The sequence below is a fragment of the Musa acuminata genome, chromosome BXJ2-8 (genome assembly GCF_036884655.1).
Source record: "Musa acuminata AAA Group cultivar baxijiao chromosome BXJ2-8, Cavendish_Baxijiao_AAA, whole genome shotgun sequence".
Lineage (NCBI taxonomy): Eukaryota > Viridiplantae > Streptophyta > Magnoliopsida > Zingiberales > Musaceae > Musa > Musa acuminata.
In genome coordinates this window covers 48840325-48909844 of record NC_088345.1, presented here as the reverse complement: position 1 = coordinate 48909844, position 69520 = coordinate 48840325, and the positions used below count along the sequence as shown (strand labels likewise).

The following is a 69520-nucleotide window of genomic DNA, read 5'->3' as shown; positions in this document are numbered from 1 at the left end:
GTTTTAATTTCAAGACCAGGTTGTAACGTGTGAACAGCAACAGAGACACAGTATGAATAGAAAGAGATATGGTTGAGATGAGCCTTAGTGGAGATTAACATGCATTAGATAGAGTTCTGTAAATCTTCAACAGCATTTGTGTGCTGGAACCTTGTTGGTGGATTTGATAAAACTACTAATTTTACCATCTTGCTCTGTAATATTGTCGATAAGTTCTTATATTGTTAGTCCGAGACATTCAACATATTTCTCTTACCCTTTGCCCTATTTCTTTCAAACACACGTATAGGGAGATTAACATGCCGGGTAATTGGTTGGCTACTTTTTCTAGCACTTTCAAGTCCACTTTTTTGTGGAAATAAAATTTTCATCCTGGTCTTTCTATACTTGTATCCTTTGATGAAAAAGGATATCTTTTGTACTCAAGCTTTGAGTTAATAAAGTTTCTTCTTTACGGCAAAAAAAAAAAAAGAAGTTTTCATATGTATGACATAGTGCAACTGAGTAATTCTTGAACTACCGACCTTCCTGGTGCATTCCAATTTTACTGGTACATAAACATCATATTTCTTTGGCTGAGTGATGTAGAACTCAAGTCTGCTTTTATGTTTTAATCAGAGCTATTGTGCCAAAGGTCAATATGGATATGTGATGCTTTCGAGCAGAAGAATGATATTGCAAAAGCTGTTGTAGAGGAACTCGAAAATGTTATGTCGGCTTATGGCTATGAAATTGTGCAGACAACAAGTGTTGACATTGAGCTTTGGCCGTGTCAACAATTAATGCAGGTACATCTTCTGTAAGTCTCTGAGAGTTGTTAGCATCAACACATCAACCAAGTCTTTGTCTCCGTTCATGAATATGCATGCTATTTTTGTTGTAACTTGTGAACTGCAATGAGCTTCAATATCTTTATACAATCAATTGCTCTGAAATCCAAACAAAATGGGTTCCCACTATAAGATTATCTTCATCGATTTGGATGATCTCTCGAACATGAATATGAAGAAATGAAGCAGTAATTTATAGAACCCTATACTGATGATACAATACTCTTACAGCAACTTAGGTACCTGTTAAACTCTTTGTTAAATCTTTATAAATGGACCAACACTAGTCAATTCTGACCATTGCATTGACAAAAGGCTGACCACACTGATCATACGCCACAATGGCGCACTGGTGAAACGTCCCTCTTACATGATTGATTATTGATTTTGTCACTATACTTTTTTGAGTGACAAAAGATATTGACATGTGCACCTTGTTTTTATTTTGACCTTTCCAATAGTCAATGTTAGCAGCATCAGAAGCACATTTCTAATCAGTCACATCATCTTGTCAAATTTATGGATATTCCCATCATGCCTAATGCATAAGCTCCATATTTTGGAAGTCTATTGTTTAAGATCCATATACAAGGTCCTGAAATTTGTATGCTAGTCTTCTATTTTCTGGTTGCTAATTGTTAATATCAAATACTATCTCGAAGGTGTCAGCCTTGTATATCAATAGTTATAATTTCTTGTCAGTACTTCTAACAGTTTACCATTAAAGCTTGTAACAGTTAGTGTTTTCATTGTTCTGCTACAATTCTTTCCAACTGTTTTGCTAATTAAGAAGGATCAAGAACACAGCGCCTGCCCAAAGAGGGTCTGGTTAGCGAGATAATCAAAGGAGTTTATGCTGTTTACTGTTTGCATGGAATGTATGACATGCCTTATTTTGCGATATCTGCATGTCCATGTCAATGTCCATAGCAGATATTGAACTGGTCAACAATTTAGTTTTCGAATTTGTTTTGAATTTTTAAAATTTATTCTTCAGACTTCTCACTTGCTTCATAGTTAACAATACAAAACACACCAGAAGTCAGCCTAGCTGTAATTTTCCTTTGCAAGTTATGTTCTTAGTGCAAAAATTAAGGAAATAAATAAATACACATGACAAAACCAGATTAACACATTTTCTCTGACAACAGGGTATGTTAGATATGCATTATATTATTTAAGGAACATGAAAATCAAGCTTGATGTTACCTGTGTAGTTTTATAGAAACTTCTGTGCTAAGCATGGATATAGGCCTCCCAGGAGTTTATGAATATACGAAACTAACTAAATCAGAATAAAAAATATTTGTCACACTAATATTTTTTTCAAAATTATGGTGTACATCGTCCCTCATCATTAATTACATCTCACACTGCATGGTTTCCTAGACAACTATATTTTCACTTCTTGTGGTTGAAATATGCTAATCAAGAGGGAATATTACCTGGATATTCTCTTAAGAGTTTGAATGTTTCTGTTGAAAGTGTATTGACAAAATCTCAAAATAGCCTCCTTTTCGCACAAGACTACATTGCCTCACATTTTCTCTTCCAACTTTCACCTTCAGTTTCCTTTTTTCTTAATTAATATAACCTATCCTCTTTCTCCTCTTCTATGTTAGTAACTCATATTCAGTAGTATGGTGCGCCCTCCTATTAACAGTCAGCCATGGATGAATGTAGCAAACTGTTTTTATTAGGTAAATAACTAATTACAGGGGATTTTTTTTTATTTTCCATTTCGAGGGTATTTTTGTTCACTGACAACTCATGTTATATTACCTTTAGGGGTTACAAAAGCTTCTGGATTCTAAAAGCAAGGTGCAACAAAACCCTACAAGAATTGCCTGATACCGGGGGTGATTATCTATGAGGGTGTACACTATAATTTCATTGAAATTTAGGGTCCAAATGTAAATTATCTATTAAGTTTACAAAATTTTCTGACCATGAATTGTAGCCAGCATCATGGGGATGTGACATTAAAGTTATGGCAACTACTCAAGGAATTGCTCTAATAAAAAACATAGGTGTTGACAGTGTTCATTTTTTAGACATCAATATTAACATTTAGTTTTTGCCAAGGCCTTAGCCTAGTGGCTGTTTTCTTCTTCATAGTGGAGAAGTGCCCGAGTATTTTGCCTAAGTAATTCTTTAAACAGAGGATTACCCCCTCTGTTATCCTCGGAAAAGAGTGAGTAATTAATTTTTAGTTCACAGTTTCCTTTGTTAATTGTATTGTGTGTCAAGCTCCTCCTATTTAACATTCTGAGTACAGAAACCTAAATGATTCCATTTGTTATCTGCAGAAATCTGCTAACGATAGAGGGTATAATTAAGGAGAAGGAGAACCTGTATTGGCTGTGAATTCTCCACTGATTTCTGAACCAGCACCAGTGAGTGGACTTAATCTCAACTTTGGACAAGGAGGAACCATCAAAATTAGGTGCTATTGCACTGGTCACTTCACACGTAAGTCAAGCAATCATAGAATCCACCTCATCAAAAGAAACTAACAATGGTATAGAAGAGCAGGCTGCTACGAAGGCACAGGCAGCCTTCCATGGTTATCTGGTAACTTTTTTTGTTGTAACTATTTTATCTTAATCAAAATGCAAGAAGTGTATACTTTCTATTGGATGAATGACCTGTGATTCGTTCAATAAAAGATGCTTGACACTACCAATGAACGTTAGCTGGCATATTCATAATGCTTTTACATCCCTTAATTCAGATTTTGCTGCAAATGAATTGCCTACTTTATGACTTGATAATTATTGCATATATTTGGTGCAGGCATGCAGGGCCTTTCGTGCCCTGAAAGGTATTATCAGGTTGCAGGCGCTAATTCATGGGCATCTGGTTAGAAGACAAGCTGTCGCAACTCTACATGCTATGGAGGGAATTGTCAAGTTACAAGCAGTAGCCCATGGAAGAATTGTTAGATGTACCTTTACTGGACTTAAAGTTGCTAAGAGTTCAGTCAAGCGAAGACTGGTAAATGTCATATCCATCGATATTCCTTTCTGTAAACATATCTCAGCTTTTTATTTAGTCATGTTGATATCTCTTTAAAGCTAAATATTCTTGTTTATCTTGGTCTATTTGGATAGAAAATGTACTTTTTTCTCTTTAGTGTGTCAAACCATAATTAGGTGCTGAATTTACAATTCTCAAAATGCTGGTTACAGGAAGGTAGAGATTCTGATGCACTGTCATTTTTTTATAGGACTAACTTGTGTCTGAAAGTCTTCCCTGATTGTTTCTTCTGTTTGCATATCATGTTTGGAAGTACAAGAATGTTTCATAATTAGGAATCAATGTTAAATGTAAATCATAGGCCCAAGAGAATGCTATAGGCCTGTTCAAAAGTTTAATCTTTAATCTGTAATGCAATGTTTTAAATTTCACGTCAGGATCTGCCATCAGGTCTTGGTTAGAGATCAGATTCTAAGCTGAATGTACCCTAGATCTATGATAATTTTTAAAAATTCTTATTCTTAAAACAAATTCCTGTATTCCATAATGGACTAATTTTGTGCTGATAGAACCATTGCCCGAATGACCAAAAATATTATATATTGAAACTCTTCGATAAGTGAAAATATAATCACTTATACGGTTGATATGTCCTTTCTTGTCCAAATTTTGGGTTATTATTATCCAAAGTTTGATAGTTCCATCATAAATTCAAAGTACAACATCTGAAATGATTAGGTCAAAGAATGCAATTTTTAAATGATTGCTTGTGGTTTAATTGTGTGCTTAGATAGTATATGTTATATAGGTTATTTTTAGTTCATCTATTGGGCTATCATTCATATAAGACCCATGTCATAACAAGGTTTATATCAAGGTTTGCCATCTCCTGCCGTTTGGCATGGTGGTCCCAGATCGGACCGGTATGTACATGTTGGTTCTAGCATATTGTATGTTGGTGGTACATCGGTATGTAACAATTTTTTTGGAAAATTGCTAGAAAATGGCTAAAAATTCCTTTAATCCTTTTAATCCTAATTTAATGCAAATTCAATTCAATTTCAATGAGTAAAGTGCAAATGAGTTGTAAATGGATAGTAATTATAGGTTTTTAGGGTGAGATAACGAATTTATTTTTTTTGGATCATTGAGGAGCAACTTTGTCACACAGTCTGCCTTTGCTTTCATTAATCTTGAATCATCTACAAAGATACGAGTTGAGATAGTAGATTATGTGTCGAAAATAAGGTAAGTTGTATCACCCAATACAGTATGAATGGGTGGTCGTATTAGTCTGTCAGACAAATAGTATGTGGACCAGTCCCGATACATACCAGGCAAGAGTGTGCCTCTCGGTACACCCCTTGTATCGAGCGATATAGTCAAAACATGATCACTATCAACTTGTATCAATCGTTAATGGTTGGATTTCGATCGTATCGATCCATCACCGCCCATGAATGATGTCCTCACTGCCTCCCTTGACTGTTTCACACTATGATCGTGTGTGGAGCTATGGTAATGTGGAAACCATTGGCCATCATTCCTCTTGCGGGTAGCGGACTGTCACGAACGGTCGTCGCGCACCCGCAACAACTTCGTTCAACGAACCGTTCGTCGCTCACACCTGCATGTACAGCTGCTTGACAGCATGTTTTCTCATGGTTTTGGGTCATTTTGCTTGTAAATATGTAAGTTCGAACAAGCTGCAGCGTTGCAAAGCGACCGCTCACCGAACCGAGCAAAACAACCCCAAAACAGCTCCGTTTTCGCGTGCCGCGGGAGGTGAGCGGAGAGCTGCCTCCGCTCACCAAAATGTCAGCCATCTCAGACCCCAGGAACCCCCCGGGTGGCACAGGGCTGGATGGGGCTTCGGTTATATACCGGGCGTTGAACACTCTTTCGCAAGTTCGCACGTGACCTTTACGGGAACTTGGTTTTGCGCCCGGGACCAGGTGAGCGGCTATTTGTGGGCTTGCAGCTGTTCGTTCATCCTTGAAAGCCTTGTTTTTCTCCCTCTCCCTCTTTTCTCTTGTGCACACAAGGTGTTCGTCGAATTGCTTGTAAAGCTTCCCTTTTCGCGAGACTTCGGGACTTGTCCGTTGCTCGTTCTTTCGAACTAACTTCTTTCTCTTTTACAGGTCCTTCGGGACCTGCGAGAGGTTACAAAGTGGGCTGATCATTGCGGAGCAAGATCGCAAGGGCGAAGCGCGACTTAGGCAACGCAAGCTAAGTTCGCGTCTTTGCCACAAGAGTGACTCGCGACTTAGGCAACGCAAGCTAAGTTCGCGTCTTTGGCCGCAAGGGTGCCGCACGCCTTAGGCAATTCCAGCTAAGGTCGTGACATTGTGGTATCAGAGCGGGCAAGCTCTTCGATCGAACAGCGAACGAACTTCGCAACTTCGCCATGGCAAAGCATCGTGGCGAATCAAGCAAGACGGGGCAAGCCGGAACCTTGCCCCAAGCAGCCGCAGGTGGGCTGCATGTGCACACTCGCTCTCATGATGTTGGAGCCGCTCACGAGGATCGCGGCAGCGAACAGGATGAGCGAGAAGTTGGCAACTCTCCGCGAGCGGAGGAAGCGCAATCTGGTGCGCTAACTGGGAAAAAGAGTCATAAGGAGAGACTCACGACGGCGGAAACCCGCCTGGATGTTCTGGAAGCGAGCATGGAGGAACTCTACCATGGCCAACAAAGACTTGTTGGGGTAGAGAGCTCGCAAGAGGAAGCGGAGTCCAGGATCGACAAGGTCGAGGCCCTAGTCGACCGACTGTCTGATGACACCAAGGACTCCGTGCAGCACTTACAGGATGTTGTGGCGGAACTCACGGCAAAGGTGGCTATGCTCACAAGAACGCTCAATGCGGGAGGAGGCAACACCCGCGTTGCACCGCCACAAAACTTGAGGGCACCTGAGCCCCATGGATACGGAGGGGCTAGAGATGCCAAGGAGCTCGAGAACTTTCTGTTCGACATGGAGCAATACTTCCGAGCTACGAGGCCCGATTCTGAGGATACCGAAGTTTCTATAGCAACAATGTATTTGAATGGAGATGCGAAACTTTGGTGGCGAACTCGTTGGGAGGAAATCGAACAAGGTCGGTGTCGAGTCGACACATGGGAAGACTTGAAGCGGGAGTTGAGAACTCAGTTCCTACCGGAGAACACAGAGTTCGTCGCAAGAAGGAAGTTGAGACAACTCCGCCAAAGTACCACCATCCGAGACTATGTGAAGCAGTTTTCTGCACTAATGCTGGACATACAGGACATGTCCGAGAAGGACAAGTTGTTCAGCTTCCTTGATGGTTTGAAACCATGGGCTCAACAGGAGCTGAATCGAAGGAATGTTACCGATGTAGTCGGGGCAATTGCAGCTGCAGAAAGGCTCACCGACTTTGTTTCCTCTGAAGACCCAGCGAGAAGGAAACAATCTTCAGGCAATCGCCCTCCAAAACATTCTCGAGGGAAGGAGCTCGGGGGCGAACAGAAGAAGAAGAGCTCCCACAAAGGGCCAAACCCAAAAGGCAAGGCCTCAAAACCTGGAGGATGCTTCTTGTGTGGAGGACCGCACATGGTAAGGGAGTGCCCACAAAAACAGGCACTCAATGCATTAACGGCTTCCATCCACCCTCCCCGATCGGACAAGGGCAAAGCTGTCGCCCTTAGCTCAAGCAGTTCTGAATCCAGCAGCGACGATGAGGAGTCGCAAGGATCCCGAATGGGAGCAATGCGTTTGCTGAACGCTATGCGGGGTCAAGTGGGGGAGAACATGAAGACGAAGGCACAAAAAGCAGGAAGTAGCGAGCTGATGTATGTGGACATCAAGCTAAATGGCCAAACGACCCGTGCAATGGTGGATACGGGTGCTACCCACAACTTCATCACCGATCGTGAAGCACAGCGACTTGGGTTGACCTTGGAGAAGAGCCCAAGCCGAATGAAAGCGGTGAACTCGGAGGCCAGGCGAATCTCCGGGTTGGCGAAGGGTGTTCTATCAAAATCGGGACTTGGAGCGGAAACACTAACATGATGGTCGTGCCACTGGACGACTTCCAAGTGATTCTTGGAATGGAGTTTATGCACGCGGCAAAGTTGGTGCCGATGCCGTTCTTAAATTCCCTATGTATGATGGGAGGCGACGACCCCTGCGTGGTTCCCGTCTCTCGGAAAGGAACCAAGGAGCCCCAACACCTTTCGGCATTACAATTGAAGAAAGGGTTGCGAAAAGGCGAACTGACATTCGTGGCTGCAATGAAGCTAGAGCCACTCAACAAGGAGGCCATTCAAGAACCTGCTGTGGTGGCGAACGTCCTAAAAGAGTTCAAAGACGTTATGCCACCCGAGTTGCCGAAGACTCTCCCACCACGCAGAGGCGTGGATCACAGCATCGAGCTGGAGCCAGGAGTGAAGCCTCCAGCAAGACCACCCTACCGCATGCCCCCACCAGAGTTGGCAGAACTCAGGAAGCAGTTAGGTGAACTGCTAAGCGGTGGTTTCATCCGCAGCTCTAAAGCACCTTTCGGAGCTCCAGTTCTCTTCCAGAAGAAACAAGATGGGAGCCTCCAATTATGCGTCGACTACCGAGCCCTCAACAAAGTAACAGTGAAGAACAAGTATCCCATCCCGCTCATTGCGGACTTGTTCGATCAATTGGGCAAGGCGAAGTATTTCTCAAAACTCGACCTTCGGTCGGGATATTGGCAGGTGCGCATTGCTGAAGGCGACGAAGCAAAGACTACTTGTGTGACCAGATATGGAGCGTTTGAGTTCTTGGTGATGCCTTTTGGCTTAACCAACGCTCCGGCCACATTCTGTACTCTCATGAACCAGCTATTCAAGGAGTATTTGGATAAGTTCGTGGTCGTCTACTTGGACGATATCGTCGTCTACAGCCAAACGCTCGAGGAGCATGTCAAGCACCTTCGGACGATTTTCAAGGTTCTCAGGGAGAACACGTTGTTCGTAAAAAGGGAGAAATGTTACTTTGCTCAAACTGAGATCTTATTCTTGGGGCATCGAATCGGTGATGGCTCCATTCGGATGGATAAGTCGAAGGTGCAAGCAGTTGCGGAATGGCGAACTCCAAAGAAGGTGCCAGAGTTGAGATCCTTCCTTGGTTTCGTCAACTACTATCGACGCTTCATTGCCGGATATTCGAAGCGGGCAACCCCACTGACGGAGTCGCTGAAGAAGGAGCAGCCTTGGAAGTGGTCGGACAAATGTGAGATAGCATTCCAAGACCTGAAGGCTGCTGTCCTAGAAGAACCAGTGCTCAAATTGCCAAACTATGGAGAGCCCTTTGAAGTCCACACAGATGCTTCGGACTTCGCTATTGGAGGAGTACTCATGCAGGAAGGTCATCCGGTGGCCTACGAGAGCCGCAAACTCAACGAGACCGAGAGGCGGTATCCAGTGCATGAGAAGGAGATGACAGCAGTGATCCACTGTCTACGAGTTTGGCGACACTACCTTCTCGGGTCGCGATTTGTGCTGAGGACAGACATCGCCCTGAGTTATTTCCAAACTCAGAAGAAGCTCTCCCCAAAGCAAGCACGGTGGCAGGACTTCCTGGCTGAATTTGATATGGCAATGGAATACAAGCCCGGGAAGGCGAATGTCGTGGCCGATGTGCTGAGTCGGAAAGTGGAATGCATGAATGCTGCACAACTAGAGGGCAGAGGCCAAGCAAGTCAGTTGCACTCCAACTTCCTTTCCCGAATCAGAGATGGACTGTATAGTGATCCCCAGGCAGTTATCCTGATGCAGCTCATCAAAGAAGGCAAGGCACGACGATTTTGGGTCCAGGAGGGACTTGTTTACACAAAAGGGAATAGGGTTTATGTTCCCCGAGTGGACAATTTAAGGCGTGAACTCTTAAAAGAGTGTCACGATTCCCTTTGGGCTGGACACCCCGGCATTCACAGAACGTTGGCTCTCGTAGAGAGGGCCTTCTACTGGCCAAAGATGGGGATTGATGTGGAGGAGTATGTTCGAACATGCCTTACTTGCCAACAAGACAAGGTGGAGTAGCGGAAGCCGGTGGGACTTTTGGAGCCGTTGCCCGTACCAGAAAGGCCATGGGAGAGCATTTCCTTGGACTTCATATCAAGCTTGCCACCTGTAGGGGGACTTGGATCGATACTCGTGGTGGTCGATCGGTTTTCAAAGTATGCAACTTTCATTGCTGCTCCCCTACACTGTTCAGCTGAAGAGGCGGCCAGACTGATGATGAAGGGCGTAGTGAAGTATTGGGGAGTCCCGCACAATATCATTAGTGATCGAGACGCTCGGTTCCTGGGACGATTCTGGACCGAGCTATTCAAATTGTTGGGGTCAAAGTTATACTTCTCTACAAGCCTCCACCCCCAGACGGATGGCCAGACTGAAAGAATAAATTCGCTCTTGGAGCAGTATCTCCGGCACTACGTGAGTGCCAATCAACGAGATTGGGTGAAGCTGTTGGACATCGCCCAATTCTCCTACAACTTGCAACGGAGCTCTGCATCCAACAAGAGCCCCTTCGAAATTATCACAGGACAACAACCGTCGACTCCGCACACAATGGCAATTGGGTATACTGCGAGTAGTCCATCAGCCTATCATTTCGCAAAGGAGTGGCATCGAAATGCCGATATTGCGCGAGCTTACTTGGAGAAGGCGGCAAAACGGATGAAGAAGTGGGCAGACTTGGGAAGGCGACCACAAGAGTTCAAAGTTGGCGATTTGGTGTTGGTAAAGCTCCAACCAGCATCACTCCAATTCTTCAGGAACAGAGTTCACAAAGGATTGGTGCGTAAGTATGAAGGGCCCTTCCCAATTATCAGCAGGGTAGGCAATGTGTCCTACAAGTTGCAGCTGCCGGCGTGGTTCAAAATTCACAACGTTCTTCACGCCAGCAACCTGAAAGCCTACCATTCGGATCCGCAAGATACTTCTCGAAGTGTTCCAACTCGGCTTCCTCCCATCACAGCCTCCTACGAGAAGCGAGTGGAAACCATTCTGGCGGATCGTAAGATAAAGCTACCCAGCGGAGCGGAGCAGACAGAGTACTTGGTGAAGTGGCGAAAGCTTCCCCGAACTGAAGCCAGTTGGGAGCCTGAAGATGCCCTGCGACATGAAGAAAAAGTCATCAACAACTACCAACAAGCGTCGACGAGGGCGTCGACAGTTTAAGTGGGGGAGAATGTCACGAACGGTCGTCGCGCACCCGCAACAACTTCGTTCAACGAACCGTTCGTCGCTCACACCTGCATGTACAGCTGCTTGACAGCATGTTTTCTCATGGTTTTGGGTCATTTTGCTTGTAAATATGTAAGTTCGAACAAGCTGCAGCGTTGCAAAGCGACCGCTCATCGAACCGAGCAAAACAGCCCCAAAACAGCTCCGTTTTCGCGTGCCGCGGGAGGTGAGCGGAGAGCTGCCTCCGCTCACCAAAATGTCAGCCATCTCAGACCCCAGGAACCCCCCGGGTGGCACAGGGCTGGATGGGGCTTCGGTTATATACCGGGCGTTGAACACTCTTTCGCAAGTTCGCACGTGACCTTTACGGGAACTTGGTTTTGCGCCCGGGACCAGGTGAGCGGCTGTTTGTGGGCTTGCAGCTGTTCGTTCATCCTTGAAAGCCTTGTTTTTCTCCCTCTCCCTCTTTTCTCTTGTGCACACAAGGTGTTCGTCGAATTGCTTGTAAAGCTTCCCTTTTCGCGAGACTTCGGGACTTGTCCGTTGCTCGTTCTTTCGAACTAACTTCTTTCTCTTTTACAGGTCCTTCGGGACCCGCGAGAGGTTACAAAGTGGGCTGATCCTTGCGGAGCAAGATCGCAAGGGCGAAGCGCGACTTAGGCAACGCAAGCTAAGTTCGCGTCTTTGCCACAAGAGTGACTCGCGACTTAGGCAACACAAGCTAAGTTCGCGTCTTTGGCCGCAAGGGTGCCGCACGCCTTAGGCAATTCCAGCTAAGGTCGTGACAGGACGGTGACAAGGAACTGACGAGGAGTCGTCGGACCATCTTCCTCTCCACTCGCAATCCTTCCCTCGCTCCTATAAATGTAGCAGGGAACATCACAAAGAAGGGGTGAGGAAGGCAGTGTGAAGAAGACATGAGAGATCTCCCACTCCAGCCAATTGATTCTCGTCTTCGATGTCGAAGCTTCTCTAGCGAGACCTCTGATCACCGATCTCCACCATTGGCTGGTCACTGTTCTCAGTGCAGCAACTATGGAGAAGAGAGTAAGAGAAGTTGACCATGGTCAACTTTGGTCAACATTGATCAAAATTTGGTTATCAAAGCAAAGGGTTTTCTCCGTGGAGATCATCATCGTGTTGTTAAATGGGTTTTTGGTACCTATGGGGAACTCAAGACTTGTTTACTATTTAGGGGAACTAATGTCTCGCTTGTAGATTTTTTTAATTCTGATTATGTTGGGATCTCGACAAAAGGATATCCATTACCGTCTAAGTCTCCACTATAGGTGATGCGACAATGAGTTGGAAAGCTAGGCTACAATCTACAATTGCGCTTTCAACCACCAAAGTGAAATATATTATGTTAACTGAAGCAATAAAGGAAACAATTTGATTGGGAATACATGCATTATGTTATAATTGTCCATATTAGATGGTTTTGAGAATACATGCATTATGTCATTATTGTCCATATTAGATGAATTTGCAAATACATGCATTATGTTATAATTGTCCATATTAGACTTCAAGCAATCACATATAGAGCCCGTTGCCTCACTTGGGGTAGGTACTGTTGCCATAACAAGAGTGATTAGGCAGACCCTATGTTGCGCTTGTCCCAAGCAACTTGTTCATACCAAACACAAACATCTAATCGTGTAATTCCCGTTAACATTTTAGCTCTGGATATTGATCGATAAAAGAAAATTCAATTCATTACATCCGAGAGTGGAGTGTTTTTTTGTGCTAGCGACATTTCAACATGTGGGAAATTGTACTAAGAGAGTGAATCCAACATGTATGCAATCTGGGGAGATTAGTGATACAGGAGAGAGAGGAGAGGAGAGGAGAGGAGTGGCGAGAGCAGCTTGTTTCTACTGCTAATACATGAGAGGCCAAGTTGCAGAGGTCCAGTGCACACTCCCACACCCTTCGTCTGGCATGCGCACATGAGGTCTATGCTCGCATAGTGTGGTGTCCAGAGGCCCTCTCTCTCTCTCTCTCTCTCTCTCTCTCTCTGCTTCATCAAGCAAGCAGCTGTGGGAAATCACATTTCACCTTGTTTATGCAGACACACACATCACAAAGGCTCTCGTGGTAGTGGTACTACCATTCTAATGCCTCCTCAACAGATTTATTACTTTGTTAAGTTGGATGGACTTCGTATACATAAGGGAAGAGGATTTTGGTTGAGGAATACCTTTATGCCTACAGATCTTGTATTACCAAGACAGGCACACAAAAGGAGTTATTAAGTACTCGAGTAGTTATCTTGTAAGATTACACGGCTTACTGGTTTTTCTAACTTTTTGAGGTCTGTGCTGATTAGTATGAAGTGCATAATTAAAAAAGACGTATCTTATTCAAGTATCACGCATAACTGGTTGTTTTGCTAGACTGAGGTAAACAAAGACAGATAATAGTGAAATCATACAATTCACATTGCTTGTATCATATTGACAAATTAGGAGTTTCTTTGTGTGACTTTAATGATAGCATAAGGATTATGCTCTTCCAGCAGTATATAGACAGAACAAACATGATAAATAACAGATTCCTTGGATCATTTTTGGCTGGAAGCTTCAGTACTGATTTAAAAACATCATGAACCGGTAGTTATGAATATCTATAAATGAAGATATTTTTATATCAATGGGAGTTATAAATTATTTGTGGGAAATATATAAGAAATTTAGGCAACAAATTAAAGACTTGAAGGAATGATTTTAAAGATTTATCAGTTTTAGCCTAGAATGTGCTGCAGTGGTTGAGGTTCAAAGGTTAGTTTCTAAAAGCAAAATCTTTTTGTATTACCAAGCGGTCAATTAATTCATAAACTCATATCTAGATCTTTAATTTCTGATCACAAATGTGGCTTGGTGCGCTTCTGTTGAGAGGATAAGAACTAGATGAAGCACACTCATCACATATTGCTTTCATGTATATATCTAGATACTATCTCTTCCATTGCATCTTTTGTCATCCTTTATGTTCTTCAGAAATGTTTCTTAAAACCATTAAGATAATTTGCTAATGAGCAACTTGCTGATTCAGGTTTCAGAAGATTTTGTCCGAAGAAATACATGATGGTGTGGGTGATGATACTGCAGAACTAGGCCAGCCATCTTCTAGTCCAAGTGAAACATCACAGAACAATTTAAAGGTACTTCATTGCTGTATTGATCATTTGATCTCTACTGTCTCTCTATGCAAGAGCGCATAGATGTATATGCCATTTCGGCATATACCTATTACTAATTTACTGCTCCACGGTAACAAGTTTCTTTTGCAATTGTTGTCAGGGGGGAGGGTGAGGGGGAGGGGGAAGGGGAGCTTATGTTGATCTGGTTTTAGATTTAAATACCAATTCTGCATCACACAAGTTGTGGAACATATGACTATGGATCTGGTGGGATGCTAAGTTGTACCTAAACTGCCTAGGGTTGTTAAGATGCTAAGCTATAGCTAGTCCTTGTTTTGGGCCAGCCTGTAAAATCATAGAAAGAGCTGATTGGCTAAGACTTGGTCTGCCGGGCTCTGGCCTAGAGAACCATAAACAAGTTTATTTTGATATGAACCTGACCAGCTAACAACACCTGTTATGGATGTTCAGTAATTTGTGGCCTTTGTCAATAAGAAGCAAGATTATTCCAATGCATTGGGAAAAAAAGTAACGTGTAGTCTGCATAATGTCCAGAGACCAGTAGTTCCGAAGCTGGTACAATGTAAACTAAAATGAGTTGATATAGCCTTGTATACTTGATCATTCTTGAGACACAAGTTTACAAGTGAAGAAATTTTTTTAAAAAATTACTCAGGAAAACCTTCGCTAATTTGTTTTACCGGATGTCGCTCCTCTATGGAGAATTTATCGAGGGACGTTTTTTTATTTTATAATATGGATAAATATGTTCTTGATCTTTCAGTTTTATTGGGTGGTTTTGTTATGACGGATTAAACCAAACTGGTTAAGTTTGACCTTTTTTCACTTCTTCCCTCTTTTCTTTTTTCACTTCTCTCTTCCCTATGTGTTATCCGTAAAAGATGAGAAAGAGGCGAAGAAAAAAAAAGAGAGGAGGGTGGTTGACTTGAACCAGTTCATTGATCTGAACTGATTCAATGAATTGATTTAGAGAATTAAAAAAAAATTGGAATAGGAGACTAAAATTAGGATTTATAAAAAATGAATAAAATTTTTTTCAATAGAGGAGAAACATCTGAACAAAACCAATTAATATAAAAATTTCTAAATAAATTTGCCCCATATTCTGGCTAGTCCTGTTCTGCTTTTCTTTTGTCAAATTTGCTAGTGCTATCCAAAGTATAAGCACTCATTTCTTTTTTACAGTCAAAGGTGCTATTTATCAGCAGTCATCCGTGGGGGAGCAGAGGAGCATTACGAGGCAGCGCACACAAGCAATTAGGAGGAGGAGAGCCTTCAGAGGCCGTGTGAGACGGTGGTGCAGGTGGCGCCAACGCAAGCAGAAAGGCCGGCGGTGGAGCTCTTTGTTGCTGCTGCTGCCTGCTGGTGGTAATTAAGATGGATACGGCTTTGTCGGCACCAAGAGAACTTTCACAGGCGGACGATCTGAGGGATCGTTCGAACGAGGAGAGTAGTTGAAATGTCAAGGCGAGGCAGTTTGGTGATGGCAACGGTCGAGCGGCTCAGCCCCGTCCCATTCAATTGGCTAATGCTCTGTCGCCGCCTGCTTTGTTCTTAAGTGCACCACGCTGGTGGAAGAATGAGAAACTTGGCTTTCTTCTACTGTGGTTAGTAGGAGCAGTAGTTGGTGTCAGGATTATGTTTTGCTTACTACATCTGTTACGGTGAGGATGCCCCCTCCTTTCTTTACTTTGTATTTTTTGCCTGCAGAGATTAGGTAGGCATGCATGCAGGCAGGCGGATGACGAGGACATTTATGTATGGGGTTGGACACTTTGTTCCCCACCGCATTGAAGAAGACCACCCACCGAAACACGTCGAGTCGCCCTGCTCCAACATAAAGTTACACGACCATTCTATGATCATCTACACAAAGTGGCCCCGACATCGAAGATGCTTCTGTAATCCCACCGCTAAAGCTGCTGTCATCCTATTGACAAAATCTTAAATCGAGTGAGTGACGCTGACGTTTAAGATGCTTCTGTAGTCTCACCCTTAAAGCTGCTGTCATGCTGACACATCCTATTGTTAGGATCTCAAATCGATTGCAAAGTCATCCATCCATCCTTCACATCAGAGTCCCGCTTGGGAGATCAGGGGTTCCATCAACGTACGCAATGGTTTGTTGTTTTCTTCTTGGATTGAGATCGCAACACGTGGTTGCCTTTTAATCTCAAGGGAATAGGGATGATCAGAACCGAGCCGGAGAGCCACCGTTCCGAGGAGTTACGAATGAGTCTATAACTAGGCGACTCTGCTGAGCCTGCAAGTCCGCCCCCGCCCTTGTTTTGGTGGGTAGGCCAAGCAAGATGTGCGATAGCCAGGTTGCATAGTTCCTCCTCCCACTCCCTCCATCAACCACCACCTTAATGAGATTATTATTGTTAGCTGGTTCGTGCTTTCGGAATGGCAACGTGCGAAAACGACACTTCACTTCGCGCCGCTGACCTGTGGCGGCACGTCCGTCAAAGAGATTTCTCTGTTCTTTTGTATTTTGTACAATCCGTCCCCCGCGGGTTCAACCTACCTAAGGTGAATATTGCGCCACGTCGGATGAGTGAAATTCCAAGGTCCAAAAATGATAGTTGGGGTTCGTCTGTCTTTCGACAAACACCAATCTGCTCGCATATTTCACCTCCGATGGATCCCACACGAACCGGACGAATAATGGCTCGACACATCACCCCGGTTAAGACGAATCCTGAATGAGCAGAAGCAGCTGCTTGGAGGTGTGTGGCGTGCTTTTTCTTTTCGTTTCTTTATTGCTGCTCTCTTTCCTTTCCCTCTTTCGATTCATTATTTCTGTTGGTGTCTTTAGGAGGAACAAAAAAGAGTGCTGTCCTTAATTATCTTCTCAGTCTGCGGTTTGTCTTCCTCTTTTCCTTTGTGGCCTCGCTCTTTCCTCTCATCCTTCTTCACTCTTGACGGGAGGAGGAATGAAAGAGGTGGAGGAGGGGGAATCGATGTACTAGAAAGAGAGCTGAGGCCTGTGATACGCTCGTCGCTGGAGATTTCTCCGGTGAGTTTTCCAAGATCTGGCCGGTATCTTTGATCCCTTTCGATCCGCACGCACTTTCTTTGTGGACGGCGCTCCTTGTGCATTTCTTTTTCTTGCTGAATCTTGATCTCATTTCCCTTTTGCAGTGGCTTCTAGGTTGCTAGGTTGAGTATCAGACCGCTGACATCAAGATTAGGGTTGCGTTTCCTCCTCGAATTGGCCTCTGTGCTTGCTTGTTCTTTGACTCTTAGGTTTTTCCTTGCATTCTCAAAGGGTAAGCGGATGCACTGTGGTTAGTCTAAGTGCGGGGACTGAGATCTGCTTGGGTTTTTGATCGACCTGACCACTCATGTTCCGGTTCTTGGAGGTTTTTCTGTTTCTTGAATTCTTCTGTTTCTTGAATCTAAAGTCTGACCCCGCTTCTTCTTCTTCCTGTTGGATCGAATAATTCGACAGATGTACCTGTTTTTTGATGTGGAATTTGCTCTGGTACCTATTATTTGAACACATGCCGGCGAGCTTTAGCAATTAAAACTTACCAGTTTCTCTTTGGTATTAATCGTTCTGCTGCTAGACCAATTTTCTCCAACCCTGCGTACTGATCCGGTTTCTTTCAGGGTATCTGCGGGGTTTTGAGATCTTGGACCTCCGCTGATGGGAAAATCTCCTGGAAGGTGGATTAAGACACTTCTCTTTGGAAAGAAATCCAGATCACATGCTAAGGGAACGGGTACTTCGGTATGCATTTTATTACTTCAACGGCATTCTTAACTGTGCATGGGGCGTTCCTTCTTTGTTTATTTTCCGTGGGGATGTTTGAGGATGGCATGTTGAAGATCTCTCTAATATTGTATAATAGAATAAAGAAAGAATGTGCTTTGCTATTCATGGGTAGTTATCGCCGAAATCCTTCTCCACTATAAGATGCTAAGGCAATATTGTGTATAAACTGTGCATTTCTTTTTTGTGGACTCTTATCTGCCGAGTTATACCTCTCGAACATGAATATGAAGAAATCAAGCAGTAACATATAGAACCCTATACTGATGATACAATACTCTTACAGCAACTTGGGTACTCTTTGTTAAATCTTTATTAATGGACCAGGACCAGTCAATTCTGACCATTGCATCGACAAAAAGGCTGACCACACTGATCATACACCACAATGGCCCACTGGCGAATCATTCCTCTCACACGATTGATTATTGATTTTGCCACTGTACTATACTTTTTGAATGACAAAAGATATTGACATGTGCACCTTGTTTTTATTTTGACCTTTCCAATAGTCAATGTTAGAGGCAACAGAAGCACATTTCTGATCAGTCACACCATTTTGTCAAATTTATGGATATACCATCATGCCTAATACATAATCTCCATATTTTGGAAGTCTACTGTTTAAGATCCATATACAAGGTCTTGAACTTTGTATGCTAGTCTTCTATTTTCTGGTTGCTAATTGTTAATATCAAATACTATCTAGAAGGTGTCAGCCTTGTAGATCAATAGTTATAATTTCTTGTCAGTACTTCTTACACTTTTACCTTTAAAGCTTGTAACAGTTAGTGTTTTCATTGTTCTGCTAAAATTCTTTCCGACTCTTTTGCTAATTAAGAAGGATCAAGAACACAGCGCCTGCCCAAAGAGCATCTGGTTAGTGAGATAATCAAAGAAGTTTATGCTGTTTACTGTTTGCATGGAATGTATGACATGCCTTATTTCGGGATATATTCATGTCCATGTCAATGTCCATAGCGGATATTCAACCGGTCAACAATTCAGTTTTTGAATTTGTTTTGAATTTTTGTTATTCTTCAGACTTCTCACTCGCTTCATAGTTAACAATACAAAAACACACCAGAAGTCAGCCTAGCTGTAATTTTCCTTTCCAAGTTGTGTTCTAAATATGTGCTAAAATTAAGGAAATAAATAAAATACACATGACAAAACCAGATTGACACATTTTCTCTGATAACAGGGTATGTGAGATATGCATTATATTATTTAAGGAACATGACAATCAATCTTGATATTAGCTGTGTAGTTTTATAGAAACTTCTGTGACTAAGCATGGATATAGGCCTCCCAGGAGTTTATGAATATGCAAAACTAATTAAATCAGGAAAAAAAAAATCGTCACCCTAATATTTTTTCAAAATTATGGTTTACATCCTCCCTTATCATTAATTGCATCTTACACCACATGTTTTCCTATACAGCTACGTTTTCACATCTTGTGGTTGATATATGCTAATCAAAAGGGAATATTACCTGGATATTCTCTTAAGTGTTTGAATATTTCTGTTGAAAGTGTATTGACAAAATCTCAAAATAGCCTCCTTTTTGCACAATATTACATTTTTTCAGCCTCATTGCCTCACTTTTTTTCCTTCCAACTTTCACCTTCGGTTTCCTTTTTTCTTAATTAATATAACCTATACTCTTTCTCCTCTTTTACGTTAGTAAATCATATTCAGTAGTAAGTTGCACCCTCCTATTAACAGTCAGTCATGGATGAATGTAGCAAGCAGTTTTTATTTGGTAAATAACTAATTACAGGGATTTTTTTTTGATATTTTCCATTTTGAGGGTATTTTTGTTCACTGACAACTCATGTTATATTACCTTAGGGGTTGTAAAAGCTTCTGGATTCTAATAGGAAGGTGCAACAAAACCATACAAGAGTTGCATTGTATGGGGGGTGATTATCCATGAGGGTGTACACAATTATTTCGTTGAACATTAGGGTTCAAAATGTAAATTATCTATTAATTTTACACAATTTTCTGACCATGAATTGTAGCCAGCATCATGGGGTTGTGACGTTAAAGTTATGGCAACTACTCAAGGAATTGCTCAAATAAAAAAAACGTAGGTGCTGACAGTGTTCATTTTTTAGATATCCATATTAACATTCAGTTTTTGCCAAGGCCTTAGCCAAGTGGTTGTTTTCTTCTTCATAGTGTAGAAGTGCCTGAGTATTTTGCTTGGATAATTTTTTTAAACAGTGGATTACCCCCTCTGTTATCCTCGGAAAAGAGTGAGTAATTAATTTTTAGTTCATTGTTTCCTTTGTTAATTATATTGTGTGTCAAGCTCCTCCTATTTAACATTCTGAGCATAGAAACCTAAATGATTCCATTTGTTATCTGCAGAAAGCTGCTACTGATAGAGGGTATAATTGTGGAGAACCTGTATTGGCTGTGAATTCTCCACTGATTTCTGAACCAGCACCAGTGAGTGGACTTATCTCAACTTCGGAATCAAAATTAGGTGGTATTGCACTGGTCACTTCACATGTAAGTCAAGCAGTCATAGGATCCACCTCATCAAAAGAAACTAGCAATGACATGGAAGAGCAGGCTGCTACAAAGGCACAGGCAGCCTTCCGTGGTTATCTGGTAAACTTTTTTGTTATAACTATTTTATCTTAATCAAAATGCAAGAAGTGTATACTCTCTTTTGGATGAATGGCCTGTGACTCATTCAACAAAAGCTGCTTGACACTACCAATGAACGTTAGCTGGCATATTCATAATGCTTTTACATCCCATAATTCAGATTTTGCTGCAAATGAATTGCCTACTTTATGACTTAATAATTGTTGCATATATTTGGTGCAGGCACGCAGGGCCTTTCGTGCATTAAAAGGTATTATCAGGTTGCAGGCTCTAATTCGTGGGCATCTGGTTAGAAGACAAGCTGTTGCAACTCTCCATGCTATGGAGGGAATTGTCAAGTTACAAGCAGTAGCTCGCGGAAGAAGAGTTAGATGTACCTTTACTGGACTTAAAATTACTACAGAGTTCAGTCATGCGAAGACTGTGGTAAATGTCATATCCATTGATGTTCCTTTCTGTAAACATATCTCGGCTTTTTATTTAGTCATGTCGATATCTCTTTAAAGCTAAACACCCTTGTTTATCTTGGCCTATTTGGATAGAAAATCTACTTTATTTTCTTAAGGTGTTAAACCGTAATTAGGTGCTGAATTTACGATTCTCAAAATGCTGGTTAGGAAGGTAGAGATCGTGATGAACTGTCAATTTTTTATAGGACTAACTTAAATTGTGTCTGAAAGTCTTCCCTGATTGTTTCTTCTACTTGCTTATCATGTTCGGAGGTGCAAGAATGTTTCATAATTAGGAATCAATGTTAAATGTAAATCATAGGCCAAAGAGAATGCTATAGGCCTGTTCAAAAGAATAATTTGAATTTCACGTCAGGATCTGCCATTGAGTATTGGTTAGAGCTCAGATTCTAAGCTGAATGTACCCTAGATCTGTGATAATTTTTAAAAATTATTATTCTTAAAAAAAATTCCTGTAATCCATAATGGACTAATATTATATATTGAAACTCTTTGATAAGTGAAAATATAATCACTTATATGGTTGATATGTCCTTTCTTGTCCAAATTTTGGGTTATTATTATCCAAAGTTTGCTAGTTCCAACATAAATTCAAAGTACAACGTCTGAAATGATCAGGTCAAAGAATGCAAGTTTTAAATGATTGCTTGTGGTTTAAATGTGTGCTTATATAATATATGTTATATAGGTTACTTTTTGCTCATCTATTGGGCTATCATTCGTATAAGACCCATGTCATAACAAGGTTTATATCAAGGTTTGCCATCTCCTATCGATTGGCATGCCGGTCCTAGCTCAGACCGGTATGTGTTGGTACCAGCATATCGAATGTCAGTGGCACATCAGTATGTAGCAATTTTTGGGAAATTGTCTAGAAAATTGCTGAAAATTTTCTTTAACACTTTTTATCCTAATTTAATGCAAATTCAATTCAATTTCAATGAGTAAAGTGCAAATGAGTCATAAATGGATAGTAATTATCGGTTTTTAGCATGAGTTAATGAATTTATCTTTTTTGGATCATTGAGGAGCAACTTTGTCGCATAGTCAACCTTTGCTTTCGTTAAACTTGATCGTTATCAACCTGTATTAATTGATAATGGTTGGATTCTGACCATATTGGTCCACTGTCTCCCACGGCTGATGTCCTCATTGCCTCCCTTGATCGTTTCACACTACGGTCGTGTGTGGAGCTGCAACGATGTGGAAAGCGTTGGCCATCACTCCTCTCGCGAGTGTAACGGACGGGGATGAGGAACTGACGAGGAAGGCGGGGAGCAGTCAGACCATATTTCTCTCCGCTCGCAGGCCTTCCCTTGCTCCTATAAATGTAGCAGGGAACATTGCAGAGAAGGGGTGAGGAAGGTTGTGCGAAGAAGACATGCGAGATCTCCTACTCCTTTTGATATCTCACCTATTCCATATTTCTGTGTTCTTTTGATAGCCTTTTATGAGATTCTGAAGCTACAGTTAATACATATTTTCATGAGTCCTCATTTCTGATTGTATGAATTTTTCTTTATTTCTCATCTGCTGTCAATTAAGGATGCTTGCTCAGCTTCTTCTTATGTTCCTATGACCCAGGAAGCTTGGAAAGTGAAATTTTCATCAAATGCATTTGTATCGAAGGTAATTTGTTCAATTCTAACCTTTTAAAAGTAATTTTCTATCACGTTGATATTTGTTTTTGTAGCCCATCCAAACATATTTGTTCTTGTAATAATCGTGGATATATGATTATGACTGCTCGTATTTACTAAGTGCACGACTGTTTCATGTAAGGACCACTGCCCAATGATTTGGTATGGCTGCATATGCAGTCCCATATACTCAGCTGGCCACTTATAAGTAGAATATGCAACCACATGACTGTTCAGTCTCACATGCAAAATGCCCGCAATTACTGCTGTTGTCTCATAAGGCCTGCACATTGCTAGGATTCTCTTTACTATTACAACTACTGTTTTTTTTTGGGGGGGGTGTTACAACTGGTGTTACAACTGCTATTGTCTCTTGGAACTCTACCTATTTCTTGTGAATTCATGTGAATTCAAGCAAGTTTTCAGATTAGCAAAATAGCATCCTTTACTTAAATAATACTATTATCTATTTATTTGAACATAATCATATAAGAAATAGATAACTGGTTGCATATTTAGAATGGTAATTTTTGTTGGACCATTTGATATCAGACATTCATGTAGCAGCGTATATGCCCATACATTATATGCAGCATCTGACCTCTTAATTTTCTGTGGGAAGTTTACTTGCCAAAGACTGTGCTTATGCTTCTTTCATCTTCCCTAGCTTCTTGCGTCATCACTCCTTGCAAAGTCTCTGCAAATTCAGTATGATAAAGGAGATCCCAATTCAGTCTTCAGCTGGTTAGACAGATGGACATCCACCAGTTTCTGGCAGCCAATTTCCAAGTCAAAAAAGGTTATTGATTCAAAAGGACAGACAAATCGGGACAACTGTAATATGGGCACTGAATCTGGCAAATCAAGGCGCAGTGTACGAACCAATCCTGCATCGAACATAGGAGGTGGTCAAACAAATGCCAAGTATGAGCCTGAAAGAACGAAAAGGAACCTGAAAAAGGTGCCTAATCCTCCTGCTGAAACAGTACAGCAACATCCACAGTATGAGGTTGATAGGGTAAAACGCAACTTGAGAAAGATGAAAGATGCATCTGAGCAACCAGAGGTTGAAACTCAGAAATCAAATACACGTTTGAAAAAGGTGGATATCAGCTCATCTGACACCCTAGACCAAGGAATTGAGGAGTCCATCGAAAAACCAGAGGAAAATATTAATCCAACACCCAATGTAAAAGCTGATACTGAAGCTGCTTTAGTGCCTGTTACAGCTGGACCGGTTGATGTGCTGATTGATGATAACGAAGACAGCACCCTAGTGGTGAACGGGGATCTAAGCTTGATGGAAGAACAGTTCTGCCATGAAAACCAGAAAACCAGCAAAAGGAGGTCTTCCTTCTCGGCAAAATCAGATGCTCCTGTGCTTCCCAGCTATATGTCAACAACAGAATCTGCCAAGGCAAAATTGCGGGGACAGGTATCGCCCACTATTGTATCGGAGTCAGATGACAAAAATGGTTTTATCCGTCGTCATTCATTGCCATCAGAGATGAGTTCGTCTAGGACAAAGCGATTAATCCAAGCTGGTGGCAAGGGGGAAATCGGCAGAGATGTAAATGGTATGAAATTTAATCCTTTTCTTTTAGCACTTTCATTTTCAAATTACTATGTAGTTATTTTTACGACTCGTGCAGACAGGGCAATTAAGGTAGGATGGAGGCGATGATATTTGTGTGGCGCAGTGCAGCACGTCTTTTAAATTTTTTTTTAAAAATTAATCGTCACGTGTTATATAAACCGTTGTAAACGATCGGTGTGTGCGGCATTTGGCCCATAGGATGCATGTATCGCTTTAGTCGTAAACATTTGCTTTCTCCTTTGTATTCGTTGTCCAACTGCTTCTGCCTTTGTTAGTGGTATTCCACGACTCGAGCAAGCTCCACGGTTGAGAAAGATTTGTTAGGTCACCCGTGTAAGATACTTTAGAAGTCATCCAAGTACACGAAGTCATCGAAGTCCTAAAACTCTAACTAACGTGAAACCATTCTAACGTTTTATGTTTAAAATTGATCCTTATATATTGTGGAACTAGCCGTCTTAATTTATATTGTGGGCTTAATTTATATTCTCGAGGGCTTTTACTCAAGTCTCGACTTCAAAATTAGATTAAAAAAAGGTGGGGCAGGGTACCGGGGGTAAAAATCGATAGTGTTTTCATGCTCACCTCATGATAATTCTGCTCGCAAATTTACCCTGGGGAGACGGAGCCATTTAGTCGATGTCGTATTCCAGCGAAAAATAGCATCAAAATGCACATGATCTACCAAAGACTAAGCATCTAGCTGGTTGGGCACAATTGCTGCGTCTTCATGGTTCTTACAGTTTATTGGAATGTCCAAGGCTGGTCAGTTCATTTTTTCAATTAGTCTTTCGGACTCACAACATTGCTAAAGGCGACAATTTTACTTACGAAGAAAGAATGGCAATGGAGAAATCTCTGAATAAGCAACTCATTATCAGAGAGTCAAATTGTCACATTGATAAAAGTGACAACCAACAACCTGTAACAACCACCATTCTGACAATTGGATTCAACAATTAGGACGCAATGTGAAATTCTTGAAATGGAATTTTAAAGTGTCTAAACAGTCACTGTAAGTAATTCATTCATTTCCTCAACATTATTGGTTAAAATTTATAAGATGACCATGTATGCATATATGGCATTCTGTGTCTACCAGAAAAGATGTCAATGTAACCAAGTTCTTAATAGAGGATACAATATGACATAATCTTGACAGTATGCGTTGTTTAATTAGTACACTTGAATGTCCACTATATATATCTTACAGCAGAACCAATACTTGAATAAACTTGTATTTTCTAATATATAAACATGACCACTCCAATCATCAGACAGAATAAACTCCGCCGTTCTTCTCTTCTCCTTTTCCTTTATTTTAGCAAATAAAACTCACAGGCTATATCTTTTTAAAATTAAGTACCACAGAATCATCGCGCCGGACATGTCTGTATTGGACAGATTGAAAAGCAATATTTGGAATAAAACTAACCAATCAGAGAAAGACTTACATATGATGAAATCAAGCTTTGAACTACTAAATCATTTAGTTACTTAATGAACAAGAAAAAGTATATTAAAATTCATGAATGCATTTAAAAGCCTGAAAGGAATCAATAGCATAGTGCCCAATGGGTCCGTTTTAGGTTATTACTTTTAACTAATTCTATGAAGTGAAACAAAGTGTATATTAACATTTGAAATCCTATCTCACAAATCACAATATTGTCAAAATAACTTGGGAACAGTCAAGAGGATAAGCCACAAGTAGAAAAATATTAGAAGATTGAAAGCTTCAAAAAAATAACCTTTTGACTTCTAGCTCGTCTCATGGTCTAACCTTGATCTGGGGCCCTTTAGGACTATAATATTGGTTGCAGGGACTTCATGATTTAAGATATCTGCACCAGCAAAAAATTTAGCGAGTTAGTGATAATTTTCCCATTACATAAACCAACCAAGAACAAGGTTCTTTTATAACAAGAAATTGTAAAATGAGAAGCAGATATTCAACCACAATGAGTTCCACAAGCAGAATTATCACTACATGCAATGTAAAATCACATTATTCATAATGCTAGATTCCATAATAAAGAAGTCGACACTTAAATCCCCACCAATTCAGCAAAATTGGAGCACATCAAGCATAAGACATAAGACACAACTATGACTATAGTTTATGACAATTGCTTAAAAATGAAAAGCAAATAGTGTATGATAGTTGTCAATGATTTTCCGGAGGATACCAACCAGTTAAGCAGATAAAGGCACTACTGTAAGTGATGAAATTTAGCCTCTTAACTTTAACTGTTATGTTAATAAAAAGATCAGGTGATGAGTGTTGATACTAAATGCTAGAGAATTGGCCAGATAATAATGGCCATTTGTGTTAGTACAGAGAGAAAGAGAAAAGGTACTTAAAACCAGCTGAAAGTTGCCAATTCAACCAAAGGTTATTTTGGTAAATATAAGTCGAAGACAAACATGGTCTGATGTCTTGATCAAAAGAATTTCTGAATATCTTTTGAATACCTCCAATTTAAATTTATGCAACTGGGGCTCCTAGTCAAATTGACTGGAAACATAGATTAGGTAGAAAAAGTACTAAATGTAAATAGTAAGTGCAAATTATGTCAGAGGCACGATGAGCAGTCTTGAGAAACAATCTCCTACTAAATAACAAGCCTGTCCATAATATGAGGAGTATTAAAAAATTCATGACAGACAATAAGGAAACTGAGATCAAAATGTTGTATCTAACAGTTCTTAAGGGACAAAATAAAAACACTATAGAAAAGTTTTGCAAAAGATTGAGGAAGGCCATTTATATAACTTTCTTGAAGAAGTTTAAAGAAAGTTCAGCAGTACATTTTTAATCCTAAAGAATTTTGATGTTTATATAAAGAATTTTAGGGTCAAATAGTTTGCACAAACTTTGTTGTGGTGGCCATGATTAACAACTTTTGGCTGATTATAATTGTAACCTTTGCTAGAATGTGTGTTACCTGATATGCATTAAGATTGACAACTGGAAATCTTCACAAGGAATGAGAACTATAAAGCGAATTAATTGCATGTACTTCTATGAGGTATTATGGTTTCAATGATAATGTTGCAAATCAGCAATAACTTTGCATTCGTCTGGAACATATTCTGACGTAATCATTGGCAAACGATTTGTTCAGATGAAAAAGATCCTGAATGTTCAAATAAAAGGTTTTGTGGAATATAAAATTCATATACCTTAGCATGTAGGAGCAGTACACACAACTTTATGTCATGTTGGTTGGTAATATCTTCCCCTGGGAAACAAAGGGTTGAAAGTTATAGTTGTATTTGCATAAGCATAATTCCGAGTCCGAGTTAAGAAGAATGAACAGCTAAGGCGATTGTGGGGCTTAGGCATTTCAGGTCGTCTCCTCGTCCAAACACATGAACTCCAGGTGGCATTTGAACAACATTACCAGAAACCAGTTACCATATAAGTTAAAGATTTCCATCAAGAAGGATTTAGAAACATGAACAAACAAATCAGAAACCATGGCAGAGACAATCAAAGAAGCATAAAAACAAAAAAAGATAGGAAAGCGCTTATTGAAAAAAAACACAACAACAACAACAACATCTTTAAATTCACCAGAACGGAAAGATACACGCCACCACCACTATACTCGAGAGTCAAGATACCGTGAACATTCACATGATTTATCGTATTCACAAGCATGAAGCCACTGCACCGCATGTTGAGCCAAGAAAAAGAAGACTACCAAGAAACAATCACCAAGATCCTAAAACAGACAAAATATGCAAAGATTTGAAGACGACGAGTAGGGTCCAGCTTTCCGTGCAAAAAGAAGGCATCAAATGGAACGATCCAAGCACTGTAATCATTCACCAACTCACCGCCACCAACGCAGACAAATAACGCCCCACGTACTCGCAAAGCCTGCGGCTAAGGCGCCAGAGAGAATCCGCCCGTCGGAAAACAATGCCGCGACGCCAAGCGTCCCGAGGCCGGAGGCGGGCCGATCGAGAAACGGCAGCCACAACGCTGGCGACGGGTGTGGAAAGAGGGAAACGGTTGGGATGCACGGTAGTGGAAAACGGAACGAACGAGGAAAGACATGCGATTTGCCAGAGAGCCGTGAAGCGACGAGAAGAGTCGAGAAGGGCCTCGATTTATAGAGATGCCTATCATAGGCGGATGAAGTGGTGACTGGTAACTAACCCTCCTCGACCTCACATCTACTGCGGACGCGTCATCGGACGGATAGGATCAGGACTTGGAGCGAGGGAGCGTCGCTTACCCGTTTAGGGAGGGGCCCGCTAGGATCTGATGTAATGAGGTAAAAACGGATCCGATATCCTTCTCGGGTGGAGCCATTCTCGATCCGACCCGGAAGGTCCTTCCAACCGACCTTGAGCCGATCATGCCGTCGTCTCCCGGCTGTAGCCTCGCGAAACCCCCCACATCCCAACCAAGAAATAGGAACCAGAAGGAAGAGAGTGAGGGAAGAGATGGCAGATTGGGAACGGCAAGCGGAAAGAGGGAAAAGGGTGACACTGTTTATGAAAGGAGAGAAGATATGCAAGAGCAAGAAGACGAGACGGAGACGTAAAAGAGGGAGAATAGACGGCGGAAGAGAGAGGGAGAAAGGTTCTAACCTCTGGAACGGAATCCCGGTGCAGCGATTGACAGAAGCGTAGAACGGTCTTCAAAGAACCGGATGAGGGGAATGAAGTGAGAGTCGTTCTGCCAGGGCCTAATAAGCGGCCGCTTCCTGTTGGTGTTTGCGGGCGATGGCACCGCTTCCGGTGACAGCTGGATAGCGTTGGAAAGGGATCCGACCCGATAGGATGTGTAGATTAGCAAGAAAACACGTCCGGTGGAAGTCGGATCGGATGTTGTTGTGCAAAACGCTAATTGCTTATAGGGTCATCGGCTGTGAAATAGTTAGCATATATCTTTCGCTTTCAAATTTGCTATATTTTGTATATATCAAGGTTGTTTGGTTGAACTTAAGCTTTCATGAAATCATAATCAACGATCATCGATACGAGAAGAAGTCATAGATGTCTTAATTAGTTTAACATGGTCTAGACTTGTATATGTAGAATGATTCGAAATGTTTTCGAAGTGAATGGATGTGAATGGTATACATTAAGATTGAGGTCGAAAGTGATTTTCTGATCCGATTCCTCTAATGCTCAAATTAGTAATCTAAGGTATACAAGTATGGATGTGAATGGTAAAAAACTATACGCCTCTCTTTTCATTATGTCGGAGATGGGCTTTTATACTTGATAGTAAAAGAGCTAAATATTCTGCATTGAGGTAACCACTAACTGTCTTCAATAGCCTCTCTTTGACCTCTTGTCTACATGAGCGCTAAGGGAGGGGTAGTCTATAGCCATCTACCTTAGACCCTTGCCCATATGGGCAAGTGGGTAGAGAGTGATCTTCGTTTTATTCTTCCACACTGGGCACCACATGATAGTTGCATGTCGGATGACAATTAGCCGATGACATACTCACTATCATTTGTCCCTCCCTAATTGGCCTCTAATTCGCATGGACAATAAGGAGGAGCAACCTATAATCACCTATCTTGGATCCTTGTTACCTAGGCGGATGACTCGAACCACCGTCTTTGCTCGAGGTATGGAGGTCAGAAAACTCAATCATGCCTTCATTGAAGCGTGAAGATTGGGAAGTTTGACTTCCGCCTATGCTCAAGGCATGGAGGTCAAAAAACTTAATCTCGTCTGGCTAATACACGTCCATACGAGAAGTAGGTCAATAACAAATCACCATCAGCAGCATTGGAGGAAGTGATCATGGGCGGATATGTTAGATAAACTCATATTAGATGATATGAGATGCATGATGAACTAGATGTGCAAGATGAATTAAACATGTCACTAGGCTTACAATTGATCGAAGAAGTATGATCTTGATGTGCCGGATGAACTAGACACTACACTTCGGACCCCTTTGGTAAAAACCCCAAAACATGCCTCGTGAGGCTCAAATGATAAGGAGTACGTTGCCAACTAATCATTATCCGATATGCAACCGCCACATTGTGTCTAGGGTAAAAGAAGAAGACGAAGGTCGCCCTCTACTCATCTACCCGTGTGAGCAAAGGTCCAAGATAGACAGTTGTGAGCTACCCCACCTTCTTGCCCATGTGAACAAGAGGTCAAAGAGAGGACGTTGAAGGTGGCTAGAGGCTATCTCGTAGTAGAATATTTCATAGAATATTCTATCCCTTTACGACTAAGTATAAAAACTTATTTTTAACATGATGAAAAAGGAGGTTTTTTTTTTATCATTCGTATTTGTACTTGTACGCATCTAATTATTAACTTGGCATTGGAGGAATCGAGTCTGGATATCTCTTCCGACCTCGATCTTTGTGTAAATGACACTTGAGAGTTTGATATTTTCACCTTGGAGGTACATCATATAACCCTACACGTATGAGTCTAAACCACGTCTGACTAAAGTATCAAGGATTCATCAATCATATTGTTTCGCATAATGATTTAATACATAAATAAATGTCAGTTAAAACATAAAGCTCAATTTTATTTAGCTGAAAGATGATAATGCCAATAATTACATTGTCGAAAATTACCTGAAAGAAAAAAAAAAAAAAAGTTGACATTGCAGAAACCACGAGCTAGACAATAATTTATTGGTGTGATTTATGGTTAAAATAGTGGCATGACTTATTACATGTCATTTTAATTTTTGTAATAAAAGCATGGCTGCATGTAAACCATACAAATGTAACGCGGGCACGGCAGTCATGTTAAATAGCATCGGCCGTCGTGTCGCGGGGCTGCGTCACGTGTCCTAAAAAATCCCTTCCCTTCGCGACTCCATTGCGGATCCCCATCCCAGCTGCTTCCTTTTGTCTCGGCCACCGAGCGCGAGGGAGAAGAATGGCCTTGCCTTTAGCCACGGTTACTCCTATTCTAAGTCTTCGACGACTCCAAGCTCCTCGAAGCAACTGTGACGCAGCCGCTGCAACACGGCTGTCGGGCGCTTGCGAAGCTGCTCTCTTCGGTCTTAAGTTCGCTTGCTGCCGTGCGACCGCCGTATGGGATCGACGTCCGAAGCCGGCGCGAGCCCTAATGGTGGAGGAGGGAAGAACGGCGGCAACGGCGAGGATCGTTACGGTGGTTGGGGACGGAAGCGTTAGCCCGTTGAAGAACACTCCCTGGGAGCAGGTCATGCGTCATACTGTGAGTGATTCGATGCCCTTTCCGTGCTAAATCTTGTTTATCCGTGGATTTATTTATAATCATTCCATCGATTTACTCCGTTCAGCCGATTAAGACACAAACTGTAGTTTGAAGATATTGGCATGTCTCTTCATCGAGAAAAATGATGGGATTATCAACCCTCTCTTCTACAACCGAAAAAGAAGAAACGAAAAAGTGGAGGTGGGTGTATGTCCCTACTGGCACAAATTAGCATTACCAATTGAGAAAAGTTGCCTGTTGTGCTGATATACCTCTTGCTGAGAGAATGACGCAGATTGTGGCCTAAGATAACAACGGGGAACATACAGTTACAGGTGGCGCACCACCATCTAAATACAAATTCAAAGTCAAGATGTACTCTGGCTACGTTTCCTTCTGCAATTTCAGGCGGTACTTCATGTATTGGCTGTTAGATCTGGTTGAGATGTGATATATGAAAAGAACTCGTTATAATTGTTGAATGTCTACAATTAGTTCATCAGATACATGATTCTAATATGATGAGAAAACAAATTTCATTTTTTGTTTAATAATTGTTAGATGAGCGATTAAGATTGCACTGATGAGGTGGTTTACTAAATAATCAGTAGGGGATGGATCAAATAGAACGCATAAATTCATCTTCTGAGTGATTGAACCCTCCCAGGAGTAGTGAAGAGTAGTAATAGTTGAATAGAATGAACAGCCAAGGAAGGAAAGTCTTTTTTCTTTTCTTCTTTTTTTTTTTCTAGCCTAACAATCCCTTTTACATCAGGGAGAGGAAAGTAAATCTGGCTAAGATTCTATTTAATCTCCTTGATTGAACCTTTTCTGATACAGATTTTGGATTCACTACCAACCTGGCAAAAGCCTGACATGAACTTGTGACTTATGTCAACCTAGAATGGATTTATGTAATGAAAGCACAAACACAACTGAACTGATTGAATTCAATGTCGATGGGCAAAGCTTAGGGATTGGCTTTTTACCATGTTTTTAGAATATATAGTCACAAATTCTTGCTCGACAATTGTCTATCTTGAAGATATTGAGAATGTTATCAATATAAGGAATGAGTTAATGTAGTCAGGTCTGATTAGGTGAGACCAAAGTCAGGGTTGAGTTAATAGTAGAATTATGTTTTAGTACTGTCATCAAGGTACTTAAATAGAAAATTTCATGGCAATGCTTATTTGTCGGTAAAAAGGTCTACAAAATGTTGCATCATAATCCATTTTTAATTTCGGATAGGAGTTCAATTGATGAGACTGTCAACTGTTGCTTGTGTCATACTAAGGTGTTTTAGTTGGGTGAAGAAATGCTGTAGTTCACCAAAAGATAAAGGTGAATTTGAGCAAATAAGATTGTGTGCGAGTGTCATAAAATCTTATCCTATCTCTCTTTTTTCTTTCTACCTATTATCTTGACTTTTGTTCCATGAGAATAAAACCAAAAGACTTTCTGTATTCTTTCCTCTACTGTTGACTATTTCGGTTGACTGCTAGAAAATAATGCCACCAATCTATGTATTATCTAATTCCATGTTAATGTCTTCCCAAGCAGCCCATTCGGACCTGATATATCTTTTCTATACATTTTGATCCTTGAGCATTCTAGTTTGCATAAAAAAAGTCAATTACTAAACCAGCAGATGTAATATAAAAACATCGATTAGTAAAAACTCTGCTGAGCTAGTCCCTTGCCAGCAATAAAATCTATGTTCAACATATTTTATATTGTAGGAAGAGTTCAAAATTCAACCAAATAACACTAGCTAAATGGTGAATACCTTAACAAAGATTGATCCATTTCAGTTATATATTTATCATGAAAAAAGAAAAGTTTGATGAGTTGTCTATCTTGCACTTATTGTCATCAAATATGTACTCAAGATTAGTTGTCTATCTTGCACTTATTGCAAAAAATATTTTGATGCATATAGTTTTCAACGATTTCAACTGTAAAAGGCATGTATTGGTTGTAGTATTATTGGAAATAATGAGGCATCCGACATGATAATTGCCTTTTTACTTAGTGGAACTTAATATAATTCTTAAAGCAACTAGGTGGCCTACTGATTGTCTTTTTTCTGTTGGGTCTTCTTGTAGTCAACTCGTCTAAAGTGGGTGGATGAAGGAATTGAAATGGTTGTATTTAGTGATAAGGCAACTCAGTATAGTGATACTCGGCATGAAAATCTTGTGAGGGAACTGCTATGTTCTGATATGTTGGTTCATGTCGCAATAAATGATCAGGAATCCATTGAATGGCTTCACAAAAATAGTGATAGTGTTCCAAATATAATATGCTTTGAATCATCACCAGATCTAAGAAACAAACTTGGAGGATCATTCGTTCACAAAAGAGGAGAAGAAAACATGTTCAACAGACTGGTCAACATTGCAAAAAAAGGAAATAGAAGTGAATCAGCGGAAGTGCTTAAGACTGTATCGGGTGCTTGGGAGAGGTATAATGCTGATGATATTAGGTTCTGTTTGCTTGTTATCATCAATTCTTACATAAGACCTGTTTCTGTACTAAAAAATTTAAGGGCTAAAGGACTATCCACTCTTAATTGTATGATTAAAAATTGCGGATCTCAGATGCTAAACTGTTTATTTGATCCCAACTGTAGAAAAGCTCTTCAGTGTTTGAACTCCTGTTCTCCAACAGATCAGGTTTGTAACTACCGCTGCATTGCCTCTTATGAGAGCCCATACCTGGAGGCATTTTCTTTGTGTGTGTTGCAAAAGAACAATTGTCTTGAGTTAGATGCAGAGATCCCAAGCAAGCCAATTGTAACTCCATTGTATATGTTTAGAGGAGAGTTGTTGAGCCATGAAGTTGCGGAAGACCTTTTTATCGGTTGGTTGGATAATTTAGAATGGAGCTGGCGAGTCATAGCCGGCCAAAATCCTGCATATGATCAATTCCCTTGTCAGTATCAATTGTTTTACAGGGGAAAGGCTAAAGGGTCATTTTGGTATGAACCAGTGTTTCAGGTCCGAACTCAAGAAGGGACATTGGTATGGAGACGAAGAAAGTATCGGGTTAGAAGAGCAAGTGTTCCTGGAACATTTTATTTCAGCGTATTAGATAATGGGGTAGTTTCTAAAGAATTTTGGACAATAATAGATGTTTGTGACGATCTCAGCTGGGGTTTATTTCAGTATAACGGGGCAGCTCAGGTGGCTGGACTGTCGTATACTGGGGCTGTGCTTGTTAGTCCAGACGGAAATTTTAAACCTGAATTGGGAGGACAAAGGCTAGTATCTGCCTTGGAGAAATGCAGTATCATGGACTGGGAGCTATATAGAGTTGATAACTGTTCATGCAATAATCCACCATTAGGAATTCCTGAGGGTTCGCGTCTGCACTCAAAGATTGAACTGAGGAATCAGAGGTGGGTCTCTCAGCAGCTTGGATAACAAAGCATTTAAAGCAGTTCTAGCGATATCAAAGGTTGAACGGAGGAATCAGAGATGGGTTTCTCAGCAGTTTGGACAAAAAGGGTTTTTAAGTAGTTCAAGAGATAACAATAGAGTTATTACCTCAAAGTGAGTTAACAGTTTCCTATATCATATGAGTCATAAGGAGATCAGTGGTTTTTGGGTCATTAACTTTAATCTTTGAAAGGATCAAGTGAAACTTTTCTGTTTTCCTTGAGATATTTGCAGTTATGATGCATTAAGAGTCTTCTCTCAAAGGAAGTATATAGGAGGCTCTTCCTGAAACTCTGCCATTCATCATATTCTTTCAGGTACTTGTCCAAACTCTTACATTTTCTTTTTTACTCTGCCTATATTAATACATCGAAGCATATAAGTAAACCATTGATGTAAGTTACGTGAAATGTCGAGTAACTGAACGTTGCTTTGTTAATTTTTTGCATTTTGTTTCAGACTTGAAAACCTAGATTGAGCTTAAATCACATGTTTAGCAGGCGTTTTGGCAAAAAATAGATGCATGACTAATTTGTCAAAAATCTAAATTTAAAGCAAAAGGCTCAATCGAATGTCGTTACTACGCCTGCTGGTGCAAATTGTAGAATGCCATCTGTGGTAATAGACATCCTTCATCTTTGGAGTTAAAGACTCCAAGAACAGCTTCATGTGGAGCATGGAACTATATGCCAACCACCCTGCTAATGCTGATAACTGGCTTTATACTTAGATTATCATGCTTAGAATGCAGGCATCTGCTGAGGCACTGTAGCGTGTTACTCATACTCCTTCCATGTATACAGAGGAGGTTAGAGGGGCTATGCTGGGCGATTTAACCGGAACTCGAGGCTTCTATAACGAGGAAGCAGAACCAGAGATGGTGGTTTGTCAAAGAATCTCATCGAGCTTCGGGCTGCTTTTTCTTTCTGCTTACTACGTAGAGATTGACTACTTTACCATTATTAGTTCATCTACTACTCTTTCGGTGCGAAAAAGTGACTTTGTATCACTACTTGATGCAATGAATTTTGTCGAAGTGTCATCTCACGTCACCACCGATTAACCGAAGATGACACGGAGACATGTTTATGTGCAATCTCTATGTTTTCTTGGGATAGTGTTGTGAACTTCTCTGAGCGACCGTCATGTTTCTTCAGAGTTCAGACAGCAGTGTCAAAGTAGATCGAGGACAGTTAGTCGGGAGGGAACGTTGTTCTTCTGTGCCAACGCGTTGGTGGCCATCGCCAGCCAATACTGTCGGTCGGCAACAGTACGATCTCGCGGCTTGTCATTATGATGACTGACTGAATATGAAACGACCCTTTTGGAATCCCAACACCAGTTGGGGCTTTCAACTCGGCCGTTGCATGTGAACCACAGAACACGCGTATAGCTCCGACTCCGCCCGTCCACCACCGCGTGGCGCTACCGGCTCATTAATCGCAACATCACTGTTTGACGCGGTCAAGCTTGCCACCTCTTAGACTCCCAAGCCTCACATTAAATGGACTGCAACAAACTCACCGGGCCTCCAAGACGCTTGACTCTCACTTTCTCTCTCTCTCTCTCTCTCTCTCGTCAGACGCTGCAGTTTAAACGGGTAGGACCCTCCTCATGCTCCAATCTCGATCCACACGTCACTTCCGGCTTCTTCTGTTGACAATAATCTCACACTCTCGTTCCGTTGTCAATGGCTTCACCTGCCAACTACGTCGATTCTGACTTGATCTACGTCTTCTCTTTTCTCAGCCAACTATAAGCAGAAGAGTTGGGCTTATTGCTCATCCATCACCTTGCAGCTAGTTGGGGTTTCTCTCATCTCCCGCCAAACCATGTTCATAATGAGTTCAGCGGGACTGCCGATTCTTCTTCTCGTGTACTTTACGTCATCGATGGTTGTCTTGCGCCCATGTCTGTGTGGAGAAGCGACGACGATTGCCGATGCTCAGAGGATCAGCGACGATGGTATGTAATCCAGTGCTGTACTTGCGAGTTGTTGAATTGTGAGGTTAGGAGCTAATAATGGATGTGTTTCTTTGGATGCATGTAGCGAAGGCTGTAGATCAAGGGGTAGCGTATGTGCTTATGGCTGTGGCTCTCCTTCTTACCTATCTCGTCCATTGACAACCGGTCGGAAAGTCCTCCTGCGATCGTATCTTGTTTTTAATGCTGTAACATTACTTACTCGGTGGGGATTAAGGTTGGTTCTCCGTGAAAATACTTGGTGTAATTTACCGTATAAACTTCAGGCATGGAGCATCCTACGGACAGCGTTTTCTCGACACTCGAAACGCATCAGTTCATATTTTAAACGAGGCTGCACTCGTTGATTGTTGCAGTCTCGTTTAGCATTCCTGTAAGAGGTGCAATCACAAAGATAAAGCTTCCTAAAAGCTCTTCGTTAGCGGCCAGTTCATGGCATAAAGCATAACCAACCTCTTTGATAAAAAGTATTATTATTTTCTCTACTTTAGTTTAGATAAACTGATTGATGAAGAGACACGCACCAATGGCATGCCACACCCACCAAACAAAGTAGCAGTCGAAGGTAGTGTATGGGCCGAAAACGAGAAATCCGCTCGAGGTGCGACACAGACCCCCATGCGTCTAAAACCAGACCCTGTACAAACAAAAATACTTTGTCATGTCAACCATCAGAAGAAACCAATACAAACAAATGACCAACTTGGAGACTAATCATGCAAATACACATCTTGTCATGAAACTCTAGAATCTAAACGTTTGGGTAAAATGGGGAGTTAAATAGGGGATGCCAATGAGCTATTCAAACATAGTGGAAATACAAAGCTGCTTCCTCCTCGGCCCCCCCCAACCACATCAATTGTCAATGTAACTGCAGTACAGAATTTGTTATTTAGAACAGCACGTGGAAGTGGGTGCGCAGGAGCAATCCAAAGCAGCCAATGGATACTGGGGAATCACTCTCTTTCTCAGACAAAGGTCGTCAGGAAGAATGAAGCAGATACGAACCTACAGAACAAGAAAAGCAACAAATTTTGATACCTGATACAGCACAAAAAATAATTAACAAAAAGCACATTACTGCACAGCTTTTATCAACTAGCTGGTTAAATCAGTTCGAGACAACAATCCAAAGGAGTGCTAGTGGAGTTCTACAAGAGGCCCCTCTCCAGCCCCAGAAGCTTTAATTAAAAGCCCTCTAGCATCGATAGCAGTAGTCTTGAGGGAAAGCAAACTTTCAGCTCCCAGAGGCCACAGCGGGCATGATTAGGGAGCACATAATCTAATACCCAACTCATATTCTCAAGTAAAAGGCATCAACTTAATAACTTTTACATCAAGACACAACAGACAGGCCACAAAATGCATGAAATTGCTAATAGTCATGCTAAAAACACCTTATACCATGCAATACCCTTTTAGGGGCCATGTGATGTAACAATACTCGGAGATACTGTAGCATCAAAAGAATAGAACTCTCCTATGATTCCAAACCAATCCAAGTAGGCAATTCTAGGTTGTCTTCATCAATCAGAAGTTCTTTCGAGATCCAAAGACTACAACAATAACAAGAAGTTGAAATATCTGAACTAACTGGGGACAACTCCAGGGATTTTTTTACAAGCTAAGAGTGACCTGGTCCTATACAAAAATATTAAAGTCCATCCTCAAAACATTTGAAGGGATCTTATGCTGACTATCAAGTACCTAATGCACCACTCTTTTTTCAGGCTTGGGACCTATAGTGAAAAGATTCAACGATATGTAGGCAAAGGCAAATTCTACAGTGTGACAATCTAAGATATGACCAAACAATAAGAATTTCTCAACTGCATATTAACACAACTAGCATGGACCACTTGATACACCCCCAAGGGGATATGTCCTCTGGCTTGAGAAAGTATAGGACCTGCCCTTCTTCACATTAACTTTTTCAGGGGATTCACCCACAATGTTGCGGGCTTGTATCTTATCCCAAATACTTGAACAATTACATAAGCATGTCTAAAATCAATTAATTTAACAGATGTCAAGTTCAAGTTGGGAGTCCAATGCGGCGCAAGCACTTCCAAAGGTGAGTTCTTTCAGTATTGACTATTGAGTCAGGGACTTGTACTCATTTCTAGGGCAGAAATCTTGTACTTTCCTCTCAAGACTTGTATACTTTGAAAGCTAACCTACATCCTTTCATTATAAGAGTCCCAGATCCAAAGCAACCCAATTTCATTGAAAGCTAACCTACATCCTTTCATTATAAAATCCCAGATCCAAAACAACCCAATTTCATAATACACAAACATATTCCAGAAATGATAAGTCTACCAACAACATCCTAAAAAGCTCTATGACAATGATATAAATTTAAAAGATGCTTCTAGAAGTGTCAATCATAATGCTGCTACTAACAATACTAAAATTAACTCAATTAAAGATATTACCTAGATGATAGCCTAGTATATTTTGAATAAAGCCTAACTGACATACTAACAAGTGAAAAAATAACAACCATGACATCAATTAAACTTTAATATATCATCTCTCAAAATAACAAATTTCTTAATACAATCTTCAGCATGTCAGAGTCCTTATTCCATTTTACTATCCCAGTCAGTAACGTAACTCCCCACTTCACTAAAACCTAAAGAGCCATCTGTAAACATAAGCCACAAACAGTAGCCAACACTAATGGAATCTAATGTGCCATGCACATTTTAAGATTTCCAATGAACTACTTCATTTTTTCATTTTGACAAAATAAGAGTGACAACTATAAAATATTGACAAAAAATATATAATTATGTAGAGACAATCAATAATGGAAAACAAAGTCAACAAGGTCACCATTAACCTACCCGCTAAGGTTATCAGCAGAATCACCATCATCACTGTCTTCCTCCTTATCTTCCCTATCCTCTTCATCATCTCCCCCACCCTCCTCTGTCAATTTTGCAATCTCCTCTTGTGCCTTCTCCAAAATCTGCCTTTTCTGCACCTCCAAATCCCTTTGGAACTCCTTCCTCATCCTTTCCAGCTCTGCCATCTGCTGCCTCTGATGAATCTCCATCTTCTCATAGATGTCTCCAAACTTCTGAATTGACTCAGCAAGCATCCTAAAAGAAGAATCCGAGCACCTCAAGACATTCATCCTCTTTCGTGGGAGCCCATCAGAGTCGACATCCTCATCATCACAATCACCGTCATATCTGGTGTTCCCTAGACCGTCTCTCTTCTCATGATTGCCACTACAACGATTCTGATAGACGCTGGAACTAGAAAAGAGATGTGGCTGCTGCCGTCCTGGCAGCGGTGACGGGGATGACATCAAAGCGTCCATCTTCTTAAAATAAACCCATTTGCTTCCAACATTCCCATCCTCCGCCGTGCTCGGCTTCTCCTTCTTGTACTTCTCAAACCGATTCCCACGATAAGCGTTGGTTCGATTAGCCTTAGAGGCCAGCGAGACTTTCTTGGCGATATCGCTGCCCTCATCCGCTCGGAGGCTCCTCCGACCGTTCTGAGCGAAGCGATCGCCCCACGGATCCAGGAGGTCGAAGGTCGAAGTCCGGGCAGCAGGCTTGGAGGATGGAGCGGAGGCCTCGGGGTTTACACGCGGGGCGAATTCGAACCCCAGGGCGAGTTCATCGATCCTCTTCCGCTTGCCACGGCTCTCGGATGAGGAGTCGTCATCGTAGTCGTCGTCCATGGGCTGATGCATGTCGTTATGCTCCTCCTCGTTGTCCTCCTCTTCTTCTCCTTCTTCGTCCTCGTCATCGTCGGGGTAGCGACGACCAAACGGGGATCGAGGCGGGAGGTCGCGGAAGGGGGCCTTGGACCGACGATGGGGAGGGAACCGGGCATCGTCCATCGGCAGTGGGGGAGGGGGAGGGGGAGTGGGAGGAGGGGAAACCCTAGGCTAGGCGTTCGATCCGGGCATTTTAGGAGGCGACGCCGAACGAATGACACGATCGATCGCCCAAATGAGACTCGCGGGCCGGGTCGGGTTTACGACCCGCAAGACTATCACGCGAGTCCAACGTCACATCCAATTCAGTAGCCCGATTCGTTCTCTTGTCGCGAATCACCCAACAGTGTTGCACCAAATAGTGTAAGAAAAATTAGCCCTCACTCCACAGAGGGTCGAAGATATGTTATTGCGAGGGTTAGTGTAAACCGTGGGTACTTTGAATCGACGGAATCCTAGTTCCACTGCACCGTTACGGCACAGCGATCAGCAATCTGCTATTGGTTTTGCATATGTTACGGAGTCTATCACGTGCATTGGCTTTATTGATGACGATAATAGTTTGGCTTACTCGAATTCGTGAAATCTGCAGTGTAACGAAGAAAATGTAAACAAAAATAAAAGGGAAGACAAAGGAATCTTCACTTGACGACGTTGGAGCAATAATGCAAAGGCATAGGGTGCTTCCTGACGAAGTTTGTTGAAATTAATAATGATGATGTTGAAATCTAATTATAATAAATTTTTTTTAGGAGACGATCAAGAGACTCTCCTAATTATCATCATATATCCTACCTCCCAAGAACGAAATATCAATTATTAATATTATAGATTTATTCTTAATCTTCTTTAATTCCTAACTCATCGCTCTTAGTGATCTTATAAAGGATAAGAAAAAAAGAAAAGATGACTTTGATTCTCTTATAGATCGATATTATTACAACTTATGTACTTTAAATAAAAATTTTCTCTAAATGGTATCGAAAGGTATATATCATAAATTTGATCTATCGTTAATTGATTTTAATTTTTGACACATATAATAATATCATAATAATTGGTATTAGAGTCATGTTTTTTAAATCAAATATCTTAGATCTGTTTATTAGCACCTTTCGCTTGCGAGATATGTTATTCAATTTTAATTTACGATGCCCAAACAATCCATATATATTATTGATCTACTTTTCTATCTAGTTTGACTTGTCACCTTCTTGCGAGCAATGTCAAGTTTCTCGTGTCTGATCAATTGACCATCATTGATTGCTTGTTGTTGATGATTCTATTGTTAAGAGCAATGGCCTCCCATGATTGTAAACCTAGTTGCAAGTAGCAACTGTGTATAGGTGCTACTATATGTAGTGAAATCTCCATGGGGTGCAATAGTCGAAGGCAGTCACATGCAAGTTGCTTATGTGTGATGGCCTTGCAATAGTTGGCTTGCCTTGGTTGTAGGCGACTACAGTAGTGTTACTACTTATGACGAACGTGACTGCTATAGTAATACCGCTACAATGACATTTGTTGGCCTAATCGACACCAATTGGACATCGAAGGCTAGAATCTCAGTGATTGCATGATGGACAAGAATAGTCATAACCGAGTAGATGCGTGAGCAAAGTCATGCATCATGATGACTGTGAGAGTTGTCGATCAATGCAAGTGCATAGTTGTACAGTGTAACGAGTTTTAGTGGTGCATGGCAACATAAGTGTTTCGCTTGTGAGGAACCCATGTATAGTGAGAACAATCACGTATGGCACGATGAGAGGGGACAACAAAGGAAGTTAATTTCATGATTTATATTTATGTTAATTGGAGAGCCAATTTTTTGAAAAAGTACAAAGTAATTGCTTATTATGTCATCAATAATAGAAGCTGAATCTATAGTATGATCTGAGGTCACAAATAAAGCTTTATAGTTATAAAATTTCATCTCAAGACTTAGTATGATCGACTCAATTATCAAGCCACTGAAGATTTTTTATGATAACACCATAGAAGTTTTTTTCTCTAAGGTTAATAAGTACTCTATTAGTTTTAAGTACATCTAGATAAAATACTTGATAGTTAGAGAAAAAGTACACAAACAATAAATGTCAATTAAGAACCTAAGCACCACCATGATGATTACTAATCAGTTTACTAAGGTTTTACGGTTTAAAGAATATATTCTTATTTATAATTAGGCTTGTGAGTAAGTTATAAAAGATATGGTGATGTATTCTTAGGTACATGCTATTATTGATATTTTTCTTAATTAAAATTATTTATTTTTAAAATTTATATTTATATTTATATTTATATTTATGTAAATTATAATTGAATGTGATAATATGATTACCTTGATAAGATAAACATAATATCTTGATATTATACCTGAGTCATTATGGATTATATTAAGAAAAACTAATAGTATTATAGTACATAGAAGAGAGTTGATAATATACGATTGCTATACCTAGCATTTCTAGTTAGACTTAGTATAGTATTATCGTACCTATTAAGCTTATTGGTTTATTTTAAGATTTATAACAATGTATTAAATATTTTTCAAAATTTTTTTGAATCTAATTAGGTAAAATTATTTTTAAATATAATTTAAATTATTTATTTATTTTGATTTTAAGTTTCTTTTATATCTTATTAATTAATGGATCAATTGAAATAATATTAAATTATATGACCATATCTAACAACATGAGATTATAGATTAAATATTTTTTTTTGAATGATATAGAAAGATGGATTTGATATATTATTATTATTATTATTATTATTGTTATTGGATCTTAATTTTTAATAATTTTTAATATAATAATAAATAACATAATTACGAGCATGGAAAAAAGCGAGCGAGCGGCGATGATAAAACATCGTCATATCAATCATCATATCAGACAGGAGACTACTGTGGCTCGATCATATGTGCGGTTCGCCTGCATCATCTCGCCCAAATGGTACCGTTCTTGAATTTACTTTTTCAGTGCTCGCTTCATCTTTTCGTTTTTCTGTTTTGACGGCACCGACACCACCGAAGCGGACGCGATCTACTCGTGCCGACGGCGACAAACACGAAAGCCCCGCCGGCCCGCGCGGGGTCTTTCGTTTGTACCGCTGCGCAACTCCTCCGACTGGTTGGGCATCCATCCATCCTACTATGTCCATTTTATTATTGCCCACTTTTCCAACCCTCTCCGACTCCTCTTACCTCAGTAAATATCTTCTAATCATCGCTCTGTGCCAGAACACATACAGTACGCCGATAATGACAGTGGCTAATCCTTTCTGTGATATTATAAAGTGCGAACCGGTAGTTAAAATGGTATGGTGGGACCGGATCGATCTCCCCTGACACTTTTTTATGGCGAGTCTTGCTGTTTATGGCTGTAATATTAGTACAAGGTGGACTATTGTTCGCAGGCCACAGTCCCCGCTGCATGACGTGGCACGTAAACCCAAGTACCTTTCAGTCCCTAGTTCACCCAAGCTGGGCGTCGGCATGAGTGTGACGGAACAACGAGGAGTTCATTTAGTTTGAGGGTTGGATCAAATTGCAACGAGCAGTGTACAAATGCACTTAGCGATATGTTCCAGTCTAATCTATTATAAAAAGAAATGTGAGATCCAGGAGCAGCCAGTCCAATCAATCCTGCAGTACTCGGTGATGGGTACAGGAGCAACAAGATCACCGTCGGAAATATGGTCTTTTAAGTTTGGATATTATACGTTACAGCTCGTTTCGAATAAGAATCAAAATTAAATTATTTAAATGATTTATCGATTCTAAACCGTATCAGAAAGGGATCAAAGCAGTCCGATAGAGGAGCAAATGACTGGTTTGCCCCTCCCGATAACTATATTTAGGGATATTTTGATTATTTTATAATTAAACAAATCTAAAATTATAGTTTTCCCCTTCTACTAATCAAATACCAACTAGTTTTGAAGGCATTTTAGGAAAATAAAATAAAATCCTATAAATACCTCACAAACTTCTCAATTTTTCTCTCGTATCTTTGATTAAGCACTCATTGAAGCCTAAACATTCTTAATCTCTTGAGCTCTCTTGTTGATCTGATAACAAGTGGAAGCCACTAGTCATGGAGCAAGTCTTAAACATGGAAGGATAAATCCCGAATGAAACTAGATCAAGCATAACCTATAAATCGGTTAAAATTCAAGTATGCATCGATAATCGATTAAAAACGATGAAATAGAATAAAAAAAATCACCCGTGAAGATAATGACATTTTATTCAACATATAATTTTACTTAATGAATGAATGATCAAAATATTAGGTATCGAAAGTGATTAAATATTTATAATTTTAATTAATTTTATAAATTTTTTGATTATGTCATGACACATTTACACTCATATATCTATTTTTAAAATTTTAAAAATAAAATTTAATTTTACATATTATAATTATATTTTAATAAAAAAAATAAAAAAAAAATAAATATTGATTTGAATCGAAACTAAAATCGATCGTATCGAAACCAAAACAAAAACTAACGATTTCTATTCTAGAATTAATACTTGCAGTTCGATTCTAATTTTAAATTTTACTAAATTAAAACCACCGATTTCGAAATGGATCATGAAAATTAAGCACAGTAAAGACGTGAGAAGATCATCTTTAGGCCAACCGACAATTGTATATCTCTCGTTACTATTTACACTTCAAGGGACAAACCATATATCGTGCCCTCGTGGTGTCGAATCCTCCCATCGCAGCTGTTGGATCATCCACGGAGAGCTGCCGCCAACCAAGGAAGAAGGGGACGGTGACAACGGAGAACAGATCCACAACCGACACGGGCGTCCCGTCCCGTTACTGATTAACGAACTGCGTGGAGCATACAAACTAATAATAATAATGGGATCTGCAGCGGTGCCCAAAGCTCTACGATGTGCACGCCCGTCGCAACGGCGGCATTCTGTTTCTTAATACCCAATCCCATATTGGATCATCTAAAATACTTACTTAGTAGTCCCGATGCCTGATGAACGGAAAAGGATTCAAACCCAATCTTACTCACTTGCTCACCCGCAGCTTACTTTATCCTCCTCCCTCTGGTTATCAACACCGGGGGAAAGAGACGGGGAAAGAGAGGAACAAGTGTGATGAGGGTAATAATGGCGATAACATTCGGGGTGACGTCAGCTGCCCCAGATGACGTTTCGATTGACTTGACACCACCTGGTCAAACAGACCGAAACGTCGGTCGAGGCATATTAACATTCTGCTCAGGCTCGTTCCTTCACACTACGCCAACACCGCTGTCAGACGTTACCAGGAGTACGATCCTGCTCCCTGCAAGTAGGCACATTAGGAAACAGTAAACTTCCCTATAAAAACCCTCGCGTTCGGCTCGAGAAGGGAAGAAAAGGAAAAACCCTTTAAGATTATCCACTGACTTGATCGTTGGAGGGGTCGAATCGAGCTCTCCCGACCTGACCTGTGTGCAAGTGCGAAGACGGAGGCCCCCACAGAACGCCCAGGCGAGGAGTCCCCTCCAAAAGGAAACGGTGACCCCGTCGCGATCAGACCACCACAGTCGACGGCCACCTCAGTAGTCTCAAGGGTCGTCCCAAGAAGATTCCTAATCATTCAGACTCGAACTCAATCGCGTCGGTCTCGAGGCCACTAAGATTGTTTACACTAAAAAGTGCACGAAGAAGATGCGACTGTGATACTCGGGGAGGAAAGAGGTCATCGAGACCGTCCATTTGAGGAGCAAGGCATTGAGCTGTGATTTGGCTGTTCACCTCGGGTATGCGTCCCTGTATTAGTTCGCTCCTGATCCTTTCCCGTTTCATTCATCGATACTCGGGCCCCGCCTTTCATCCCCCGAGGCATCCTTCTTCCTCCATAAGTAACAGACACAACAGCAGCAGCAGCAGCAGCCGCAGCCTCAGCCTCTCTCTCTCTCTCTCTCTCTCTCTCTCAGTCTCCCCCTCTGTGCAACCAGAGTCGAGCCTTGTTTCAACATAGGAGGATGATGAGATGAAGAAACATAGCAGAGCGAGTCCGTTCTCCTTTCTTCTGCTATTATCCTCCCTCCTCCTCCCTCTCGCCTCGTCCTGCTCGGGGAGCCATGGTCACATCCCGCGGCTGCGGCAGCTCCTCCATGATGGCCATGACGCCGATGACTCAGCTTTCCCCAACCCCCACCTCCGCGACGCCTACATTGCCCTCCAGGCCTGGAAGCTCGCCATCATCTCCGATCCCTTGAACCTCACCGGCAACTGGGTCGGCCCCGGCGTCTGCAACTACACCGGCGTCTTTTGCTCCCCCCTCCCTTCCGACCCCAACCTCACCGTCGTCGCCGGCGTCGATCTCAACCACGGCGACCTCGCTGGCTACCTTCCCCACCAGCTCGGCCTCCTCGCCGACCTCGCCCTCCTCCACATCAACTCCAATCGCTTCTGCGGCACCCTCCCCCGCTCCCTCCGCCGCCTCGCCCTCCTCCACGAGCTCGATGTCAGCAACAATCGCCTCGCCGGCCCCTTCCCTGACGTCGTCCTCCGCCTCCCTTCCCTCCGCTACCTCGACCTCCGCTTCAACGAGTTCGAGGGCGCGGTGCCACCAGAGCTCTTCGACCGGGATCTTGACGCCATTTTCATCAACCACAACCGCTTCGCCTTCGACATCCCTGAAAACCTCGGCAACTCCCCAGTCTCCGTCGTCGTCCTCGCTAACAACCGCTTCCACGGCTGCCTGCCTGCCACCCTCGGCAACATGTCCCGGACCCTCAACGAGATCATCCTCATGAACAATGGCCTCAGCTCCTGCTTCCCCCCGGAAATCGGCCTCCTCCGGAGCCTGACCGTGCTCGATATCAGCTTCAACAAGCTCGTGGGGCCGCTGCCGGGCTCCGTCGCCGGAATGCTCAGCCTGGAGCAGCTGGACGTCGCTCACAATCTTCTCTCCGGAGGGATCCCGGCCTCGATCTGCGCCCTGCCGCGCCTCAAGAACTTCACCTACTCGTACAACTTCTTCACCGGCGAGCCGCCCCAGTGCTTGGCGGTGGAATCGTTCGACGACCGCCGTAATTGCCTCGCCGATAGGCCGAGGCAGCGCTCGGACCACCAGTGTCAGTCCTTCCTGTCTCATCATCCCGTCGACTGCTCCACTTTTGGCTGCAAGCCCTTCGTACCGGCACTGCCCCCGCCGCCTCCTCCGACTTCTCCGCCACCGCCGTCACCTCCTCCACCACCTTCTCCGCCGCCACCGTCACCCCCTCCGCCTTCTCCGCCACCGCCGTCACCTCCTCCACCACCTTCTCCGCCACCACCGTCACCTCCTCCGCCATTTCCTCCACCACCTCCGCCACCGCCTCCTTCTCCACCACCGATACCTTACTGTGTCCGGTCGCCACCGCCGCTGCCAGTCTACTGCCCACGATCTCCTTCGCCACCCGTCTACTGCGCAAGATATCCATCACCACCAATCTACTGTAAACAATCTCCACCGCCACCTCCACCGAACTTCCCTCCACCACCTGTGTATTTTCCGCCACCAAGCCCACCCCATTCTCCCCCTCCATCTCACCCATCTCCACCAACTCCGACCAATTCCCCCCCGCCGCCGCCAAGTTCACCGCCGCCTCCGCCACCCAACTCACCCCCACCTCCGCCTCCATCGTACTCCCCGCCTCCGCCTCCATGTATAGAGTCTCCTGCGTCACCGCCTCCATGTATTGAGCCCCCGCCACCTCGGTGCATCGAGCCACCACCTCCTCCGTGCGTGGACCCACCGTCACCCTCACCCGTATCCAAAGAAGTACAACCACTGCCGGCTGTTGTTGGAATTCCATATGCGTCACCTCCGCCGCCTCCTATCTATTAATTCATGTGCAGATTTTCTTGGTCACCCTCGTACCTCTCTATCGCTAAAGCTATCGTCTCCCTTTTTTTCCAGTATTCTTGGCAAATCTTCCGGTGAAATATTCCTCCATCAAGTTCTACATTATCCTTCTTCTCCTCTCTTCTTCGTGGTTCCTCCACCAGATCGCCCGACTTGGATATTATTGTGGATCGTCAATAAATGCGTTGTAAGAGACAAGAAAAATATTGAGGGAGCGTAGGTGCAGGGCAACTGAACGTATAGTGGAGCGTGAGATGCCAAGGAAACAATCTCATCAATGGCGCGTTCTCCCTCCTCTACTCTCTTCTTTCCCTTCTCATATCATGGTATGATTGATTCATCGAGTATACTCAGAATGCTACCTCCGTTGGTAAGCTTCCTGTCCTACATTGCTCGCTGTTATTTCTGTATGTTTGGATGTGACTGGATGCTTCTTGATGCGACTGCTGTGCTCTTGTGCAACAAATTTGATCTCTCGAACTCGATAATCGTGGAGAGAAGTGGTGGTCTGTGTTCTTTAATTAATTATTAAATCTACCTTCAATTCGAATAATCCTTCAGCTCTACAATATTTTATCTTCAAATAATAATTATAGTTTTTTTTTTTATGAGCACAAATATATAGCTGAGAATACGATACGATTCAAAGAAAACGTATAACAATATATTGATTCAATAGTAATGAACTCCAAAGTTTAGAGTAAGTATCAACGAAAATAATTAATAGAGTCTCTTTTGTACAAAAGAGTTATGCTCATAACAAATAATCTACATATTGGATCATATGTTTATGAGATAAAAAGGTATCATATCAATCAATGCTTACTTATCCATTTATTTAAATCAATTATATGGAGTAAATCCACTTTGATAACGAACACATTATGTTTAATACATATAAATCTCTTCTTTTTTTTATGTCACATAGCATATATAGAGATATATATATATATATATATATATACTCTCATTCATATAAAATATTTATCATACTCTGCTTGTGTCAACATTTCTTCATAATTGATTTAATAGTCTATAATGACTCACATTTAGTGGTGAATTAAGTCAATAGTAGCTATGGAGCCCGAGTTCCTACCACGGCCAAATCTATGCACAAAACTAAATAACTAATCATTTGGGTGATGGCATTGGATTTAAACAAGGCACGAGAGATTTGGAAGGATCACTCCCTTTAGAGCTCCGGCGAAGAAATATAGAAAAAAATATTCATTCCAACTCTTGCTAGTGCTTGGTGCCCCCGTGGACCTTATATTTGTTTTGGGTTGAAAGAAAATATATTGAACCACAAATGTTATAACACGAATGTAATAAGATAAGCATCATGTCAATGCAAAGATCACGACACTCGCAAACGATACAAGGTACTGCTATGAGTTTGATGCCACCTAAATAAGTGAGGTTTCTCTTGTATAAGAAATATCATAATAAAGAAGGGAAGGAGGAAAGGGAATTAAACTTGCACCTCAAGTGTGTCAATATAAGTGTAAAAATAATGATTTAGCATATGAAGCTGATCACAAGATGGAGCAGTGAAGAATAGAGATTGGAGATAGCCATAATCTTCATAACTAACACAAAAAAGGAGCTTATCATGAACTATAGCGCTTCACTATTCGAAGGAATCATCACGAAGGGACATCCTCCCTCGCAATAATTACTTTTAATCTTTTTGAGGAAGAAGAGTGGATAGTAAAGGTTAAGAGAGGCAAAATAATTGATAATCAATCTAATTTCTAGAAAAAAATAATAAAGTAGAAGACATTTTGGAAAAGGGTTTAGAGAGATTAGTGAATGCTCAAATTTTAAAGGTTCGACAATGCCAAAATTATTAGTAAGCATAAAGACAATGAAAACTAAAAAATTATCCTTTTCTTAGGGGTTGTTGATCAACCAATGACTTTGTCACTCAAACCCTCTCTTTGCTCGATGGATCAACTAATGGGGCGACATGCCCATAATTTCCTTAAATTTTTAAGGGTTCAACTGGATGTTGAGGTCGAACTACTTACTTGATTGACTAGGGAAAAATCGATAGTTAAACAATGATCTCAGATTGTCGAGAATTGATTCACATCCAGGCACCATAACCAAGACACACTAAAAGTGGTTATGCATACTAACTCCAATCACACGAGTGGATCAACATCTATCTCGGCTAATGCAGTCGACTTTGATTATGAAGCTTCCTTTTATTATTGTGCAATTGAATCTTACTATCAAGTATCCTTCATCCTTGACGATAAAATCTAACCACGATTTGCCTTGCCTTCAACACAATCGAATCCAACCATAAAACATTCCTACTCCTACACTGATGTGAAACTTCCTTTTATTCTTATGCAATTGAATTTTACCATGAAGTATATCCTTCATCCTTGACGATGAAATCTAACAATGATTTGTTTTCTATACAATCGAATCCAACCATAAAACATACCCAACCACAAACCAAGATTATCTTCAACATAGTTGGGTGAGGCTAGAAGCAGCATTGATCTCGAAACAGATCAAAATGGTTATTGTGTTCTGACATCTTCCGCATACTGAAACACAATAAAAAATATATGATAAAAAAACTTAACACGTAAACATATCGACCAATGTCCTCATAACAGATCCATGACATCTTATCCGATTCAACGTCCTCCCAACATATCGACCAAGTGTCATACCCACATCAGCATCGGTTCGATGCTACCTCAGTCTTATCTGCGATTGATGACAAACAGTCGGCAGCTAGATGATACAAATTACAATCATCCATCATGGTCCCCAAGGAAAAATAACTTAAAAGATCACCTACTAGTTTCAGGAAAGTACTACAGCTCCAAGCTGAAACAATCCTCAGCACGATTAAAGAGCTCAAACAAGTGCTTCGCGCATCTAGGAAACCTGGACAAGCATACAAACACGTACAATTGGCACATCAAGCCACGCTTCAGTATATGTATGAAAAGCAGCAAAAAATAAAAATAAAAAAAGAAAAGACATTTGCCAGAACCTTCTCATCAAGAGAAGTTCTACCTCTCTAATGCTATTATTACAGCACATCTTCTCGCTACTGCCATTAAAATTCAACTTGAGATATTCTTCACTGCACCAACCCTTTGGCTCTCCTAATCAGATAAGCTAGCTCAGACTTTTCAATCTTAACGCCTACCAGGCAATGCATGGAGAGATCCAAGGCATGAACCAGAGCCGTATCGATGCAATGTTTATCCGAAAGGATTTCCTCCAGGAGGAGCAAATGTACTTGGGGGTTGTGGTTGGTAGTTTCTGGTTGCTAAATGCTGATCGCTCCCTGGTAAATTAAAAGAAGCTCCTTCCATGCTAAAACCTCTGATTGCTTGATGCCTGCAGCCATATAACCAAAACTTAGCCGCTTGTAATTTGTGGCGTAATTCAAAAGAACAAAATTACCAGTAAAAGAAGTCTTATCATATAGTGTTCAGGTACAAACTTGTGATATGTATCCAATTAATGTGGAATGTTATAATCCAGTATTTCACCAGATTTTTGATTAAAATGGAATCTAAGAACAGGTAAAGGAGCCATAAAAAAGAAATCACAAGAACCCATGAGCATGACATAATACAACTTTAACATCCCCATAAGTGAAACACAGATTTCTAACATTTAATCAAGCTTATAACATACTGCATAGATATTGCAAATGAAACAAATAATACGCATTGCACTTTTGACAGACTGACCACTGCACCAAATCTATTGCTTCTAAATCATTTACGACTTCCTGATCTATGAATACTCTAAGTAGGTTCAGATTGATTGTTGAAGAAAATAAATACACAGAAAAAAGCAAATTAACTCCAAGAGACTTACGTCACAGGAAACATAGCTATAGTTGGTGACTGGCGTATAGGACTTGCACCTTGCTGTACCATATACGGACCTGAAGATTGAATTCAACCATTGGCATCAATGAATTATTAGTCAATTATGATAACATGCCAGAAAACACAAATTAAAAGATTTATTATTTTACTTTGAGGCACAGCTGACAGAATTTGCTGTTGGGGTAACCATTGTTGGGTGGGTAAGCTGGATGTATGCAGTATGGATGAATGACCATCCACATTTGGTAATGCTCCTTGCAGCGGTGCCAAATTTGGGAACTAAACGGAAAGAAGGAATGATAACAAAAGGAACAAAGAATAAGTGAGCAGCTGCAGACCTTAGTCCTTTCTTGAAAAGTTGGCAGTCAAAGTAACATAAACTCAGAAGAGACTTGAATCATCCACCACACGAGTTGTTTTAGGGCATAATTATGTTATTATGCTTACGAATAATGAAGTTCCCCACCAAAATTACTAACTGTTACGTGAACACGATGTCTAACATTATATGTGAGGATATAGTTGGAAGTAATATAATCTGATGAAAGAATACAACTCATCCATCTGATAACATTGTATACAAAGTCGACAAGTCTGTGCTTGCATGATTCAAGCACCACGCACACAATTATCACAACAAAAAAGTAATTTGTGAAATTTAGTTACATTATGATCTGGTGGCCATTGCAGATGCCCTGACTATTCCTAGTAACTTAAGAATAGTACATAACAAGCAAGTGTTTCCCATCATAGCATCACTCCAGTTCACTCCACATGCTCAAGAAATCAATTGCAAAAAATTAGTGATATTACAAGAGGAGGCAGACACATTAATAAAACGGCACAGAACATGTTGGGAGAATGATGAAAAATCAATGTCAATAATGGTGTTAAGAACTTGATTCAAGAATTCAGTAACAGAGTACAACAAGAATTAAGCAGATGCATTAACAAACAGACAAAAGAGAGGTGGCAAAAGATATGATTACTATTAGTGGCATGCGAAGAGAACAGAAGAAGGCCTAACAAATTTTAATAAAAAATATAAATAAAATTTTAAATACTCTTTACTAAATATATGACTCTTTATAAATCTTAATGATGGCAAAAGATCAACGTAGCTGATTTCAAGTAGTTGAGACTTTATGACTTTGTTGTTGTTGTCATTGTAGTTTAGGGGTTGTTCAAGAACTTATTGTGTTTAACACGAAAGAAAGCTGTTAGCATGACCTTTATCCCTTTTCTTCCCAAGCTCACATATCGTCCACTTCAGAATTCAAAAAGGACTAATTTATGTTCAGAATAGAGTTGATTGGAATAAACAAGGAAAGACGAACAATTTATGATATAGTTGCAATCTTATTGAAGCAAGCATTTCTCTGACAAAATATGGCAATTTGGTACCTGGATTTCTCAGTTGACAGGCCATACTATCCTATTACTTCAGTTAAACACATTCAGAAACTGAAATTGTTTAGTTCAGCCAAGATCAGACATTAAACTGATCAGATTGGGCTGTCCTCACTGCCCAATTCTGAAATCTAAGATAGCCTGAGGTTAGTGTTGTTTTTAGTTGTCTTATGCATGTCAGGGAGCCAACCTGGTTCAGTACCCAATTCGGTTGCAAGGTTGGAGTGCGGATATGAGTGGATTCGGCTGGATCCCTGCAAAACCCAGCCATGAAGCATCCCAAATACCTAAACGTGACCGAATCTAGACATAAAACGTCTCGAATCCCTGATGCGACTGATTCCATCCATGTAACATCTCAACTCCATGACTGAAATTGACTTGATTAAATCCAGCCATGGAGCATCCCAAATGCATGACATGGTTGATTCAGATCATGAAGCATCCTGGGTCTATGACATTGACATGCCAAGTCAGAGGAGCATCCCAACCATATGGCGTGGTCAAGTTGAATTTAGAAGCACCTCGACCACCCAACGAAATGGAAATCACCCGGCAATTTATTTCACCAAAACATTGTGCCCTGACACTCTACGTGTATCGGAGCACAATGGGGCAGATGATATGGGAAGTTTACATCTTCACCATCCCAACACTCATATCAGAGACTCCACCATGACATTTAAGTGACTCCTCAAGTCTGAGAAATGTCCGCCAAACTCCACGAAACCACTCTCATGAAATAACTTCCCATGAAATTCTGATGCTTATTTGACCCATCTTTAAAAGGGCTTCAGGTACGAAAATAACTTCTCTTTCAAAAGCCCTATTTTCTCCACACATTTAACCTAAGTATCAGAGGGGCATTCGTCGGACCTATCCATACACTCGTTTCGTGACATATGTCGACCTTACAACCCAATTGGATTTGGTACTGAAATAGGTTGGCTCCCACATGCACATAGGACAACCAGTGGTACCCACATATCCTTGATAAAAAAATGTTTAGATTCTCTGTCATGCAGTACAAAGTTTAGAAAAATTAAGGTGTTCAAGTGTATACAATGTGGAAGATTCATTTTGCTCATCAAACTATTAAAGAATCAAATAGAGAATACCCACTATTTATGCAGTGGATCATTACAGAATCCCAAAAAGATAAATTTGTTAAAAAAAGACTCCAAAACATATTATAATCATCACTATAGTCAACATACCGTGGAAGCATGGACTAACTTTGGTTCATCAACAAAAGCAAATGGGTTTGATGATGTCAAAGAATGAGAATAAGCTGGCAGAGCCTGCAGTGGAAAAGGTTGCAAGTCATCATAAAAATTATGACATTGCAGAAAGTTTCCCATTAAAAGATGAGAAGCAGTAGCACATACAACTGCAGTTGGATATTGTGTACCATAGCCCATATAACGCTGAGATGTCTGATAATAAGAGAATGGAGCCAATGTTGATGGATAAGTCATGGTAAAAAGATCCTGCAATTGAGTTGATAGTCATGAAGAATTCCCACTGCTTCAAGCATGTGAATCATTACAAGACCCTGTATTCAAATGATTACCGCAGGAAGTTCTCTTCTTCCACTAGGCTTTGCCTCTGAAAAAGAAGACTCTGGTGAAACTCCAGCGGTGTGTTCATGAAGTGGTTTGTACACTACTTGAGATGATTGACCAGTTAGAGTAGCTGTGGTTCCATGTGAATTTGGTGCAACCTGAAGTGAATTGTGTACAAAACCTAATCAGTTATTTACTAAATAATCTAACCAGGTTAAAATATTGACAAATAAAAATACCTGGTTGCTTGGAGCCCCAATAACAGGTGTGCTGAATGGTAGATTACTTGACTGAACGTTATGAGCTTGGAGTGGAGAAAGCTGGTGCTGCTGCATGGTTGGCCATTGCCCAGAACTAGTCTGGTTGGAAAACAAATTGATCCCAGCAACAGATAAGCTTGGAGTCCTAGCAGCAGAAGCAGTCTGCGGAACTGACAACTGGGATAGCACAGATTCCAGTGTGCTTACAGCTGGTCTCACCTGGGTCACCTTCAATTGGGAAGAGTCATCAAAAGATGCCCAACCACCACTTTCAGCAGGCAAAGAGGCAGTTTGTTGGGGTACGGATTGATTAACAGCTCCAGCAACAGGAGGAACAGGATCTGCATCAAAATCAATCAAACTTCCAGAGCTTACCAATTTCAGCTCAACTGAATTCCCAATACTGGATCCTCTGCTACTTGAAGATGCCACATTCTGAAATATACCCTAACAATAAGTATCTAGCCTTAACAGTTTCCTATAAGAAACTCATGCTCAAGATTCAAGCAGGAGAAGTTACAATCCAGGAAAGAAGTTTATTTCAACTTGCAGTAACCATGCAAAAGAAATAATTTCAAAATAAGAAATTCATGCTCAAGATTAAAGCAGAAGTTACAATCCAAGGAAAGAAGTTTATTTCAACTTGCAGTAACCATGCAAAATAAGTAATTTCAAATTGTAGTAACCCTGCAAAAACAGGTCCCACAGGTGGATAAATTGGAGATCGGTCAAGAAGTATGACTCAAGCAAACTACATTTCCATCTCTTGGATGACACCCATGTATAATATCCATATCCTTTTTGAGTCTCATGCTTACAGATCAGTGGGTTTCATGACATCTCAATAATGCTTACCAAGATATCATCATATACCAGACACAAATCCAAGCAAAAGTGCATATTTCAGGTATGATTCAATTCCTGATTATGAATTTATTGTGAATAGCTTTTTAAGTAGAATAATGAGATTTTCTAGGTTCTAGTACAACATAATTTACATATAACTAGTAAAGGATTACATGAGAGGTAAATGGATAATCTACTGAAGAAGATTACACAAAGACATTGCCAAAATGGATCAAAAGCAGTAAAATGTATAATATTTGCTTAATATATGGTTATATAAAATTAACAACAAAACAAACCTATCTTAGATGAACTAAGTGACTGTGTCATCCTAGTTTAGTTCCACATCCAATGTGCATGAAGAATTGAGTGATTTACCACTAAAATCCTGGAGGTTCTTCTGGAGGTCTACATTCTCAATGGATATACTCCTCAAATATTGCAGTTGTTTTTTTTATTACAAGCAATAAAACAACTGCAACCAATAATATCAATATAAAACAAACATCCAAAACAGGACAAAGAGGCAATCACTTTGATCTTGAATCAAGCACAAGTTTGGGTAAATATTTGAAATTTGAGAATATGATGGTTCATATCTGGTATGACGAGTTTAAGCAAGTGCGCATAGCATCACCATATTAATGATAAGACTAAGACACTAATTTCCACCAGAAGGAAAGTGCATAGGTGCATACACATGCAGACAAGATTAATTTACATAAAAAGCACATGAATGTGCCAGAAATACTGTATTATTAGACACTATAAATTTCACCTGTATAGGTGCAGAAGTACGAGGGAATTGAAGTCCACTTGGTTTTGCAGGGTCACCAATTGGAGCAGGTGGAACATTGATGACTCCTCCAACAGGTTGTACCACAGGAGATTTAGATGCATCAACATCTTTCTGTTGGTTTTGTGACCTCTCCTCAATCTTTGGACCATCAGGAAACTGCTGGTCCACAATATTGCGCTCTTGATTTCTGTGTACAGATTTATCATCTCTGTCAAAGCGACCAGGGCTTGTTCTGTAGTTGTATGCAGGACTTGCAGAACCAGGTCGTTCACCATAACTTCGCCCATTTGTATCATCATATGGTGGGCTTTTGGAACCCCTATTTAAATAAGAATCTTCAATATCACCCTACAAATTAGTAGAATTTGTCACAAGCAGATATGGTAAGGGATATCATATGCCTAGGTACCACAAAATAAGTATCACAAAAACCAACAATGTCAGAATCACACTATATTCAAGATGATAAATGTAGCAAATATTTTAAGATCTTCCAGAACACTAAATTATCACCTTCACTCTTGGAGGTCTGTCAAAACTTCTTTCCCCTGCATATCTCCGGTCCACATAGACATGCTTAATGAATTCTCTAAGTCTGTCAATATTACTGAAACCAAATGTTGAATAAGTTTACAACCTAGACAGGTACAAAAAAGAAAACACTAGAATCAGCAGTAAACCTGTTATCAGGAAAGGAATGATGCTGTGGGTCCCACTCTTTGAAATAAATTTCTTTAGCACGCTGCATATAAAGGACAAAGTTAAAAGATATCACAGGAAAAGTCAGAAAGAACTATTTTTTGAAGAGGCATCAGATTAAAGAAGTGCTTGGATGGGCAGCTCTCCAACCTCATTCCCTCCTTCTTGAAGAGCAGAAACTTCCTGTGAAGTAAATTTGGCCATGGATATAGACTTTACGCGGTGTGTGAACTCTCGACTGAAAAATATAGTTGTGAGGTCAGCAGAGAAGCAATGAAGAATAGTATGTCATCCAAGATATTCGGCAAAAGACTCATTATCAAACATATATATTTTTAATAATCTTCATGATCATAGATAGGTGCATGCCAATCAAGAAAGAGAACCAGTGACCAACAAAATAAAAAATAACTAAAAGGAGTTGACAAGAAACACTTACTGTATTCCGCTACAATTTGTACATATGAATGTCCAGAAATTTGTGCATACATATTGAGGCCCCTGTCGATGAGAAGTAAATTAACATAGGCCATCTTCCATAACAAAGGTCATCTCACTTAAAATCCCAACTCTAAGCAATGCAACTTAAAGGTGTATGAGCTAGATGATAAAGAAGTCACAAAGCAACAACAAACTAGTCTTGGTAATCTGCAATATTCAGTCATTCTTCATGTAGTTGTTCTGTTACGCAAATTACTATGACCATATTCAAACACCAGCCATCACTATATGATTAAAAGTCCCTAGGGACATTTGTGACACACGACACATTTTGAAGAGATACGAGATACATTTTTCATTTATGAAAAAGGACTAAATCACCCCACGCACTCTCATCCCCATCTTTTATTATTTCCCTCGAAAAGAGAAGCACAGGATGAAGTACTTGGTCGATACACTTGCCACACATGAATGTTTGTATTATAAGAACAAAAAAATAGCATCCATGAAGAAGGCCAAAATATATTGCAGGACAACAAGAAGAACCTCCAGAATCATATAGATTACTTTAAGACGGTTATGGAGCGATTTTTATATAGATAAGCATACATCAAAAATACTCATGGAAATGGAGTATATTACTTTGAAACAAGATGGTGTGGCAAAAGACTAACATAAAGTAAACATAAAATAAGTAAAACAAACAAATTTGTCACGTGGAAATGGAGTTTCTCCTCTCTGTTCCAGCTGAATACAACTGAAAACTGTGAAAGAAGACTAACATAAAGTAAATATAGAATAAGTAAAACAAACAAAGTTGTCACATGTGTCACTAGAGTCAAAGAAAATGTAATGATCAGATAGAATTTTAGTACTAGAATCGTTCCTGTTAAAAGTTTCATTTGTGACCAGTCATGTACTAGAATTTTAGTTTCTCCTCTCTGTTCCAGCCGAATACAAAAGTTCCCAAGCAGATAAAAGGGGGAGGTGGCAAGCAAAGCACATGAGACGCCCATCTGGTAAACTATAAAAAAAGATAAAGAAAATCAAGGTACATCTGTCAATTTGAGTGATGCTACTCAAGGCGGAAAAGAGAAATATAGCTGGCATAGAATTTAATTTTTTACGGAATTTAGTGTGTCATGTGTCTCTCACTCCAAAAAGTTCTCAAGGAGGCTATAGTTTTACAAAGTATCATTTGGAACCTATATCTTTTTCGTGTTTTTTTTCAATCTCTCTGTATGTCTGGTTGATGCCCCATGCGTTACTGAACCTACAAGTAAAACGAGAAAGGGTCGCCAACAAATGCTGAAGGAACCAGAACAACTAAATTTTAGATATATCTACATATAGTATGTTAAATCGGCAGAATTAACCTAATTCAACGACATGAAAAAGGAGGAGAAGTTGAGATCTGGCTAGGGTAGTTGGGGTGACGGAAGAAATAATGAAAAAGAGATACTGATAAGAAGTAATACCAGACTATTGCAGTTGATGCATCTCCGATTTGCAGGAAGCTTCAGGAGCCCGCGGATGATCCTTTCGTTCTTCTCATCCTCCCTCACCCGACTCGCCATCGGAATCCCCCTTTTCCTTGCTCCCACTAGAAGCGACCCAAGTCCAAGAAGAGGTATAGTCAAGTAACGGAAAGAAAGAGCAGCCCAAAGAAACTGAGGGGCTATGCTAAGACTCCTCAAGATCTGCAGCCTAGCGAGACGGAAAAGGGAGGCACAGAAAGAAAGCAAGAAAGGTCAAAGTGTGAGCAGCAAAGAAACCTTTTTTGTCGTCACTTTATCCTTTTTTTTTGCTCTCGATTAGGGCTTAGGATAGAGAAGAAACTTGGACTCTCGCGAGAGCAGCAGCTACTAGAATATGGCGAAAGAATTGGAACGGGGAGAGGGGGCACGGATGACGGAGAATCAGCCGCATCGATCGATCTGTCCAGATTCGGGGATTTTTTGTTGCTTCTGCTTCCCTTCAGATGGGGTTGCTGCTACTGCTGCCGCTGCTGCTGCTGAAGATGGATATATAGTTAATCGATGATAATAATAATAACAGTAATAGTAATAGTAACCGAGAAGGAAAAAAGGAAGAAGAGAGAGAGGATCGCAAGAATCCTCGTTGACCTCCGCTTCGGATGTCATTTGAAAGGGAGGAAGACGGTCTTCCCTTCGGTCTCTCTGGATTGGAGCAAAATGTTTCGCAGGTGGGCGACGGGCGCCTTTGGCGGCCCAAGCTGCGTTCACGCCCCCCGCATTTGTCCTTGAGAACGCCCTGAATTTACACATACGCCACCAGCGCATTTAAGTTTATCGCCACCTTTGGCGGCCCAAGCTGCGTTCACGCCCCCGCATTTGTCCTTGAGAACGCCCTGAATTTACACATACGCCACCAGCGCATTTAAGTTCATCGCCACCTTTGGCGGCCCAAGCTGCGTTCACGCCCCCGCATTTGTTCTTGAGAACGCCCTGAATTTACCCATATGCCACCAGCGCAGTTAAGTTTATCGCCACGTTCCTGTTTTCCCGAATCGGAAGTGGAGCTCCTGACCATCCGCTGTCATAATTGGCAATCTGATTCTGTCGGCAGATGCATGACCCGTAAGAGTTGCTACATCATCAAAAGTATACTCGATCCGCTTGTTTATCATGTATCCCCCTACCTGTCAATCTGCGCTGTTGCTGCACAGAACATCTGCGCTGGAGAGATGTTTGTTGATCGAGTACAAGAAACATGATCGATACATTTCCATTCTCCGTCACCCTGCGGCTAATGCGCATAGCATAGGCTGGCTCTTCTTCTGCAGCGGTGTTTCAAGGAAATTGCGGCGTGCTAGATAGATACATTTCCTTTCTCTTGCGCGTTGCTTTCTCTATGATCACTCCTGCCTACCATCTATCTCAAACTTAATTGTGCTTACCTCGGTTTCTTCCTGCTCTGTTTTTCGGAAAATGATTCCCTCTTCCTATAGTTAAGTCCACCGGAAGAGGTTCTCCCCGTTCGAAAATGATTACCTCTTACTATTCGTTCCTTCAAGAATTTTTCCCCCCACCACCACACACAATCATGACCTCGACTTGGGTTTTTGTCCGGCTGCATGTGATCGATGTTCGCGAGCCGCCCCAGCAACGCCATTAACGATTAGAAATCAAACAGTATTCTCCTTGTATTGCTAAGTGTTAATACCCGGTCACGACTCATCACGACCATCCTCGAAGAGGGGTAGCAAATGTTTCCGAACTAGTGGCGGCCTTGTTCGGCCTTACCATCAGGTCTTCTCGGGCCAAGAACGGAAACCAAGGAACAGATGCTGCATGCAGGGTGTACACTTCTTTCCACGTCCATCTCTCTCTCTCTCTCTCCTGATGCCTGATGGTAGGATTTCCCTGTTGATAACTATCTACACTTGCATGCAGGCATTTATACTTCGTCCGCATCTGATCCGGAGAACATTGTGGCTGTTAAGCATGCCAATATATCAAGCTCTGCTATTCACTCCGAAAATTACAAGTCATCTCGAGTGCCGGGCCTTTTTGTTGGTCTGCTAATTCCGCGTATACTGACGGCCCTTATCAACCAATGATTCCTCTCAATGCCTGCTGCAGGTCTCATGTTTGAGCTATGGTGACACGGAAAGTCGAAGAACCCTGGACCATTCAACGTACTATGCGCATCTATGATGAATGCAGTAATAGTTTCAGATACGCAATGCGGGAGCCGGCGAGAGACCCGAGCAGGAGAGGACAACAAACAGGCTTAGCAGCATTGCGGACATGAAGCAACCCATCATCAGGCTACGCAGGCCTGCAGTGCATCTGCTTAACGATGGTTCTCGTCAATCCGGAGTGACATATGGTCTGTCAGAACAATTTTTACTGATGCGGCAAGTCAAAGCTCGCATGCAATCATTCCTACGAGAACGTACCATATGACATGAGCTACTCTGACCTTGGTTTTCCCACCTTAAGCATCCATCCTCATCTAACTCACCTATAAATAAGTATTTCGACAAGAGTTTCCCACATCACTTCGGGTAAAAGCTTGTCTATTTTTCTCGGTCTGCCGGTCGTCCTTTCAGGCATTGGTCACATGGGGGTTGCAACCACTTGACTTCTGTCGACCAAAATCTTGACTTCAACGTCCTGTCGCACTGAGCTGGTCAACTGGCGATGACCAACCAGAGGTAACCAAATCTATCTTCTGGGTAACTGGACCAGTCTGATTTAACGATTAATGTTGAAGTTTTGGTACATCGATCAAGCGAGGCTACACTTGGCTAGCTTCGTTATAAGTCCAGCTCTCCCAAGGTTACTCGGCAGCGAGTGAATTCAGCATGGTTGATGCTTGGAAATTTTCAGCTGGTTCTTCCAAGCTCCTTGGGAGTTGCGGTGGTTGTAGCTCCGGCCGAACGGAGAGATCAGGATGGAAGATAATAATGGATTGTTTCTCTCTTGCAGTCTCTCCGAACTCATGTGTTTGCGTGAAGACACAGGAAGAAGAGGATGGCCTCGAGAGGAAGTCTCTCATAAAAAGCCATGTGGAACAGGTGATAAAGATCAAAGATGTTCTTGATGGTGCCAAGACACTGGCTTTTCATCTGGAGCCCAAGGTAGTCCTTGAAGCATTCTTACCTCCATATTCTAATGAGATTTCCTTGGGTTGTTTAATGGCTGAACTCGGTTGTTCTGAAATCTGGCATATTGCTATATCCATATAATGTGTGAATTCTGCAGACTGTAGTTCTGAAGGTGTCGATGCACTGCAATGGTTGCGCAAGAAAAATTGAAAAGCACATCTCGAAGATGGAAGGTATAGATGAATTTTGCAGTTTGCTCATCGTTTATGTTCATTAACGTCAGGAAAAATAAGCAAAAAAAAAATGTGTCTTGCTCCGCACATACAGTTCTCAGATCGAACGAATACCCTTTCAACACAGTCTTTTCTATGGTTCAGAGACGAAAACTCTTCAAATACACACCAGCATGTCACACCATATATCGTCTTTATGATTTCTACTCGACTTGCTAGTCTATAGTTATGCCTCTGACTGCAATTCCATCGATATGCATAAATCTTCCGAAAAATTAGCAGGCTTGTCATCGGGGACTGACTTCCCATCATCGCATGCTAAGAAGCATTAGCTCTTTCCGAGTCTCCTTAGCTCATATCTAGAATTTGTGTCTCTTCTGGAATGAACTAGTGCTACCATTCAGATTCCTTCTCCTACTATTCTTGTTGATGCCGAGGCTGGTGGGATTTTTCATCAGCTAAAAGAACTCTTCGCATTTACTTTATCCCGACATGGATGGATAATATTCAAAGCAACGATTAAGCAAGAGCGACGTTTCCCACCGTCCTCCTGTGGCGTAATCGTTGCCTCGAAGTGCATGACAGCACATGGGGCCATTGTTAGGATGGGGATGAATTCATGGAAGATCGAGACGATGAACCATCGGGAGGCAAGAAATAGAGAGATCTGTTTGGGTGACCAAGTCTGAACGTGTAGTTGTTGTCTGAGCAAGCTTTCATTCGGTTCATATCTGTACTAATTTCACTGGCAATGACGGTGCGAAATTTAGTCGGCATCATGTAAGAGAAGAAAAAGGAAGCGCTGAATCACCATGATCTGCCTCACTCGATCAACTCTGTTTCTGTAGGAGTGAGCTCCTTCAAAGTGGACTTGGAAAAGAAGAAGGTGGTCGTGGTCGGGGACATCACTCCATTTGAGGTGCTGGAGAGTGTATCCAAGGTCAAATTTGCCGAGCTGTGGTTGGCCTGAGCTACAGTTGTTGCTCAAAGAACACGTACTGTTGTATTGGTTGATGCAGTTTCTGGAAAGAAAAGACGAGGATTGGACTGGCGCAGGTGATTTATTTGCAAGAGCCAGGCATTCATGTGCAACCCTGCGTTTGGCTGGCTCTTTTTCCACTTCAACTCAGGTATTATAAGCCCTCATAGCAATTATAAGAACCCATTAACTTGTTTGAAACCAAAACATTATCAAAAATACCCAGGCACAAGTTAATAGTAATATAACAGTCTAGTTTTTGACTGAAAAAAAGGTGTTACACCTATCATCAAAAGTGTTCCACAAAAGCATGCATCGCATGCTGATGGGTTAGCAAAGAACATTGAGAAATATTTCCAAAACTGTGATAAGACAAAACCATAAGTGAGCAAGCGAGGGATAAGGAAATTGGCCCATGCTCATAATAAATAGCATATGTGCCCAAAATGCTTGAGATTACTCTCACAAGCATTGCCTTCACACAGCAACAACTTCTAGCACAGTAATTAGAGGAGATGACACAAGGAGAGAGAGAGAGAGAGAGAGAGAGAGAGATAAAATACTTGGGCAGAATGAACACCTTTCAACCTATTCCTTCTCATTTTCCCCAAACCATTTCCGATCCTTCAACTACGTAAGAGCAGCAGCAATTGGTGGAGCAATTACAGGTACCACCAGGACTGTTGTGTTTCTAGTTACCGGATGGAAGGCAGTGCTAGTCTCCATATGCTCCCAGATCAATCTCCGTTTCTCCTCCATTGTCTTTTGCTTCTTTTCCTTCTCCTCAAATTTCTTTTTGCAAGCCAAAACTAGCTCTTCGTCCATTTCAGAGAACATTTTCTTCACATATTGTGTTAAATTCAGAACTGTTTGATTCCAGTGACTCTGGAGGTTCCTCTCTAAAGCTGGCAAAACCAGAGGCATGATTGCTTGCCGGTTTTGTGCCATCAGATTAATCACATGATTATTATTCCACAAGAACAGGGCCCTCTCTGCAACCTGAAAACCATTTAACATCTCTTCAAATTATTGACGATGGAAAAAAAATAAAAATAAGAATAAAGGTCGCTGCAAGAAAAGTAATGAATTTCAGTGCCAGGATCAGATCAAGACAAATAGAGTCATATTCGAGAACCACTTTGTCTGATAGAAAGGGTAGCTACATATACATCACTCCTCATTGATGTGCAATAAGATAACACCCATTGATGAGGCCTCAGCACTTAAAACTTACACACGATTCAAATGGTAATAACAATTATTATAGTGCATTATTTATTGTTTGCTAACCACAAAAATGGAAATAATAAATTACTATGCTCATCTATATCCAAATCTACATACAAATTAGGTAATCACATAGAAGAAAAACAAACTGGAAATATTTGATTGAGTAAACCATTGAAGAACCCTTTCTGTTAATAATACAGATTTATCATAGAGGCCACTAGAAACTGCTTTGCAACATAGCGTTAGCATATTCTTAAAGAGAATACTATTAAATATCGAAGCAAAACAAACAAGAAAAGGAGAACATGATAATGGGGGAAACAAAGAAAAAAAGGCATGATACAACTCTAGCTGACACAACGATCTAAAAGAAATGATAAGGAATAATTATAAACTAGGATTTGCATAAATTTAGGTATATAGAGAAATGTGAAAATATAAACCTCAATTTCATCGTAGAGTTGCCTTTTTACAACTTACGTTTCAAATGCTCAAGCCATCAAAATAATTTCTTTCCTTGCAAGGGTATACCTATTTACATTGATCCCCCATACCACACATTTGTAATGAACTCGTGTACTAGATCATGTTTCTCTTTAAGATAACTGTGAAAATATGCATGTGCCTGTTCATATAAATCTCACATTGAATATGCAATTACTTTCGGCTGAACCTTTAGATGTGAAATATAGGTTCTTTCCAAGAATTTTCAGACGAATAACTAACTAAAATGATCTTAACCACTATATGATTGAATACACAAAATCAAATCACATATTTTAGTTAATAGAACAAACACACAAAAAGTTTGAGAAAATCTCTGCTCTTACTGGAAAAAAAGAGACATTTGGTGCTATTTCTTTGAATATTGTAACTGCTGCATTGTGCTTGTCAGTCTTGTCTTAATCCAGTCTTGAAACTGCTCTACACAACAACAACTGACAACAAGCTTTATTGCCCAACTATTTGGGGTCAAAAACATGGATCATTTTCCCACCATTGAGCAAAGGAACCAAGTCCAACCTATAACCAAAATAAAGAAAAGACTATGGGGCCTGCGATTGACATGATTTCTCTTAGAATGAATATAAAGTGCTAGACGCATAAAATATTCTCTTTCTTTTTGGAACTTGAATGAACATGGGTCTACTAGTTTCATAGTTCTAACTCATATCCATGATTATGTGTCACACTTGAGCAGTGATCAAAGAAGGTCCACACAGAAAACAAGTAATCCCAATAATCTTTGGTCCTTGATCATCAAATGGCGAGTGTAACACCATTAACTTTCAGTATGCCATTAGAAGCCCCACATACATCACCACTGAAATGTAACTTCCATGTTTCAAGAACATACAAATTAGCCAGAGCATCAGAAGCTTGACTTAATCCATAACTAAGAGCATTCAGAGGAACATGCAAGGGGTGGCGCTTGTTTGCAGAATTTTACTACAATAAGCAAAAAAAAAAAAGGTGACTGACAAGAGTCACAAGACTGTAATGTCAACCAAAAACCAACAGATCTTTCAAATTACCCCAGAAAGTTCACATCATGATTCAGAGATGATGAGCCGAATGAACATGCACATATCCAGACAGCACAATGATATCTTCTTTTTAGCCAAGAAACAAAAGGAAGACCCAACAAAATATAATCATCATCATAGTCATCAACGATATGGTAACCATAAGTGAAGATTGCATGCTCTGCCAGAAATTCAACAAAATTCTACAAGATTAATTAATTAATTTATTAACCCTAACAAGATGGAGTGGACCCTAAGAAATTCTTTTGGAGCAGAGAAAATACATGAGAACTTACAGATAAAATATCAAGCTTTCAAAATTGTACTTTAAGCTTGTGCAATAGGAAGCAAACCCAAAAAGGCTTCCATGGACAATAAAGGAGGCCTAGATAGAAACAATCATTATTACCTGGAAGTGGGAGCTGTTGATGCAGAAACCAATCCTCCGAAACAATGGGATCATACAGCCTTGGAGTTCTGCCGTGTTAGTAGCCTCCAAGATTTCCTCCAACTCACTCAGAAACATAACTTCCTTTTGACTACTTGTGACTGGCCAATATCTCAACAACCCTTTAATTACTGAACTTGCCAGCTTAGGCTCTTTCTCTATGAACTGTGTGACACAGTAAGTTAGCTGTTGTTGATAAACGCCTAATGTTTTTGGTTTGTGCAGAGGCATCAGGACCCTCCACAACAATAATTTGTGCTCCTCCTTAAGAGGCTGTGCAAATCCACTGATCACACTGCCAAAAACTTCTAAAATCTCCACAATCCCATTATGGCGGTCTGTCTCAAACACAAAACGGTAGAATATGTTGCTCACTGCTTTTCGGATGAAAGGGCGATGCACCATAAATTTTCCATAGATCCTATGCAATATTGTTTTCAAACAATCCCTCTCTCTGGGATCATCGGAATCAAAGAGGTCAAGCAGTCTCATGACAAATGAATGATCTATATATTTCTTTCCTATTTTACTATCAAGGTATGAGGACTCTATAAACTTTTGAAGTAAATCATAGACAAGTTGCAGATGGGTCCAAGCAGAATCGTACACTGGCACTTCCTCTTCAGCCTCCCCACCACCATTACCGGATCGCGTGTTTGGAGGGAAGGCCCTAAACAAGTTAATGGCGATCATTTTACAGCTAGCAGAAATGACAGGTTCAGTGAACCGAGAAGTCCCAGCATCAACATAACCAATGAGATCTAACAGCACCTGCCGCTTCATATCCTTCTCAGCGGAGTTCTTGCTTGGATCAGAGAAATCGAAGACAAGGCAGCAGAAGTTTAATTTACTAATGAAAAGGTTCTGCTTTTCCGCATTAGGGACATCTTTGAATAACAGTAGAGGTTCGGCGCTAGTGACAACACTCGATGGGAAGATAGCAGAAGCAGTCCGCTTCAAAGTGGTAGATCGGGAGGAAACCACATTGTCACCGCTAGTCCGATGGATTGAGTTCCCGTTCACGGAACCCGTCCCGTTGTTGCCGGGCGGGAGATGAGTGAGATCCAAAGAAGCATCGGATTGGAAAGACTTGTGAGGTAATTTACTCAGGAACTGCTTCCACATGGTGCCAAAATAGTGGAGGCACTTAGATCAAGCTCTTGCTGCGGGAGTTGGGCGACAAGAATGGCATGCACGGAATCTAAAATACCGATGCCACTTGAGGACTTGAATGTGGAAAGATTCGACACATCAACAACGATAATTCTTGGTGGAAATGAAATAGGAAACTGACATTATTAGATGCGATTGATCTAGAAAACTACTACTCCTCCCTGAAGCCCTAAGATGAGACGTGGAGACTCTGAAGGAGAAAAACACAGTGGCGAACAAACTAACAGAAGCCTACGGGATACGATTCAGAACCAAGATCGAGCAGCAGAAACCATAATTGCCAACACAAACACAAACACAAAAACAAGACCAATCTTACGTCAAGCTGTGCTAACGAGAGTGAACCGACTCGAGATCTCCACCAGGGAACGCAGTCGGAAGAAGGGGGCCGAATGCAAGCCCTCGGAACCGCTGGAGCAAGATGATTTTAAGGTTCTTCCGGGTTCACGGATGTGAAGAGAAGAGCTGGATCCGAAGCTTGGTTCCGAGAGGCGGCGGCGAATTCCAGCAGGAACTCGAGAGATCAGATCCGGCTTCGATCTCTCCCACCCTCATTACAAGGGGGATGGATCCGCCGAAGAGGAGGAGGAGGAGGAGGAACCAAAAGCGGCAATAGAGAATAATAAGAAAGAAAGAAAGAAAAAAAAAAAAAAAAAAGAATAGCAGCGGCGACCGGTGGCCCTCCCCTTGCCTCCACCTCCGCCTCCGCCTCCGCCTCTTTCATGGTTCGAAGCATCTGAGCCGTCGGCACGAGATCCATTGGTCAAAATAAACTGAACCGTTGATTTTTGCGAGGATGGACCATGGACTTGATAATGCCGAAGACCAGAAGCAGAAGAAAAGGGAGGAAACTGCGAAACATTTGATTTTTACTTTTATTTATTTATTTATTGGTTAGGCTTATTATTGTTGGAGTGTAAAACCGATAAACATCATTTTTTTTATA

General features: G+C 41.1%; 7 protein-coding genes and 2 long non-coding RNA genes across 26 annotated transcripts; 5 read left to right on the top strand and 4 right to left on the bottom strand.

Moving 5' to 3' along the window:
* Positions 1 to 16208: 16208 nt before the first annotated feature.
* LOC135580788 (protein IQ-DOMAIN 31-like) lies at positions 16209 to 24508 on the top strand. Of its 8 annotated transcripts, XM_065122401.1 has the most exons (10): positions 16210 to 16883; positions 16973 to 17173; positions 17299 to 17426; positions 17609 to 17704; positions 17770 to 17890; positions 20314 to 20559; positions 20782 to 20985; positions 22575 to 22658; positions 23337 to 24246; positions 24322 to 24508. In XM_065122401.1, exons 5-10 carry the CDS (start codon positions 17807 to 17809, stop codon positions 24351 to 24353), a joined length of 1560 nt encoding a protein of 519 aa, XP_064978473.1. In that variant the 5' UTR covers positions 16210 to 16883; positions 16973 to 17173; positions 17299 to 17426; positions 17609 to 17704; positions 17770 to 17806; the 3' UTR covers positions 24354 to 24508. The 8 variants fall into 8 exon arrangements, with proteins under 8 accessions (XP_064978472.1, XP_064978473.1, XP_064978471.1 ...); XM_065122400.1 differs by lacking the exon at positions 17609 to 17704 and having other exon boundaries at positions 16209 to 16883; positions 17299 to 17519; XM_065122399.1 differs by lacking the exon at positions 17609 to 17704 and having other exon boundaries at positions 16211 to 16883.
* Positions 24509 to 24559: 51 nt separating this feature from the next.
* Positions 24560 to 28868, bottom strand: LOC135619919 (uncharacterized). 2 transcript variants are annotated; one of them, XR_010489543.1, is made up of 5 exons: positions 28113 to 28868; positions 27453 to 27511; positions 26018 to 26110; positions 25098 to 25205; positions 24560 to 25028 (listed from the first exon to the last, which is right to left on the bottom strand). It is a non-coding gene; the product is annotated as an uncharacterized LOC135619919 (long non-coding RNA). The 2 variants fall into 2 exon arrangements; XR_010489542.1 differs by lacking the exons at positions 24560 to 25028; positions 25098 to 25205 and adding an exon at positions 25377 to 25657.
* A 2190-nt stretch (positions 28869 to 31058) lies between these two features.
* Positions 31059 to 36002, top strand: LOC103996210 (violaxanthin de-epoxidase, chloroplastic). 5 transcript variants are annotated; one of them, XM_065122396.1, is made up of 4 exons: positions 31059 to 31463; positions 33572 to 35020; positions 35141 to 35223; positions 35710 to 36002. In XM_065122396.1, exons 1-2 carry the CDS (start codon positions 31161 to 31163, stop codon positions 34889 to 34891), a joined length of 1623 nt encoding a protein of 540 aa, XP_064978468.1. In that variant the 5' UTR covers positions 31059 to 31160; the 3' UTR covers positions 34892 to 35020; positions 35141 to 35223; positions 35710 to 36002. The 5 variants fall into 5 exon arrangements, with proteins under 5 accessions (XP_064978468.1, XP_064978470.1, XP_018685321.2 ...); XM_065122398.1 differs by having other exon boundaries at positions 35658 to 36002; XM_018829776.2 differs by having other exon boundaries at positions 33572 to 35223.
* Positions 36003 to 36548: 546 nt separating this feature from the next.
* LOC135619917 (uncharacterized) lies at positions 36549 to 37190 on the top strand. Its single transcript, XR_010489539.1, has 2 exons — positions 36549 to 36871; positions 36957 to 37190. It is a non-coding gene; the product is annotated as an uncharacterized LOC135619917 (long non-coding RNA).
* Positions 37191 to 37574: 384 nt separating this feature from the next.
* LOC103996211 (uncharacterized) lies at positions 37575 to 40878 on the bottom strand. The gene is made up of 2 exons (XM_009417075.3): positions 39742 to 40878; positions 37575 to 37897 (listed from the first exon to the last, which is right to left on the bottom strand). The coding sequence occupies exons 1-2, from the start codon at positions 40752 to 40754 to the stop codon at positions 37858 to 37860; spliced, it is 1053 nt and encodes a 350-aa protein (XP_009415350.2). The 5' UTR covers positions 40755 to 40878; the 3' UTR covers positions 37575 to 37857.
* A 5682-nt stretch (positions 40879 to 46560) lies between these two features.
* LOC103996505 (leucine-rich repeat extensin-like protein 4) lies at positions 46561 to 48961 on the top strand. Its single transcript, XM_009417422.3, has one exon. The coding sequence runs from the start codon at positions 46649 to 46651 to the stop codon at positions 48491 to 48493; it is 1845 nt and encodes a 614-aa protein (XP_009415697.2). The 5' UTR covers positions 46561 to 46648; the 3' UTR covers positions 48494 to 48961.
* A 2354-nt stretch (positions 48962 to 51315) lies between these two features.
* On the bottom strand, positions 51316 to 60671 carry LOC103996212 (probable ADP-ribosylation factor GTPase-activating protein AGD14). 6 transcript variants are annotated; one of them, XR_010489538.1, is made up of 16 exons: positions 60536 to 60671; positions 60185 to 60423; positions 59888 to 60012; positions 58408 to 58469; positions 58119 to 58206; positions 57950 to 58011; positions 57783 to 57876; positions 57249 to 57617; positions 55604 to 56059; positions 55373 to 55522; positions 55188 to 55289; positions 55017 to 55100; positions 52539 to 52668; positions 52376 to 52445; positions 51557 to 51886; positions 51316 to 51424 (listed from the first exon to the last, which is right to left on the bottom strand). XR_010489538.1 is itself a non-coding variant. In XM_065122392.1 (16 exons), exons 3-16 carry the CDS (start codon positions 59984 to 59986, stop codon positions 51748 to 51750), a joined length of 1785 nt encoding a protein of 594 aa, XP_064978464.1. In that variant the 5' UTR covers positions 59987 to 60012; positions 60185 to 60423; positions 60536 to 60671; the 3' UTR covers positions 51316 to 51747. The 6 variants fall into 6 exon arrangements, 5 of the variants coding, with proteins under 5 accessions (XP_064978464.1, XP_018686278.2, XP_064978462.1 ...); XM_065122392.1 differs by having other exon boundaries at positions 51316 to 51886; positions 55604 to 55723; positions 55844 to 56059; XM_018830733.2 differs by having other exon boundaries at positions 51316 to 51886.
* A 2010-nt stretch (positions 60672 to 62681) lies between these two features.
* On the top strand, positions 62682 to 64432 carry LOC135619916 (heavy metal-associated isoprenylated plant protein 35-like). Its single transcript, XM_065122388.1, has 3 exons — positions 62682 to 63018; positions 63143 to 63218; positions 64067 to 64432. The coding sequence occupies exons 1-3, from the start codon at positions 62743 to 62745 to the stop codon at positions 64186 to 64188; spliced, it is 474 nt and encodes a 157-aa protein (XP_064978460.1). The 5' UTR covers positions 62682 to 62742; the 3' UTR covers positions 64189 to 64432.
* Positions 64431 to 69256, bottom strand: LOC135619915 (serine/threonine protein phosphatase 2A 57 kDa regulatory subunit B' kappa isoform-like). The gene is made up of 2 exons (XM_065122387.1): positions 67363 to 69256; positions 64431 to 65196 (listed from the first exon to the last, which is right to left on the bottom strand). The coding sequence occupies exons 1-2, from the start codon at positions 68524 to 68526 to the stop codon at positions 64828 to 64830; spliced, it is 1533 nt and encodes a 510-aa protein (XP_064978459.1). The 5' UTR covers positions 68527 to 69256; the 3' UTR covers positions 64431 to 64827.
* Positions 69257 to 69520: the final 264 nt, after the last annotated feature.

Bases quoted from the DNA above. Each gene is read 5' to 3' on its own strand.
- LOC135580788 (XM_065122400.1), top strand. From the start codon at position 17,807: ATGGGAAAATCTCCTGGAAGGTGGATTAAGACACTTCTCTTTGGAAAG. The intron at 20,560-20,781 runs GTAAACTTTTTT...TATTTGGTGCAG, and splicing joins CAGCCTTCCGTGGTTATCTG to GCACGCAGGGCCTTTCGTGC. The intron at 22,659-23,336 runs GTAATTTGTTCA...CATCTTCCCTAG, and splicing joins CAAATGCATTTGTATCGAAG to CTTCTTGCGTCATCACTCCT.
- LOC103996210 (XM_065122396.1), top strand. From the start codon at position 31,161: ATGGCCTTGCCTTTAGCCACGGTTACTCCTATTCTAAGTCTTCGACGA. The intron at 31,464-33,571 runs GTGAGTGATTCG...GTCTTCTTGTAG, and splicing joins AGCAGGTCATGCGTCATACT to TCAACTCGTCTAAAGTGGGT.
- LOC103996211 (XM_009417075.3), bottom strand. From the start codon at position 40,754: ATGGACGATGCCCGGTTCCCTCCCCATCGTCGGTCCAAGGCCCCCTTC. The intron at 37,898-39,741 runs GTAGGTTAATGG...CTTGTTCTGTAG, and splicing joins TCTGCTGATAACCTTAGCGG to GTTCGTATCTGCTTCATTCT.
- LOC103996505 (XM_009417422.3), top strand. From the start codon at position 46,649: ATGAAGAAACATAGCAGAGCGAGTCCGTTCTCCTTTCTTCTGCTATTA.
- LOC103996212 (XM_018830733.2), bottom strand. From the start codon at position 59,986: ATGGCGAGTCGGGTGAGGGAGGATGAGAAGAACGAAAGGATCATCCGC. The intron at 55,101-55,187 runs GTATGTGCTACT...TTTCCACTGCAG, and splicing joins CACAATATCCAACTGCAGTT to GCTCTGCCAGCTTATTCTCA. The intron at 52,446-52,538 runs GTAAAATAATAA...TTCAATCTTCAG, and splicing joins TCTGTCAGCTGTGCCTCAAA to GTCCGTATATGGTACAGCAA.
- LOC135619916 (XM_065122388.1), top strand. From the start codon at position 62,743: ATGGTTGATGCTTGGAAATTTTCAGCTGGTTCTTCCAAGCTCCTTGGG. The intron at 63,019-63,142 runs GTAGTCCTTGAA...TGAATTCTGCAG, and splicing joins CTTTTCATCTGGAGCCCAAG to ACTGTAGTTCTGAAGGTGTC. The intron at 63,219-64,066 runs GTATAGATGAAT...CTGTTTCTGTAG, and splicing joins GCACATCTCGAAGATGGAAG to GAGTGAGCTCCTTCAAAGTG.
- LOC135619915 (XM_065122387.1), bottom strand. From the start codon at position 68,526: ATGTGGAAGCAGTTCCTGAGTAAATTACCTCACAAGTCTTTCCAATCC. The intron at 65,197-67,362 runs GTAATAATGATT...AATGGTTTTCAG, and splicing joins TCAACAGCTCCCACTTCCAG to GTTGCAGAGAGGGCCCTGTT.